Genomic DNA, 72,089 nt, shown 5'->3' with positions numbered 1-72,089 from the left:
ATGATAAAGGAACAATTACGATGAAAGAGCTAACTAACTGGGATCCAGAAACTGTCATCATGAGAATTGTGCTCCTTTGACACTATTAGTAGTTAGACTGGAGCGGCCTTGACCCGTTCACCCATAGCTGCCTTCATCATCAATAGCGACATACATGTTCTCATAGATTCGGTAACGTCCACAATATTATCCCCTATTAACAATCGTTATTTTCGAGGCTAATGTATATTTATATGTAGCGATAGTTTTATGTTAGAATTTAAAGGTTTTAAATTGCGTATGCCATACTCTGTTTATTATACTGTATTTTGACGAGGTTTTTAATACTCTTTAATATTACAAATATTGCAATCACAAAATGGCAGAAATATATTGCCGACGTGATCAACTAACTCGCTGTTGTATTAGGTTTTAGTTTATGTTTATAGAAAGTGGATCTATTTACAGTCTTGACTATCTTGGGTGCTATTGAAAAAAATATTGACATAATATTTACTGTGGTTGATGTCTTGACAAATGATGAATAATATTCGATTATCTGTGTCAAGATTGACGATCGATGTTAGGACATGTTGAAAGAGAACCTAGGGTGCAGACATTCCAAGGCGTTAGACGTTTTCTAGACATGTATCAAATAAGTCAGTGAGTATGGCAACCTGATTCTGTTTGTCATCTCGTACGACCTGCGTGTGTTACTTCAAAGCACAATGTCACACATTTTCGACAGAAGTTTGGCCTATATTGAAAATAGCTTCAGATAGGTGCAACAATCCCTTATTGTCCCTTACTAATTATCCATGAAATTGATAATTGAAAATTCAAGGTGAACAGATTCCAAAAAGAGAACACTTGCCGTAAACATGTATTGAATGGATATATCTCTTGGTCCAACAACTGCCCTGCCTCAAAGGTGCACAGTTATTCACAATCCATGTCTTCAATTCAATGATTCACCGACTGGTAAAAAGGAGTGTTACGACCTATGAATCTGTGGACCTAAGTATACTATGAACGTTGAAGTACATAACAACAGAATAACAGCAGAACAGCTTGTTCTATAAATGTAAAGGCAGACCTCATACACGTACTAGCAGGTATACATGAACACAACAAAAGGGGTAAATAGTCCCCTTGTGTATCTTGCAGAGAAAACAGAGACAAAATGAAATTAGTCTCAGCACCAACCTTACAAGGGTACTCCCATTGAAGAACAGTGTTTCCTTCATACATCAGTGTAAAATGCTAATCGTTGCAAAGAATATCTCGAAATGTTATTACAAACCTTATCAATATCACCAATAGATCATGTAATCAAATACAAGATAGGGTTAAGAGTAATTATTAGGCGTAAAAGGGAATAGATTTAACGTCTCAACGTTCACAGAATTTATTTGAAACCAGTAAAACATGTAAATAACAAGTAAATTATCAAAACTTCACAGGATTTGCTTACTTTTTTCCAGTTGTAGAAAAAGGACAATGTTCTGTTTGTAACAATATTTCGTTTTCCATCTCATCATGCACACGTCTCACGAAACCAACTTGGTAACAGAATGTATTCGTTGTTCCATGGGCCATTGATGTTGGCGATAGACACAGTTCCATCTCTTCAATGTAAAGATTACGACAAATCATGAAAAATTAAAGCAATTATGATCTAAATTGTTCTGAGGAAATTGGTTGCAGGATAGATCTGTAGGAAGCAGCCTCCAGATGGGAGAATTCAGCTCCCTCGTTCCTTCACGTAAAAGAGAATTTCTGCTTACTTTGGCAAAATCAAAGCAAGGAACCTCGAGTACGGCGTTACGGCCTTAAGATTTAGATATATCGGTGATTTTATATTGTCCAATTACCATCCGAGAGCCATTTCAATTCCACCGATGTACACATCTGATCTAGGAATAGAAAAGGCATGTGCTATAGCCTTATCTGCGTCATATTTAGATCTTCCCATACTGACATACTATCCACATATTCAGCTTCCCAGTAGCAAACAGTAAACTTTCCTTTCATGTCCAGGAACATTCCATCAGCTCGATCATTGGCGTCTACATTGCGCCACATTTTGTTTTGAACAAAGAGGTCAAAGGGTCATGTGATTCTAACTCAAAACTGTTAGACCAGGATGCAACATTAAAGGTATCATCACAAAGTCATTGGTATTCATAAATATAACCAACTGTCACTGTCAAGGGGAGATAGACACCTGTCATCTGGTATATGCGTGTCGAGTGGTTTTATGTTTTCTGCTAACTATTCAAAGCTCAAATTGCCGATATGTTTCGTGCTGTATATACACAGGAAGAACTATGCAATCATGCAAAGAAGCAAGTCAAAGAGTTGTCTCTCTGTTACGCTTTCAGCACAGATGTCAGGATCGGATTTTTACCATCCCATACTTTGTGACAACCCAGAACGCGCTTACGACACAGGGAGTCCAGTTCTGCGAGAATACACTGTACCAGGTCAGTGAAACCTCATTCTGAACAGATCAGTATGTCAATAAATCCACTAGTTACATTGAAGCTGCCTTCCAGTACTCCGTGACTCAAAGCCGACCATTCCAACTCCGGTCTTATGTTTGTTCTGTATTTGGCGAAATTCCATTCCTCTAGGGGTTTTCAATGGCACATAATTTAAATTGGAAGAACCGGTAAATGTATTTTATTGTCAGTGACTATGAGAAAAGACCTAGGTTCAGTGACCCTTACTGCCCTGCTGTTTGAGGCGGGCTGATTGGGGCCATTGGTAGAAGCATATGAGATTAGTTTACGTGAATGTGTACATGGTCATCAGGCACGGACGCCATTCAGTGTTCAGCTGTTATTGTAGGCTGTAGCTGCGTAAAGTAATGAAAACGCTGTGATTATTCAGCGGAACGGAGACTGGAATTGAAATAACAATATTGTTTCATACTTGCCATATAAGGGTACGAGTTAATGCAATCACTCAGGTCACCAGGCCTGCCCAACTGATCCGTATTGTTACGACAAGCCATAAACTTTCAAGAACTAATCAGACGGGGTGCTACCAATGTCGTAACATATTGACTAACAATATAAGATGTTAAAGAAGAGCTTGTCTATGGCTGTACTGGTTGGTAACCCAGTGCCCGTGTCATAGGATGAAGTAAGTGAGTTAGGATTAAAGCAGATTTAATCAATGTCTGGGTTATATCACGGGCTGTCTTACTATTAAGATAAATCCAAGCGTTTCTCTTCATTCCTGTCGTTATTGTTATGAAACCTAACATGACATGCCATAAGACTTCGTTGGCCTTACTTGATACAACTGAAATGTGACAATGTATATTACTTATATTGTTATCCTGGAAACTGTTGTGTGGATCGTATGTATTGTGAGCACTGAACTTCTTCGCTGATGGTGGAAGAATGAAACCATCAAGGTACACAATATGGTCGGCAGAGCGGCTATACCCCTCAAAGGCAGCAACTTTTGCCATTCACACGACTTGTCTAAAACTTTAAGTACTTTAGATTGTGCAGTCCCTCCTTTTACGTTAACCTGTGCATCACCTCGGCAGCGACGAATATAGGTAGCGACAGCCACTGGAAGGATGAATTGTACAACCATTCCATCACTCTGAAATGACAGGCATGGTCAAGTGAAGTCATCCATAGTACCAACATAACCCATCTATCAAGTATACTAGATAACTAGACAGATAACTAGTCCGTGCGGGGATGGCAAGGAACATGTATCGACAGGTTATTGATACCTCCATGAGCTCCGTCAGAAGCACCATTTGTCATTGTCAGAAACCAGAAGGTTCTCGACAGTCACCTAGTCCAGAAATCGAATTTTGCGTCCTAGTACTGAGATTTGCAGAGATAATTCGACTCTAAGGAACACCGAGTCTGTCTCTTGGTTTGTTGCTCCTAGCACCATTCACCACATAGCAGCTACACGATCGTCAGCTGTATTTGGGAGGGCAGTTCAACAGTCAGCTGCTTCATGACTCGGCAACAGTCTTAACTGTACACCCATTCACCTGATTTCATAGAAGGTTCGAACGGATCGAGCGTTTCATATTCCATATTCTTAGTTTGGTTGTTGATGTTGGAGAGGATATGTGTGAGTTGAGAGGAAGGGGTGTGCACGTGAATGTGGATCTGTGTTGTGAGTGAGGTCGTGGATGTCTAGTGGTGAGAGGAAGGGGTGAGGGTGGTTTAGGGATGTGTATGTGTTTTTGAGGTTGGGAACTTTGATTGAATCCTGGAATAGTGTAGGTGTTATCAATTAGTTTTTTAACTTTGTAATTAATAAGTACAAAACTGTACAAAACAGTGAGTTATACGGTACCTTAATTCATTACATTGTTTATCTGAATAACAAGGAATTTTCATTTAGAGTTTCAAAGTTGACATCCTCACTGTGCCAGACTGATTAGAACAGGTGCACTACCAAGCAAAAGGCCTTCCCTACAACGGTGGTATTCCTCGGAACTGCGTTTTGTCGTCCCTGTGTGAATATATGATGACTTCATAACACAACCAGCCTCGTTATCCATTTTTGGGTCACCAGCAAGAACAATGGACAGATAATTGGCATCACAATCTGGACACACTCCTAGTAGAGTGTAGCAGAAACCTCGGTGGAACCTGAAACTCATTCCTGCTGACTGGCTATTGTACGAATCAGTGGTCTGGGTATGGGGTTGTAACTTGTCTGGTCAGTAACAGTGTTTGGAGCGAGGCCATACTTGATCAACATTCAGTCTGTAAACACACATAGTCTATAATTCAGTCAGATAAGACAGACAGGTGCTCGTTCACAAACTCTTGTCATAAAATGTTAATAATGCATGAACACATGAATCAAAATGTGTTAGCTGAAGCATAGACCTCGTTACGGTGTTTATGCTGCACACAACGGTAATACTGCCAGATCAGACAAATACACCGTTTGTGCTGATGCATTGTAAAGACATTACAAGTGATTATTTCTCTGGGCAACTGCGTAATCGTCAACAGACACGTGTTATAGTAGTGACTGTCTTCTTACAGTTGCTAGTGTAAAGGAAAAGGTTTTATCACAGCCGGATTTCATTCAATGCCGCCATGTACATCTGAACAGTTTTTAGGAAGCGTCTATGCTTCAGGCATGCTGTATGTACACTGTACGAGGCAGATGCTCAATGAAGCACACGGACACCGTTCTGTGAACACCGGGTGTCAGCACATATTCATATCATTTCAACGTCTAGTTTGTTTTTCAATTCACATTTACACACCTCAGGTATGACTGTTTTCTATTCAGCTGATGCTGTCCACGGCCACATCTGTATGACATAGATAGGTGCAAAAGAACTATTGATAGAAAATATATATTTTTTATAAAACCCTTAGAATCACTTTTCAAACCATCCATATTGATATTGTTTTTTCAAAGCTTATGTTTATGGTATTAATATGCATGATATGACAGATATATCCGGACTAAACACAAAGACAGAACGTAAGAAACTGTAGGCTGAAAGAGGTATACTCCAGTTTCCCAATTAACTAAAAGTAGATGCTTTGTGCACTCCATCCAATATTCGATAAATGAATCCCAATAGAACTCGGTGCTTGTGGCATTCCATAATACTATTCACCTTTAAGCAGTTCATCATCAACACTTGGACAAGAGGTGATGACGAATTCTGAACACTCGGTCCTCTTTTGAATTCATTGCCTGGGATTCTTCTCCAGACAGTCATGCGACAGTTGGAAGGAAACACCCTTTCAGTCGTTGTCGAAACAATTTTATGTGATTGATTGGCTGTTTATGATCCTTGGAGCAGAGGTTGGATCGAGTGTCTACTCATCTCGGCAGAGGCTACCAACGTGTTCTGCTCGAGCCGATCTACCTTGGATTTCACATTCCGTCCTCCAGAAGGCTGCTTTCCAACAATGGAATAGCCCGTTCCAGACAGGAAGGAGTGGAGCAATGGATATTACAAAGACGGGCTATTCTATATTGCTCTTACTTGACGACTCAGTTGTCCCTTTGTGACATATCACTCATTTGATGACTATTTCAGACTGGCATAGCAGGCAAGATATATCAGACGTGGAGTTAAAAGTCATTATACTCATACTGCAATGTTAACTCACACCACTGATTGTCAATAGTTAAGAAGACCACTGCCCAGGGTTATTCTGACCAAAGCGTCTGCACCATATCCTTGAGTCGACAAAACAACACTGACCCATAATGAGCCTTTTTGTCCAATTACATTAAACTGTTTCATTGTAAATTTATTAGGTTATTCAGCTCATAGACAAATAAAACACATTACACCTACATGTAGGTATTTGCAGCATAGTGAACTATTTTTTGTACTCGCTGATAACATGATGTAAGTGTCGATTTATCTTATTTGACATAGCTTGAGGGCATACTTCAATGAAAACATATCACATCTAATCCAATTTTCTGGACTGTCAAAATTGCATTCTCGGACAGCAATTTATCCTATTGACATGAACGATCAATCACAATTAAATGGAATCTAAGAAATGAATAGTTCGGGGGGCTTTTTTAAGCCTGCACGAGGAACTCATTGGTAAAGCTCTTCTTCTGGAACCAGGAACATATGTCATTGAGGTCACAGCCATCTCTCATGCCAGTCATTAAACACGGAAATACTGAACATGGCTATTGATTGGAGTATAGTTCGGGAATCATTCACTGACTCCACACAAAGTAATCCAACTACATTCAATAATTGGATCAACGCTTGGTGAGAGTAGATTTTCCAGGAACGAATTTTCAATGGCCCTCAATTTATATCGGGAGGAACTTCGAGTCCTTTTTTTTCCTGACGACCAAGCTAGTGGTGTTTCCATTGATCTCGAGTACCGAATTGTTGAACAGTTCATGAAACAATGCCGCGAGCACCCGTTAAGAACTGTCTAAAGTACGCGGAGAGTGTCTTGGGACAGAAATTTATGAACGCAACACCCATTGTATTCAGCTCAGGCCCAAACATGATTTGTTCTTTTTATGAACACGTACGTACATTGCCACGTGAAGTAGTCGATCCCCATGGCAATCATCAAACTTCCAATAGGATGTATACAGAGTTTTGTGAGGGACTTTTAATACTATGGGGTGGTTTTATGATAACATAATAAATAATGTTTAAATTTGTATGGCGCGGGAATCCAAGGTTTCCTGTAGGGCGCTTGGTCAACTGCTCTGTTGAAAAGATCTTTTGACTTTATATAGCAAAAGCTGGTGCCATAATTCATTGCACTGATGTATTCATATATTTATTATCCGTTTCACGTGTAGTCGAGTCTGTTTCGGTTGATGCGTCGATGTTTTGTATCACCAGAGACCATATAATTGATTTAGTATATGGTCTCTGGTATCACGCAGCACAGAGTGTGCCGGAACAAACTGTGATGTGCACATGCGTCACACAATATGCCACCACCGCCACTACTACTAGTTGCTACTACTATTACTACTACTACTACTACTACTGCTGCTGCTGCTGCTGCTACTGCTACTGCTACTGCTACTGCTACTGCTACTGCTACTGCTGCTACTGCTACTGCTACTACTACTCCACTACTACTGCTACTACAGCTACTACTGCTACTATTACTACTACTCCTACTACCACTACTGCCCCTATTACAACTACTTATTAGAGCTTTAAGAGAACTAAAATAGCTCCATCAGGTTAATGAGTTATAGCCCTGAGTTCGTGGTAACATGTAATAAATCTGTTCCTTGGACACCTAACCCTGTGAACAATTGACCAAAAACCAAAAACAGGTTTTCTCCGACCAATCGTCCAAATCAGTAATTCTCCTTTATAAAATGTCTTATCACGCATTTTTGCACATTATGGAACAGATGGCAGTCACTAACATCCTGATCTGGCGAAAAACTTCGATGACGCAGAAGCTCTGTTGTGGACTGATGTGAACTGAAGCCTCGTTTTCATGTTTACCGCGACGCTGAGAGTGAATGGACTCGCGCAATAATTCCATTAGGTTAGCACAATATTCAAGAGTCCACAGTGGTTCGTTGTAGTAATTAACCAGTGTGTTATAGTATTATTCCTTGCTGACCCTAATGAAGGGTGAACAGTTTCTTTGTGATCTACTTTCAACCTTCGGTTTGTTGAGATTCGAACTGTTTACACTCCATGGATTCGTGTTTGGTCATGGTTTTGCACTGATGGATCCACAATGAGCCTCATCGACTTACCTTTTGTTGATGACCACATTTAATAGGATATTAGTTTCCTGACTGTGAGAACGTCATGTTATTCCGACCTTCATGGTGCATTGCTCAGGTGTATCATACCCTCTGATGACCCGGACTACAAGATACATGTCATTGGGCATGTATACAGTTTAAGCAGGCAAACTCGAGCATATTTAAACGTCTCCTAGATGAAGGACCTATGTGTAAACGCAAGTATCTTTTCCCCGTGAAAAATGCCTAAATGTTTATGTGTTCATGTTAAGATAATGATTTTAGTAAGTTTCTAATTTACGTCCTAATATGGCCTTAACATAGCGAGTGACAAAATCGCTCCACAAGACGGTATGACAAGAGGGACCGCATCTTTCTTCAGTTTCTCTTTACATCTTTACGTTTCTTCTTCCTTCGCGCATGTTCTTTTAACGCCGATTTGATAGAGCGCCATAATGCTTTTGTTTGACTTTGGTTGCAGCTTTCAAGGTTTTCAGTTATAGGAGGTGTTTGCTAAAGGTCAAATATGAACCGCCCAAAGATGGTGCTCGTTATAAACACATGCAAAGGCAAATCAATTGTACTCGAAAAACACAATTTTGAATCTGCAAACGTCATCCACGCGTCAAATATAGAGCATTTTGAAAGTTTTACTCAGCTCTTCACAATATGCCAGATCTGAGCATAACAAGACCACGTTCAGCACCTAGATATGCAACGCTCAAAACCTGCTGATATCACCATTTTGCATTTGTCACAACACTCGAGTAAACGACGTCTATTTTTGTCGGTTGTCATGAACAGCAACTTGGTGTTAGTGACGGTGGCAAGCTGCTGGGATTTATTTAAAATACACACGTGTAGACAAACACGGGTCAGGTGTCCTGGGTCAAAGAACAACTTTATGTACCCGCTGGGTCCGACAGCTCTGGAAAGACAGTGCCAGATGGCAATCGTTGTTATATGTACAATTATTTGCATTTTCTTCAGTTTAGTATAATAAAGTTTACGAAATCCCAATAAAAGGCAAACTAAAAAGTGATAAAAGGTAAATGATGTACAATAACGGTAAAACCTGCTCGTTTAAAGTGATGCAACACGTGCTCTAGATATTCTTTATAACCTCTCTAATTCAAAGAATATGAGGGTCGGTGGAGTAGCCAAGTGATTGAACCGTTCGCTCATCATGCAGAACACATGGGTTCGATGCTCCACTTGGATACAGTGTTTGGAGTCTATTTCTGGAGTCCCCTGCAGTTATATGCTGGGATATTACTAAACGCCTCGTAATACTAACTCACACTCGGTCAAAGAACATCATTGAATTCTTTGTTACCTGATCAAGCGAATAATGGATTATCAGGCCTGAAGTGATGGCACAGTTATTCTCATTGTGAATAATGCATGTCCTCACGGTGACGACCTCACAAACACCAGATTCAGCACGACCAACCTGTTGCTGCTGCTGTTGCCGTCTCTGCCCTCACACGCTTGTATGAGTGGCTCGGCCACTGAACACTTTGTAGCGATTCGTTGCGCTCGAGTTTCCGACAGATTCTGCAATACATAGAAGCTGGTGAAGCGAAATGTCTGCCATTATCTTAACTCCACCGGTAACTTAATTTCTCTTACCTCGGTCACTGTCTCAACCTGAAGCATCTCTCTTCGCCTTAATGATCTACTGGAATGATGGATGGACAAGGCATGTTACTTCTTCTCCCTGCCAGAGTTGCCTCCCTTCCGGACAGCGGAAACCCATGATCATGGACTCCAGCCTCCAGTTTCGTCTAATTATGTCTCTCGGTTTGCCGATAATATGGGCGGTGAGAACTAAAGTTCTATGTCTCGTGCATCTAATGATGATTAAGAGGTATTTAAATGGCATTTCAGAGGCACACCGCAGCATTAATTCCCACCTACATGTACAAATACAGTACACACATTGAGGACAACATGGGTCGTACTGACAGTCTCATTCTTCACTGCGACCCTTTGCAACTTAACCAGTCCATAAAGAAAAATCCAGCAAAGGAAAGGTTGCAGGTTCGTAGCCACGCATCACCACAATATAGTGTAAGTATTCAGTAGTATGATATTATACAGTAATGTTCAGTAATAGCAGGACAAAGTTATATCAGTTTTCTGTAAAACAGTTCAAAGTCAAGGTCTTTTCCTCAGAAAATCCACGAGCTTCAGGGAATTCTGGAGAATTTCTGGAGAATGACCGCGAAACTCAGTTTATTCAGTAAAAGGAGACCCTGGCAGGCCAAGAGAGTGACGTCAACACTGGAGGGATTTTGAGAATATATTTGTATGACATTATATCTGTCATTTGAGATTAGTGTTGAGGAGACGACAGCATGTAGACTGTGACGTTACGGTATCTTCAAGCCGCAGATCCTGCACAGTACAGAACATCCTGAAGACTTACACAGACCTTCCTGTCCTGTACAAAACATTTTGAAGACTTACACAGACTATCCTGTACCATACAGAACATCCTGAAGACTTACACAGACTATCCTGTACCGTACAGAACATCCTGAAGACTTACACAGACTACCCTGTACTGTAAAGAACATCCTGAAGACTTACACAGACTATCCTGTACTGTAAAGAACATCCTGAAGACTTACACAGACTACGTCACGGGCATGTGTAGATAGTGGCTGTTTGAAATAATATCAAGATGTTAGGTCTGGGTCTATTTTTGAAGATTGATCACTGTTCCTGCTATGTACATATTGTGATATTACTGCTAGTTTATAATTAAAATTGCTATTGTAATCGTACTAACTTTGAAGTACTGTTTTTCTTTTAGGTAATTATGTAAATTAACTTAGTAAAGTTCTAGTGCAATTGTGTAACAGTTTCAAGTTGCTCTCCATCTTGTTCTTTGGTTTGTTCTTTGCAGTATGGATTTCTGAATTAACTCAATGATTTTCCGTGCAACAACTAATATTTGCACAAATTCAACTACTTTCCACCTACAATGTCTTTCTCGGGACATTTGTTGTGACGTCGCAGGGACGTTGCGTCATTCTGCAATGACTTAACGCGTTTTAAAAACACGTCCTCTCAACCAAGAAACCCAAGTGGGAACTCCAACCTGTGTGCACCTTGTCCACAACTACCTTCGTTAAGACTTCCATACAAGCGGTTCCTTTACTAGGGTGACTTCACATTGTGCTGTTTGCAGATATATATATATATCCATTCATGCCCATGATACATTGGGGAGTCTATGGTACCGCCCTGTACCGCCTCCGGTGTCAGCAATGTAAAAGCAAGTTGACTACTGGAAAGTTAACTTTTTGTGTTGTGCTGTGGAAGGCTGGTACGAAATGTCGTTTTCGCTGCGATTCCGACCTTATTCATCCCATCCAGCACACTTGGGGTATGTTTACGGTGTATTGACAACATTGTACTATAGCTGCGAGCTCAACGAGTGTGTAGTATTCTTCATCAGAAAGAATGTATTCTTCTTAAAGACATCCACTCTCAATGCAAAATAACCAACACAATGTTGAGATAAAAGTCCACGGGAGAAAGTATATTACTGATCGAGCTGTGATACAAAATGTATTGTCTCACCGTTTACTTAACACCCTGTATCCTACAGCACTGGCCTACCTTGGCACGTGCGTCGTGTGTGGCCACATTACCCCTGTTGTTCTCACATGCACACGCTGTCTGTATCTCAGCTTCCATTCACCAGGTCAAGGAGTAAGTCTATTCTGATAAATGTCACGTTACTCATACCACAGCAGTTGACATGCATAACATTTCCCCTTTATGTATATAACATCTTAATGTCATTCAACGATTTTATGGCGTATTTCCTGACTGTCCTTATTTTAAGACAAAGGGAATGCGCATTAGAAACTATAGCGCTTATAACACAGTATGTCGACATAACGAGGTTCGTGATATCAACTTGGATATTATTGGAATGTTTATCGATATAACAGACAAAAACTTGTTGCTATTTGTTATTTTTGGACATATCTTAAAACATATTGAAACTTTTGCTGGGAAAGTAAGCGGGATATTTTCAAAAGCCTATCATGTTTGAGTTCAGTGTCTAGGACCGGTCATCATGACCAGGTCTCGATGACATATCGCATGTTTTCATTTCATTTTGTCATCAATTTGGCCAAAATAATTCCAGTGATATACACCATTCACTGAAAGCCTTCATCACGCCAGATTAAACTTAAAACTGATAATGGCTGAGAGAATGAATGTTAAGTCTGGCACTTAGTGAGATAAATCGTACAAACTATTGCCTTTTACAAACATAAAACTGATCAATGATCATTGTTGCTTTTTGTTATTGTTCAACCCAATAATGCTGTTCTGCAATTTAAATACGTCCCCATCGTCATAAATAAAGGATTTGTTGAACCCGTTTGGGAAGACACACAATAGAAGATTGGTTTCTATTACAGACGATGAGTGAAGTCCATTGCAGGGGAGACGCTCCCTGTACACCCACGTGGGTAGAGGGTATGGAAGTAAAAACAACAATTAACGTAAATTTATACATACTACTAATTTTAACCGCAGTACATGTATATATGCCATGTTTAAATTATGGCTACATTGCTAAATTGCTAACGTCTGCGGGGATGGTGTAAAGCAGGCTTTAGTTCATTCAGGCTAATGCACTTTAAGTCCCCACGGACCGTAGTTTGGAGATCTACCTTCTTTTGTTGCCTGTAACGTCATCTACAGTTAAAATCTAATATTTTAGAACTAATTACTAGTTTTACAAATATATGTGATATTCGAGTTACTTTTACTGTCTTTCGCCGCCATTATTTTTATATTTTTACCGGTAGTCATTATGAAATCATAACTTGCTTTTAGTCACGATATGGTTGGAATATTCTACTTCACTACACTACTCACGCACTACAATGTGTGAAGCACAATTCTTGTGTCCTCGACCTGATTTTAATAAAAGCGTCGTTGAACTAAACTCACGCACCCACACCCTGTACACATTATAATACCAGCATTAATTAAATGAAGGTAGGTTTGTCCTCTGTGACTTGCTGCCTACCACGCTGGTCATTCGCAGCAAGAGAGGACAGATTCCTGCGATTCGTCAATGAGAGATTCGTTAGAATGACAATTTGTGGCGGTATAGCGCACGAGTGATAACTAAAAGTCAAATTTCACATCTGTTGTACTTTAAGATCGTAAAGTCACGATATGGCAAAAATATTGCCAATAGGACTATAAACTTAAACTCACTCACTCACACTCGTTGTCGTTCATACCATCAACCGTCATACCTCACTAGCGATTTAATGCTTTTTCACTTGATGCATTGATTGGTATCATACAACTATTACCAAAAATGTATATGTGCAATAGCTCTTGTGAGCATGTATAAAGCAGTAACCACTGCAGCAAATACGCCAACTGTAATCACCATTTCAGTCATTTCAATATAGATCATTAATTAATATGATTTACAGTTAAAACATTACAGGCAGATGCACGCACTTGCACGCACAAACACACACACACACACACACACACACACACACACACACACACCATGAACTATACTTTGTCACATCAAACACCTTGACTCTGCCGTGGGCTATATTTCGTCATCTTCAGACACTTTCACTCTGTCGTGGACTACATTTCGTCACCTTAACACAAATGTCAGCATACAAACTGTTGTAATTGTGTTTGAGGTTTGCCTTGACGATGATGGTATCATTCTCAGATGAATGACACGTAATTCATAAGTAGATTACGCACAAAAATACCAAGAGGTCTCCCAGGATGTATGTGACATATGTTCGGCCGCCTTGGGCATCAAATCACATTAGGTCGTGTCAACTACTGTCAGCTGGTACAACATACACTTTGCTTAGTATGTTGTTCGTACGGGTGGTCCATGTTAGACGTAAACATAACATTTCATCGATTATTGATAACTATACTAAGACACACTAGCGTGTTACGAATATAGCATGACATGGTTAGGACCTTCCTCGCTAACACCTGATGTCATCACAGTTTTTTTTGTAAGCCATTCATATGATACCTATCTTATTGTTCTTTATTGCAGTTAAAACTAAATCGTAAGAATATAGCCATATGGGTTTATAGGTTAAATATATTGTTCAAGATTCGCCATTGTATCTATAAATAACATTGCCTGGATTAAGTCACATAACTGTGAAGATATAACAATGAAAACACTACTGAAGTGAAGGTGTGCTTGTCTGCATGCAAATACAGAAATAGATCAAGATACTCTGATGTTGCGGAAGTGTATATATCAATCTTGCACAAACTAAACACAAACAATCACTATCGAATCATTACAATGATGGACTTGGGAAACCCTACGTACGACACCGAGTTTTGCGTAGCGTGTTTTGGGGCGTTATCATAGTAAATCCAATTATCTTCATACAGTGTTCGACTTTTGAAGGAGGTGATCATTGAAAATGTCAACATCTCGTTCCTTCGTCAAATTACAAATTACCAGTGAAAATATACAACGGTGTCACTCCACGTGCTGAAATTTTGGGCGTTGGCAGATAGGCCTCAACGTATCCTTTGCCCAAATTTTCGCACAGTTCGGTAAACGTCTGACAATTCTTTCATCAGAGTCTTTCATTGTCCCAATCTGTGTGAGTCCAACATCAGTTTGAAAGTTTTCAATGGTAAAGGAATTGTAATTCTTGTCTAAAGGTTTCATTAAATATTTGAGGACTTCGTCTCTTAATCATCTCATTTCTGATATTCTCAACGCTTCTCAATTTTACCCTACTAATAATCTGTCTTTCTTTATATGCAAATTTAATGCATCTAGCAGTTTTAACTGCCTGCCTATAATCACAACACCGAAATCGGGGTATATTTTTTTACTGATTTGGGGAATCTTTATTTGCCAAGTAGCGCTCTACATTTAATAAAGATATGAACTGCTCATAGAAACAAAACGTGTATGACAACCATCCAAAGATGATTGCCAGGAATAAATTATCATGTAATCTCTGTTCAAATGATTTGATACGTATTTTGTGATTACCAATTTCCTGCCTTATCCAAACAAATTATAAACCAAACTGAAATATTCAATTTCCGTTGGCTATGAATTTCTTCCTACACCGTCTAAAGATAACAACATAAAATAACATTGTTTTTGTGATCTATAATAAGCCATGTTTAGAAGCGTACTCCAGTGTTTCACAGAACTGGTTGTATGAATAAACTTTAAAGGCACTCTTCCACATTTACCCAAGACCATACCGTTACAGATGGAACTTCCAAGTCTCAACTATTTACAAAATTTGATATGGACAAATTCAAACATATTATAGTAGGATTTGCTTCATATTGCTGCAATATAACTAAAAGCGACGTAAAAAATACATACTTACTCATTCACTCACACACTCGGCACATTTGACACGCTGATTATGCGGCACGCATTCCACGAATATACAAACAAAACAAGTACACGGTATCAGATATTCAAATAAACGTGCTACGAAATTATGCTTTCTTCCAAACAACCAGATGTTTCGTGCATAACGAAAACCACGTGAGTCGTAATTTGGTCGTAGTTTGTTTGCATAGTACTTTTGTCTCCCTCTATTTGACGGATGCGTAATTCATCATACATATGAAAGACTGCACCGGTTAATGTTCTACATAAACACTGAAATTCCTCTCGACTCGTAAAATGGGGTGACATAAATTGTATCATCCTCTTCGCGCTTAACGGTAAAGATTTCAGTCCTCTGCATTGCGCACATCCTTCGGAATATCCAATTTTTATTGTGGAAATAAAATCACTATTGTATAAAACGAAAATACGTCTCCGCTGATAGTGCAATATATTGATTGGATAAATGCAGTGTGAGTGTTTATATTAGATCGTTTTAATAACCTATGTGTATATCAAACTGAAGGAATGGATATTGTAAAAACAAAACCTCCGCCGCTCTACCAATTACTCACAAATGTCATCGTTATGCTTCGGGTTAGTCGGCGGATGAACATGAAAAGAAATGTGGAAAACACTTCCTACTGGAAATTGTCGTCTGAGGGTGGAAAAACTGGTATTCTTCAAAATGTCAGTTCACTTTTTCTATCGTACCCATCTGCAATTTTCCTTCACCCATGCATAAATGCATAAAAATCACTATCCAATGAGAGCTGTGCAACAGGGATCTCTTTCACTAAGTGGACGGCGATTACATGTGTACATGTATATGTATGAGAATTCATTGGCCTTAATTATAAAGTTACGAAACCATACCGACATGTTCCAACTGGTGTTCTAAAATGCTGACATTATATTCCAATAAAAATGCTGCTGAGTTACATTTCGGGTATATTTTGTTGTGACAGATGATTGCTGTTATAGTTGGTGTATAGAAGTCCATATGAACACCTGTACTGTTTCTGAGGTAAGCCAGTAATGGAAATGTACATAGGCCATGTTTTCATACAGGAACTTGGAATTTCATCACTCTTTTATAGAGACTTTTATTGCCCTTCTAGTTTACTTGCTTTAGACAAAACTGTAACTAATCACTAGCTTTGGAAATTATTGTCTCTCATCGCCAAAAGCCTGACATTCTGCTTAAATCGTCGAAAATATTACTCACTCACTCACAGACTCACTTTTATTATCAGGGTTGAATGGCCTTATCAGCAAGTCACTGGTAACACATTACTTCACTTTATTTGGAAAATACCATACAGATTCAAAGTCTATCTCATATTGTCAAGTCTAGTTTCCAGTTCTACGTATGCTATTTACATCTCTTCTCCACGGCTGTACACAACCAACCTTATGAAGTCGCGCATGTACACAAGGGTCAGTAATGACGTTATTAAGGCGGCCCTTGCTGTGTGATCCGGAGAAGAATTTACACTCTATTGATGGTTCCATCTCGAAGGGGCGCTATCTGGTGAAGCATTCTCAGAACACTGATTACATCACAGTATCGACCTCACTAATATAATTAGGTGGAAGGCGATTGGGACATAAAAAAGCCATTTGCCCACCAACAGGATCCAAGGGGTGACTGACACTGTCAGAGTGTTGATTCATTAGTAACCTCAGTTGGCAGGACTTTGACTTTACGTACAATAACACGTGCGTATATTTTGTTACAAATTCTGTTTGATTCTCAACTGTGACAGTGCAACCTTTACCGCACATAACGTATATATACTTATAGAATTACAAATCGTCTTGTATGTGCATTGTATAATTGTGCATAAAATGCTATAAAATACTATAATGGCAAGGACTCCACTTTGGTCTTGTTTACAAGACAATTTCTTATTGTTGGCCATTAGAAACATAATGCATCACAAATTACCTTCTTTTTCTATACAACCTTGTAGAGGGGTGTAATAGGTATGGAAAACAGCTCTTGGTTGCACCAGAGCAATCTGGTCAATGTGCTCAGCGTGATAATGAAGATCGTTGTCGGCGTGGCCTACTTTGAACAGCGGACGCCAGAGAACGTGGTTTACAAAAGGCCACACGGAACCACATGGCCCTGAGGCTATGAAACATATAGGTGATGAGGGCGGACTTTGTTTTCATCACAAAATCGAATGCATCTATGTGAAGTGTGAAAGCGAAGGTTCCCTATCAGTAATACATACTTTTCAAAGTTTACCTGTTTAGTCTTTCAGGTAAAGGCTATTCATTATGTCTTCACATCGTCCTTTCACATCAGTCGTCGTTATATGTACAAATAGAGGCGAGGTGTTTAAAGTGTTCGCTCGTCACGCAGAATCCCCACGTGGGTAAATGTGTGAAACCCATTTCTGATGTTTACAACCGTGATATTGATAGAATACTGCTAAAGCTCACGCACTTGTCCACGCGTACAGATAAAGCAGCACAACCAGTCTGATAACTAAACAAAATCAAGCAAGTCAAATGAACTATTATGACCATTTGATAACCATCTGCTTATGGTTCTTTATGGAACTGGCATGATACCGGTGACGTAAAGGCGGCAGCATACCCAAACTCGAAGGTAGTGTTAATGTTACCTTCAAAACAATGGCGTCATTATTTTCTAATTATTGTTCAAAGATCACTAAAGACTGATCATTCTCTGGTTTTTATGTATGCCAAAGCTATGAAGGAATCTAAAACAGAGCATATTTCTTCACGAATACAGTCTGATTCCAAATAATAAAGGTCATGTGTGTATCTTAGCGTCAACTGCCTGCATTTCTCATTCGAATCTTTCAGTTGCAAGAGAACATTGTTATAGAATAAATAATGAATCAATTTTACATTCAATGATATCAACTAAACCCTGTCTTGAATATCGAACAAGAGTACACGATCATCACATAGTAGATTTGAAGAAATATACTACTGATCACTATACCGAACAACCATTGTCAGCATCTGTCTAATAGTTCAGCACGAACGTTTAGGTGGGGTTTTATAGATTTTGGAAAAGAAGATGTTTTGTTTCTTTTATTTCAACATTACTTCACGAGGAACGGTTAATCCTTAATCCCTATCTGAAGTGGATACATCGGTTCAGTCAATCTGTAGAAACTGTTTATGATTGTCATGGCATGTTCACATATTTGACAACCATGCGTTGTTTGGACGTCACACAATTCACTAGTACATTCTACATTCCATTTTGGTTCTATATGGTCATGAAAAACAAATAGTATCAGTTGCAACTGAGTTCAGACATTTTGGTTTCACTTAGAAACATACCAACAGATACGACGCTGACCTAAAGTTTGGGGTCATGGAGTGTTGTAGTCACCCGTCATTTCAACTGTTTCATTAGTCGACAGTACATGGCGTGTCACAGGTCCATCACTCACCGATGTATCACATCTCTCTGTCTAACCACAACACTGCCCAAGATATTAAAACTTTAATTTAATTTCTGCCTGTCTCGCCAACTGACTGAATACGTGCACCCAACGACACGAGAAGTGTCTCAACCACAGAAAGGTCAGGTCGATGCTAAAACGGTGCCAGGTGATTGAATCGACAAGACCAGGGATCAAAGACCCAGTTCAGGCTAAAATAGACTGGAATGAGCTTACACGACAAGGGCAATGATATACTTTAATTTTATTCGGCAACATCGGGACGACATACATACGTGAAGAGGAAGTAGGGGCAAAATTGAGTCATTACTTAGTGACTAATATACATGTATCAGGGTAGTTTACGTGAAAGTTGTATGCATTGAAGCGATGGTTTCATACTTCAGCAGAAGGAGAACTTGAGTATGGATGAACATGGGTTTTTTGCATTACATTGGGAAGTTAGGCGCTTAGTCTTTCAAGCACATTAGACAACATCACACAGTTTCATCTTTTCCTTCAAATCCCCTTCTCATACGTAGACACAAACATCCGTATCCTATAAGACTTGTATATCCTGTACTCGAAGTTCTTTCCGTGCATATTTACATCCACGCAGTCAGGGAATACGTTTTAATCAAGTGTAGTGTTTACAGCCTGAAGATGTGTTGTGACATACAGCTGCCCGGTATTACATGTGTGCCGTCGTTACTTGTCCTACTCCAAGGACGCAAGTGGCGGACATGTCAGATGTGTCATCTCAAGTAATGCAGTGCGCAGGGTCTCCCTCAAAACGTGGTGCAGCTGCAAGATACGCCGTCCAGTGGTTCCAAAGCATACACTGCATCGATTTGGAAATGGCTTGGGGCTGTGAGTGAGTGACAGTCACACACACAACAAAATGCGATGATCCCAAGGAAGGGGTTTTTACCAGCTCTTCCCATATTAGTACTTGTTTCACTACACTTTAGTGCTTCGTCTACTGTTGTCATATTGCATGACATACGGCATACGACGGTCCATACGAGCACACGGTGTCCTCATAGTGCCAAGTAGGTGTCATATTTATGAAAGCAGCCAGAATGTTCAAGGTGTATCAGAGAAAGATGAGAAGGTGCTTAACATTATATACGTATCCTTTTAGTAGCTCCCTAAATTTAATAACGATTCAAATCGTTTATTAAAAACCCATTTATGGCAACTATTGAAGGATAATTGCTGAGATAGGAATAAATTATCATGTAAAGTACATATTTTATCCAAACAAATCATAAACCAAATTGAATACGAGTATTATTAATTTTACTTGCACATGAATTTCCTCCTACGCTGTCTAAAGATAACAACATAAAATAACATTGTTTTGGTAAGCTAGATCAGGCATACTCAGGAAACTACGCCAGTATTTCACACATTTGGTTGTCGAAATAAACCTTTAAGGCACTTTTCAACGTTCACCGTATTTATACAGATGGATTTTCCAAGCTTCAAGAAATATGGATAAATTCAAAATCATTAAAGTAGGATTTGCTCCATATTCCTGAAATTTTTCAAAAAGTAGCTCAAAATCATATGTACTCACGCACCAATTCACTCACTTACTCACCCACACACTCACCCACACTCACATTTGACACTAGAATTCCACGAATATACAAACAAAATAAGTGCACTGTATCAGATATTCAATGAAACGTGCTACGGAATTATGGTTTCTTCTAGTCAAAGAGACGTTTCGTGTAAACAATGCATAAAGACGAACACGTGAACATAATCGTACATATGAAAGGCTGCACTGGTTAATATTCCACATAAACACTGAAATAGCTCTCGACTCGTAAAATGGGGAGTAAAAATCTTCTTAGCACTTAACGATAAAACTTTTAAACCACTGTATTACTCAAATCCTTGAGGAAATTCAATTTTCTTGTGAAAATGAAAACGTCATTACCAAAACATGATGAATTAAGACATTTTAAATACTGTGTCTTGAAGGGCAAAGTGGTGTCCTTCGGTGCAAGGGTAGTATAAGTTGTTACAAGACCTCGAAAACAATTACAGCTGCAGGAAATATTTCAGACGGAAGGCCACTTTCCATCATTCATGCCCATTATTCTTCAGTTAAAAGTGCGGATGTAGTATAAGACAGATTCGATGTTTCAAATAAGTATCTTCCTTACTGATATTGAATATGACAGCTCTATACGGAGGTCAGATCATAAATGTATAGACTACAACAGGCTTGTAGCTGGTGTCTGATGCGTACAGTATAATAATCATGACGAGCCAGTGCGTTCGGTGTAACGGTGAATTGGATAATATGGGGGTTATATTATTACAGGGTGTCTGTTTAATGGGAGTAGCTGAATACAATGAAGATCTCAGACATGTACGTTTTGCTATTTAGTCAAACTGTCAGCTAAGAAGTACCGTGTTAAGAATAACTTACACTTTCTAACAGTCAACCATAATTAAAGTTCGATCTAATGAGTACAATGTAAGCAAATTTTGGGTTTTTTTCTCCGATACTTTGAATCATCATACATGTTGTATTTTTCTACTCTGGGAAAGGTCTTTCAGATGTAAAATGACACACGAAAACATAACTTCTAATCGTGTGTCAAGCACCGGATCACCAGCTGCCCAGGTATGTCCACAGCACAGAGGGTTCCAAGGCAGATAGACACATCTGTAGACATGTTCCGAATCTGAAAGATTTCAAAACGTAATGTAAACATAACCAATGTCCACCGCCGTCACTACACATCTCTTCATATTCCCAACCACATTCTTAACCTTAACGACCCCATCACGCTTATCGCAATACGTGTTTGACGAAAATATATCTCTGTTGGTTCTGCTTATTTATTGATGGGATAAATGCAGCAGGAGTATTTACATTTAGATCTTTTCGATGACGTACGTCCATGTCAAATTGAAGGAATGGATATTATGAAAACAAAACCTCCGCCGCTCTACCAATCACTCACAAATGTCATCTTTATGCTACGGGTTAGTCGGCGGAAGAACATGAAAAAGAAATGTGGAGAACACTTCCTACTGGAGATCGCCGTCTGAGGGTAGAAAAAGGGGTATTCTTCAAAATGTCAGTTCACTTTTTCTATCGTACCCATCTGCAATTATCCTCCACCCATGCATGACAATCGCTGTCCAATGGGAGCAGAGCAACAGGGATCTCTTTCACTAAGTGGACGGCCATTACATGTGTACATGTAAATGTATGAGAATTCATAAGCCCTATTTATAGAGTTCCCATACTATACCAACACGTTCCAACTGGTGTTCTAAAATGTTGACATTTTATTCCAGTGAAAATGCTGCTGAGTTACATTTCGGGTATATTTTGTTGTGACAGATGATTGCTGTTATAGTTGGTGTATAGAAGTCCATATGAACACCTGTACTGTTTCTGAGGTAAGCCAGTAATGGAAATGTACATATGCCATATTTTCATACAGGTGTTATAGTCTCTACTTCAGGACAGCCATGTCCAAATATTTCTACAAACCAAAAACTATGTGACCAGGCTATATGATATTTAATTATTATTATTCAATCTGCAATTTTGATCTTTATCACTACCGCAGAGTATAGTCAGTTTAGTCAGCTACCTTATTCCTCTTTGTTACTTCCATTAATTACTGTATATGACATTTATGGCCTTTATTGGTCACTCCTCTTGGCTGTGTCTGTCATCACATCAACTGATGTGTGTGTGTGTGTGTGTGTGTGTGTGTGTGTGTGTGTGTATATATATATATAGAGAGAGAGAGAGAGAAGGGACGACCGCGAGCAGGATTATGCTGCGAGCAGGAAAGGCCCTGGGGTTGAGCTGGAAGTCCGCTCACCTCATTCATGTATACTTGTTTGTCATGTCTTGAGAAACCAGCTAAAGACGTTTGAACAACTAAACTATGCCTTCGTCTTCATCAACGTATTCATTTGTCTTCGTCAATGTTCATCGAAATCATGAGGTAATTCGCCACAAGCAGATGACCACAGGAACTAGGAATTTCATCACTCTTTTATAGAGACTTTTATTGCCCTTCTAGTTTACTTGCTTTAGACAGAACTGTAACTAGTAACGAGCTTTGGAAATTATTGTCTCTCATCGCCAAAAGCCTGAAATGCTTAAATCGTGGAAAATATTACTCACTCACTCACACACTCACTTTTATTATCAGGGTTGAATGGCCTTACTTTATTTTATGTGGAACATACCATACAGATTCAAAGTCTACCTCAAATTGTCAGGTCTAGTTTCCAGTTCCACCTATGCTATTTACATATCTCCTCCACGGCTGTACAAAACCAACCCTATGAAGTCGCTCATGTACACAAGGGTCAGTGATAACGTTATTAAGGCGGCCCTTGCTGTGTGATCCGGAGAAGAATTTACACTCGATTGATGGTTCCATCTCGAAGGGGCGCTATCTGGTGAAGCATTCTCAGAACACTGATTACATCACAGTATCGACCTCACTAATATAATTAGGTGGAAGGCGATTGGGACATAAAAAGCCATTTGCCCACCAACAGGATCCAAGGAGTGACTGACACTGTCAGGGCGTTGATTCATTAGAACCTCAGTTGGCAGGGCTTTGACTTTACGTACGATAACACGTGCGTATATTTTGTTAGAAACTCTGTTTTATTCTACACTGTGACACTGCAATCGTTACCACAGCTAGCGCATATATCCTTATATCATAACAGATCTTGTATGTACACTGTACAGTTGTGTATAAAATACTCTGTGTCTTGGATGTCAATGCCAAGGACTCCGTCGTTGTAGTATCGCCCCTGTTCTTGTTCACAAGCCAACTCGTTATTGACCATTAGTGGATTTGAAGACATATACTGATCACAATATCGAACAACCATTATCAGCATTTGTCTAATGGTTCAGCACAAACGTTTATGAGAGTATTTTCAATGTGTGGGAAAAATGGCATTATCCCTTATATTTCAACATTAGTTCCCGAGGACAAGATAATCCGCAATCCTCATCTGAAGTAGAGACACCTGTTCAAACAATCAAACAGTGTATGAGTTTCGTAAATAATTATAGATGACATGTTCAAATATTTGACAACAATGCGTTTTGTGAAGTCAGACTAGGAACATGGACTTCGTTGCCAGGCAACACCAACAAGAACAAGATCAGACGAAAAATAGTATCTATCAAAACTAGATAACGGTGTCTTGAGTGTCTGGGGTATAGGTGTTGTGTGTGTATGTGTTAGGGTCGAACGATTTCCTCTTAATAAAACCAGTGGTACAACAGAGGACAACAGACAATACACTACAGCTGACAGCGTTTCTATTAATTAGCTGTCGTGTACCAAATTCATCAATATATTCTACATTCCATTTTAGTTCTGTGTATTAATGACAAAGACATAGTATTACTTTGCAACTGAGTACAAACATTTTGGTTTCACTAAAAAAACATAACAATAGATTCGACGCTGACCTAAAGTCATGAAGTGTTGTACTCCCCAGCCATTTCAACTGTTTCATTAGTCGACAGTACATGGCGTGTCACAGGTCCATCACTCCCCGATGTACCACATCTCTCTGTCTCACCACAATACTGCCTAAGATATTGAAAACTTTAATTTCATTCCTACCTGTCTCGCCAACTGACTGAATACGTGCACCCAACGACACGACAAGTGTCTCAACCACAGAAAGGTCAGGTCGGGGTCATCACAGTGCAAGGTGATCGAATTGACAAGACCAGTGATCAAAGACCAAATTAAGGTTAAAATAGATTGGAATGGGCTTGCAGGACGAAGGCAATAATATACTTTAACATACATACGTGGTCCCTGAGGACGAAGTAGGGGGAAAATTGTGTCATTGCTTTGTGACAAACATACATGTATCAGGATAGTATATAGTTAATGCGAAAGTTGTGTATATACTGAAGCTATGATTTCACACTTCAACAGAAGGAGAACTTGAGTATGGATGAAAATGGGTTTCATGCATTACATTGAGAATTTAGAAGCGTAGTCTTTCAAGCACATTAGGCAACATCACACTGTATCATCTTTTCCTCCAAATTCCCTTCTCATACGTTATCACACTCCTTCATCCTTTCCTCCAAATCCCCTTCTCATACGTAGCCACAAACAGCCGTATCCTGTATGTATGCATGTATGTATGTATGTGTGTGTGTGTGTGTGTGTGTGTGTGTGTGTGTGTGTGTGTGTATGTATGTATGTATGTATGTATGTATGTATGTATACCCAAATCACTCATTCTTTTCCAACTTGAGAATGTTTTAATTTCGTCGCGTAATGCATGCTGACCGTTTGAGGTTCATGTTGGGCTTCTGGTTGTAGAAATAGCACTTCAACGGATTGTATGTAGTGGGAGGTTATCCTTGACGGAAGGTGGTTCATAGATCCACGAGACGCTTCAGAAGTACCCTCATAACATTGTTATTTAATGTACAGCCATTGAGATTTATTCACGAATTAAAGAACTGTTTTGCATAAATTAACATACGATCTCATACAGCAAACACGACACCTCCTAAGAAAGACTTGAAGACGAGGTGACCTGGTAGCACATATATTTTTAAACTTAACGTCTCTCGATTTTGCTATTTTTTAGGCTAATTAGTCGCTTAAAAGCAGGTTCTTCGCCAAAGCCTATTAAGAATTCTGCTTGTAGAGTATTACATTTCCCTGCGTGTCTGACAGTAATACCGGAATGATCTTTTGAAGGATAACCTGATACATTCCCCTTAGGAAATCCCCAAAAGTTCAATGCTGCTCCAAGTCTCATTTGCGAGCTACTTTTATCAGGAACTATTGACTCTATGAAATTTTCACGTGTGAAAGTAACACGGAGGGAGATATGCAGATTTATATATAGACTGAATTGAATCAATGAAGTTAGCAGCTTTTAGAAGACGCACGAGACCTTCTGAGTGTGATTACCTGTATTCAGTGTGAAAAACAGTACAACTGTTATCAGACGGAAGTATTTTTCTAAAAACTGTTGTAAGTCACATCGACCTTCCCTGATCATGTAATCAAAGTTTAAATATTCATCTTAAGGGCAATGTACCAAGTTCAAGATAAGGTTATTTACTGAAGGTTGTAAATGAGAACGGCAGGGACTTCACACCAGTTCATTCAGATGAGATCTAGAGAAGTGCTCGGTCTGCACTGAACAATGACGACGTGTTATCTTTATGGTGGGATGAAGTGGAGCGCCCTGACGCAAGCTCTGAATCGATGTGATACGCAGCAGATAGTGACAAGATGATCATCAGTCCGGTTGGAATCTCCGATAAGAAGTGTTCCTGTCCGCGGTCACTTCACCAGGTACTGTGAGGGAGTTATACAAAAGTACGTACAGAGAGAGCGCATGAATCAGCATCATTTCTTACACATCATTGGGGATACTGAAACCGGCTTCTGGGTCATGCATTGACAACATCCGTACAGGCTTTTGTTGACTGACTCAACTGTGGAACTGTGTCATGCATTCACCTTCCGCCGAGTGACTGAATTTGAAGCTGCGTTATGTCTGCGCAAATATGGATTCCACATATAATGCCTGTTATATCAGTCTTTGATTCAGACGTGAGACAATCAATCAAGTTAAAACAAGTACCCATATCTAAAACGTTTTAACTGCATGTGACAATGTAATATAACACAGGATAAAGATTGCCAACAACTGAAGGTTGACCATCCTACTTGGGACCATACGAACGTACAGTACTTTTGCTTTCTGAATGGACCTTAGCTGCACCATCCCTCCAGCAATCAATCAAGCCATGACTTAAACTAACACATCTAATTCCAATTGTACAGATAAAACCATTCATTCTGTGTCACAAGTACATTTGATACGTAGTGCACATCTATTCCCCCCCAAAAGGATGATTGTTTCTGAAGCTTGTACACGTGAAGATCCGGTTTAGAATTGGTCACTAGCAACTCGAGTTTGTCTTAAGGAGAGACTCACGAGATCGGGTGGTCAGACTAACTTACCAGGTCATCCCAATTGCGTAGGACGATGCTCATACTGTTGATCACTGAATTGTCTGGTCCAGACTATTTACAGGCCGCCGCCATATAAGTGGAATATTGCTGAGCGCGACGTCAAACAACACTCAGTCATTCAATCTAAAGCGTAGGCACTGCAACACATATCCACAGCATCACGGTGCGTAGAGCCCCAAGAAGCTGCACCTCAATGAGTGATGAATGCGGGTGTATGACAGCTTCATTACAGGCCTGCTACCCTGTTATTCATGCACAGACCCATTGAACATCGTGGCTCCGGGACACCCAGCCACCAGTTCAATAACCATTGTACCTTACTGCACATATGGGCACCCTACTATAGGTTGTGCTTTTGTGCCTCTTCTCTGCAAAGATCTCCAGTCTGGCGGTTAGTATTATTACATAGATTTGTATAACACTCTTCCAAATCAAAGCGCGCAAACAATCCGAATGTTGCATTGTTATCGTCACTGGCATCCCGAAGTGTTGCCCTTGCTACAAAACCAATGTCATTCAAGATGACAAACAAACCTTAAACACCCTTAAAACGGATGTATGTAAAAACATATCCACGCATGAAAAGAATTTCGAATATATGCCGATGGCGAGTGGGTGTTAAAGGGCAAAGCAGCTGTGTGGTAATTTTCCATCAGTGAAAACACCCGGCTTTCACAAACTATCATAGAAAATCTTCTCTTCACAAGCAATACCACTACCTCAGGCTGCCCGTGTAAAATGAAAAGTAGAAGCAACAGAAAAATATCTACGTAACTCTTGGAATGTGTTTGCATCAACAGAAGATTTGACATGCCCAAATATTACATGTATTTTGTTCTATATAGCACCTTATGAAGAATCTTTCTAGTTAAACACAAAACTAACCCTTCTGATTCCCGCTCCCACTGATTTGGTCGACCGTTAAACTACACCAGCACGTTTGCTGGAACCGAAACCTCAAAGCAAGATTAAAAGCTTTCACTGAGCAGAGGAAGTCATTTATCGTGAAGATCCTATCTCTCAAGTGTCCCTCGCATTCATCCAGATTGGCCTAATGCAAAATTGAGATAATCTAAAGGATTTCTTTCATCTGAAATATTAATTCATGACCTCTCCGCCAACTCCCCTGAAGCCAGTGATCTCTGTGAACCATCCTCTGAGGATGTCCTCCCCTTATGGAAGAGGTAAATATAGATCTTGTCCTATCAGCCAAATATTTCCAAGAGAGTGACTTATCAACTGACCTTGATTACATTCTATCAGTTGCATTCAGCAGAATTACGCACTGGGATGTAAAGGTTCAACTGTAGTGGCTGCTAATTACTGGGGGAAATGGCGATAAGGAATCACAAGGTAGTTCTTCTTAGTTTCCAAGCCTCCCTTCATCAAACTGTATGGAGATGAATCCTTTCAACTGGAATTATCGACCTCTCGGTACCTTTTCCACACAAACCTGTCAGACCTTTCAGAGAACTTTCTATGTGTGTTTTTTGTGTTCTTAATATGACACCAAAACCGTAAGTAGTTCATGCGTTACAAACATGGGACGAAACGTGACTGGGAATTTTTTTGAAATTATAAACGCGTCCGAATAAATGTCTGCAAAGTCGGAGGATGTGGTAACCAATGCCATGAGCCTAATGTTGAGCTCCCATTGGTCCCTAGAAGCCAAACACCTAAGTGGCTGTTATTGAACATATCAGCATTACTGACGGGGGATATCAAAGTATGTCCGAGCGACGACGCCAAGCCCTGGGGAATAACATTCCTTTCCAAGGACATATAGAGGATTCCCAATTATGCGTAATTTAACTAACCAGCGAAAAGTTTTCATCTTTGCAAACTTCGCATATTTAGTTGTTATTGTGTTTTCTTTGGGCAATGCCAGTTCTTTTACGCTGTGTACTTACAAGCCTGAAAACATACTTACCTGCAAACGCATGCTCATGACAATGTGCGGAATAGTTTCCAAAGTTTGCTAGCCACTCTGCCTAGCTATGCCTGAAAGTTGCTGTTCCAAGAAATGGGTCACTAGCCAGTAATTTGAATGTAGACACTAGGTAAAACGATCACTAAACTAGGTGAGAATAAGATATTGTAGGTATGGCATGGGTTTTAGGCCCAACAAACACATCTAACATATGTGCTTGCACTCTCTCAGCAAAATACACATTATAGTGCTTTTGTTGGGTTGAGTCCCGTCCAGGATTCGAACCCACACTCTCAGATTCGATCAGCCATTCGATCACTTCCTAAATGATATTGTGTATTCAAAACAGACTCGTCTCAGAACAGCATGCAAAGCAAACACAGGCTTTTGTTGTATCTCGTCATGATATTCTGAGCTGTCACCAGTTGAATATAGATGGAAGCTGTGTACGGAGTAGATGATTCAATTTGCACACAGACAAAAGCGGTACACATCCATCCAAGCGGTTCTGAATAACTGGAAACAAAGATTAGTGTCTGTGTGTGTCCAGAGTGGTGGGGTGGGGGGAGGTGGGGGGTTCTAGGGATGAGGTTGGCGCCGTAGAATATTTGAGTAGATGTTCATCTTGTAAACAAATTACATAACTTTGGGAGATATGAATCTCTCCACCACCGATAACAAGCGCGGATTATCTTTATTTGTCCGACTGAATGTTAACCTGACATCCTTCACAAAGTTTGTACTTTCCGTGGAATGTGAAAAACATAGCATTGCGCGTCATCGAAGATATGAATAGTTTCAGTGTATACATACTCGCCATTGAAGGGATAAGACAGTAGTATATTTCAAAGAACATTCTTTCACTGATGATGCGGAACAATGATTATCTTGTCGTTTCTGAATTGGAAATGCATCCACGTCCTTTATATCACTATCTCGTTATGTACGATGGAAAAAAGGCACACTTCTTGAATATATATATATATAAATATATCGACAAATTGCTATCTAAATATTTAAAGCTTCAAGCGCCCAAAGGATGTTTTTCGCCACAGCAGTTTCTCTTAAGGAATAAAAAGGTGAGTCTAGTTTTACTCCGCTTTTAGCAATATCACGACGGGGGAAACCAGAAACGGGTTTCACACATTTTTGTATTAAAAAAAAGAATAATGTTGTGCAACAATACGAAAACAACATGGCAATCTAAAGTGTGTCGCCTCGCCTAGTCCAAGCCTGCAACACCAAGGCAGTTCTACGTCTAATTACAGAACTGCCAGGTAGCCGGAGTAGTCCTAAGTGAAAAATGATGTCAAATTGTATAGGCTCTTCTCGGCAGGACGTGAGTGGGTCTGTAAAGCCACGACATATCCTTCGTCGGCTCTGTAAGTGCAATTGGCAACAGTGGAACTGTACAAGTACTTGTCCGAGTATTACTGTCCTGTGACGGTGGTGATGAAGCAGCTTTCTCGGCCCACCAGCTTTTACTGTCACTCTACATTAGGCTTTATTGACCCGCTGACAAATAGGTTTCTAAATAAAACTGGTCTCGCAAAGGCATTGTCACGGGTCCTGAAGAGAGAACCCAGATGAAAACGCCCCTTTCATTGCCAATTTTTGGTTTTCCACTAACTGTAATCGCTTTGAAACATTTCGTCATCAGACGTTAATTACTCGTACTGTCCATGGAAGGGCTTGTCAGTGTTACAGGAGCCCTAGCTCGGTCCTTGTGATTGGCTGAAAGGAAAAGAAATGTAATAAGCACTTTATTGAACACAATTGTGAAATAACCAGGAGCAAAGAGACCCATAGCGTTAGATGAGATAAGTTTGATTTGAGTACCTAGAGTTCAATTTCGATTTCATGATAACCGAGGCATTGAAAATGATTAAGGTTTTCTAATTCAGAATACGAGAAAATGATCAGCGGGTTGTCAGATATAGATCAATAAGTCTGTATTGCGTATGAGTTGTGTTTAATCAGCTCGGAATATGTTTGTGAGAATTCTAGTGCTTTGAGTCAAACAAATGTTTAAACCCGGAGCAAACAATGCCATTTGATGGAGTCTGTGCGAGCTGGTTTCTAAAACTGAACGTTCATCATCTAGTAGGAGACTCATCTCATTAGTCTCAAATGCGATATTGCTATCTCAGACTTTTCGGCAGCTTGGATGCTCGTACATAGAAAACCTGCCCGATTCCAAAACAGAGTTCAGTAACTCGTTGTGCGCCAGTTACTCCGCCAAATAACTGAACTTGAACCTGGACATGATGAAGTGATGTATATCATGTGTGATACACAAGGCGCTAGTGATGTATATCATGTGTGATACACAAGGCGCTAGTGATGTATATCATGTGTATGATACATAAGGCGCTAGTGATGTATATCATGTGTATGATACACAAGGCGCTAGTGATGTATATCATGTGTATGGTACACAAGGCGCAAGTGATGTAAATGTTGGGCTGGGAAGGTGCTTTACACAAGAGGACCAGGAAACTGATATGAGGAGGAGAGTGCTGGCAGTCATACAGTCACATCTTCAATCGTGTAAGACACAGGGGTAACCTAGTGGATAAAGCGAAGACCCGGGTTCGATTCCCCACAATCCTTGAAGCCCATTTCTGGTGTCCCCCATCGTAATTTTGCAGGAAAAATGCTAAAAGCGATTTAAACCTAACACCCATTCCCTCATGTAACCATACCATTTTCTTTCAAACACTAGTCATCAACATGGGAGATGCCATGCATTTCATATTTAAACTAAATTAACGTCATTCTCCGTTGGTTATAGTTAACAGTCAAGATGGCTATTAAACGAAATCAGTGGGGAAAATGACTCCATGTGTCGAGGGAGTTGATATTCATGGCATCTTTGACATAAGGCTAAAGACAGTACAGTCCCGGAGGCTAATGGTTTCATCCATATGTCACCCTAACGTGCCTGCCAATAACGTTAATGCATACCATCAGGAAGCAACATCACTTAAGTATTCAGTAGAGAAACAATTTCACTGAAGTAGGTAAGCGACACCCTCTTTGTTGCTTCTGTAAATAACCGCGTCAACTTTGTTCGCAGACTCTTTCAGTGTTTTCACAACCCCTAGTGTGCAGTACACAACCCTGTGCGCTGAAAAGAACCCACGAATCCGTTGGTAGATGACCAGATAGTGGCCACACGAATACGTGCAAACATCTACAGCAACGTGCAGTAAACATGGACAAAGTACTGTGACTATCTGTCCCAGTCCACCCAGCTGTGAATGGGTAGCTCGTAAGGATGGGAAAGCCACATTAACTCGGTGCGCCTGGTAGGCTGCAAGAGTTGCATGATCCCCAGGGAGTTGAGATTGAAAATGGATGGACATCTAATGATCGAAGGAAAAACAAAGCGCCTTTGCGCAGTTGAACTAACTGGATATCGGCGCTAGTTGCATTGTATTTTATTGTAAAAGAGTCTCTATTAAAAGCATTAACACTATCAATTTTGGCACCTTTACAGCAAATATGTTCCTTCGACATGTACACTGATAAATATTACTCTGCAACGAGTAGGAAGCGGTGAGGTAGCCTCGTGGTTAAATCGTCCGTCCGTCAAGTTGAAGACCCGGGTTCGATTCCATAAATAGGTAGAATGTTTAAAGCCCATTTCTGGTGTTCAGCTCTGGATTAAGACTAACAACGACCTAAAACCAAACTCACTCACTCACTCACTCACTCATGCAACGTGTAGCATGTCCAATTATTGAAAATCAATTGCATTCCATTAACAGCATCATGCACTATGTATTCATGCTGCATGTATTCACTGGTACCCTTTAATCTCTTTTCTCCGCAGGGAACACCAGCCTGACTATTGACACGTATGCATGTATGGATATCCTGTAGTGCCGTCACTGTTCTACAGCGTCATATCTCATGCTTCTGGTATTAGACACAACACGCTGTCTGCTGTTGCCCAATACAACATACACATACGTCTATAATGAAAGCAACACTCGTCCTTTGACATATAATCTTCAATTTGCTGTAAGTATTTCAGGAAACAATGGATCGGAAAAAATCGGAAAGACGAAACATCCAATATTCTGAGCATGGTTAAATAAGATATTAGCCAGATTGATAATGTCACTTATGGTCACTAATACTGTAGCTTAATGTCATTGGCAGATCTAATCAACAGACTACTATATTTGGCACATCCGAGTCGACATTTACCGTATTTGGAAGAGCAGCTTACACGTCGCTGTCTGGTGTCCCGGTACCTGGCAACAAGGTCAGACAGATGGTATTCTGATATAGGTAGGTCTGGTGCCAAATCACGTGTTAGGGGTAGATGGTAATGGGGGTACAGTGGTACGTGTACTCATGCTGCAAACATGGTTGTTCTGACAAAATATGATATGCTAACACGGTGCCAGTATTGCCATACCATTTAGTTTGCTTCTGAAGATGGTTGTCACTGGACGTGGAGACTGAGGTATTGTCACACTACTGTCTTCAAAGGTTCAAAAAATATATCTAAATTAATGCCATCTGTTTACAAACAAAAACAATGGGACAAACACTGGACCAATAATTATAATGGTCAGATGCCTCATTACCCACTGATTCAATGAACCAGAAATAGATGGGTCGACGTCGAAACCACATTCACATTCAAATGTGTGCAAAGACCCAAGACTTCCGGGTTAGAATTGGTCTACAGAAACTCAAGCATGTCGTAAGAGGCGACCAACAGGGCTGAGCTTAGACTTTCGAGGCTCTCTTAGCGCTAAGATAGTCGTAAGCGCTATACATTAACATTCGCTGACTTGGTTGACACATCCCAGTTTCCTTATTCCACGTTCGTGTTTAGATCACTGGATTGTCTGGTCCAGATAGTTAGACACCGTCGTCTTATAGCTGGAATAATGCTGACTGCAGCATCAAACAAACAACAAACACGACAGATGTGATTTGTTGCACAGAATATCCCACAAACTGTCAAAAGAGTAATTACCTTTCCAGGAGTCAGCTTTCTTTTTATGTCGAGTTATGTTATAACGTTCTTAAAATAAGCAAGCATTTCGTAGTGGTCTTCAAGAGTCAGATACGGCTGTTTGATTGGGGTTTGATTGGGGTTACATCATTCAAGGCCTCAGTGAAACTCGAATATTACGTGGTGCACATGTGAAGGACATTTCTGAACTGACGCCTACATGACGTACATGATATCTGGTGAAAATAATATGCATAATACACAAAGATTCGTACTCTGTCCAAGACGAATGGAGTTCCTAAACAGTCACATATAACCCAACATTTCCATATGGTGGTAAATAGCAATATCGACAGTCCCATTTGTACACACGATTAACACCTCATTAAATAGCACATATATTTTCGAGACACGGGAAACAATTCACATATTCGAGAACACCCGTTTTCCTTGGGAGGCTCTTTATGTCAGCGTTAGTTAATAGTCCGGGGACTTCCACCATACATTCATGTTTCACATTAGGTTTTGTCCCTGGCGCTGTCACGTTCATCGGCCAACGTGCTGACCACATGTGATGACACAAGTCACCCATCCTTGTCCGAGTCTCCATTAAAGTGACATCGATCTCTGATCACAAAGTGATTTAAGGACAGACAAACTATTTTGGAGACTGTGCCCATCCCACAACCCAGTGGGATTTATAAACATTGATTCTTGCATTGTTGAAGGACTTGTTTCAGGATGGCGGAATGTGTTTCTAGTACAGGAAAACTATTTCTGACTAGAATATTAGAGTGGCATTAAGTGTACGAATATCAGTTGGTAAATATGACCTCAACACGAAATGTGCTCTATCACCGGGGAATCAATACTACATCAAAGCCGAGCCTGCTTCTCATAAGCACTAGACGGGATGCTGGAATGTACCAGAACCCTCCACTGATGCATGAAATACCATAACGAATCAGGTAAATATAACTATGGGTAGACTTTTCAATACACATTTTAGTGTATTAAGTGAAACAGAAGTACAGTCGAAAATAGAAAAAAATGGCATTTAATGTTCATATCCCTTATGATACAAACACATAAAGCGTTTGAAACTATGATCAACAACTTTTACCGAAGGCCGAATAAAATTTCGAGATTTAAATAAATGTTCAAGAATTGGCAAGGTAAAATTAAGAGGATGGGCATTTTTCGTTGTATTCGATTTACTTTTTGATTTAACGTGACATTCATCGGTACTTTTACACTGCAAACGGACTATACAATAAGAAAATTCTTTAAACTGAGAACGTAAACCGCATGTCATAACATTTTACAAACAGTGATGATCGGGTGGTCGTGCCACCTATATGTTTTGATTTATTAAAAACGATGGATGATTAAATATTTTCTATGGTTATCATACTCTTTCATGTATCTCAACATCTACTCTATGACAGAAAAGTACGTGAGAACTTAGTTAAGAGATGGTACATATTCCACGCACGAGAAAGGTAGGTAGCACATGCATTTCATGCCAGGTGAGTCGACCGTCCTTCCTTATATCTGGCTAAGCCACCTAATTGCCATCTATAGTCTGATCTGTTGTTTTCATCAGCTATTTTTTCTCTAACCTTTCCAGATTTTACGAGTAAACAAACTTTTCTGGATATCTTATTACGCATCCCAAGGAATGGCCTGTAAGGAAATTTCGGCATATGTTATTTGCTATGTTAACTGCCTAAAACAGTTTTTCCGACAGTACTTTAGCTATTGCCTTTCATCTTTAATCTCACGTTACCCAGATACCTTCATTGTGTGGCGGCGATACCCTGCCAGGCCTAGTTCCAAGTTTGATTACTCAGAAGTAAGTGCTATCGTCAGTGTCTGGACGTTCATATTACTGCTCGTGTATCATTCATCCTCTGAAGTTGAACTCGCACTCTATCCTGCTGCGCCAAAATGATACATTGGTAAATGAATTTTCTGAACTTCGTTATTTTAAGAATAAAAATTTTATCACACTTTTTCCATGTGTCTCACCGAGTTCTCTTGGGACCTTTCTGATTCACCCTCACCCTGTTTAGTTTCAACTTTGGAATCAAATATACATCAGGCATCACTGTATTCTGAAGAGTTCTGTTGCATAACATAAATTACATAAGGCCTTTTGCTTTCTTCGTCCAATTACAGTTGCACTTAATTACTGTACACGCTACACTGAACAAACGACGAGTACATGTAACACTTCGGTAGATATCCTACAGATCAACGCAGAAGTTACAGTGTAGAAACAGATGCTGTCTGTAACGTTTATCTTCTATGAACTATAAAGGCTCAGTGTACAGAGGTACCACTTGTACACACTAACCTACAGGTTACACTTTGATCAGAGATGCGTGTATACGGGGTCGTACAAGCTGCAAACTGTACACATTCTCCAGAATGTGTACAGGGTTTCACTCAAATGTGTAAACGAGGTAAACCCTTTCAATAAATGTAAATCACACAGAGCCTAGAATCTCTTTATTGATCACTAACAAACATTGTTAATACCACCGGTTGACCAAAAAATGTGAACTTTTCGTGCCCTGTAACAAACACATTCAAAGTCAAGGAAATTGGTCACCGGTTACACAAGTCAGCGGTGGCACCCCTCTCCACCATCATACCTAATCACAATTAACGCAAAAAAACTACAATAATTGAAAACTGGCTTCAGAACAATTTCCCCACAAGTAGCGGAATCATTCCTCAGTAAACGCCTATAGCTATACACAATCCATAACTCATCAACTGATCGAGTTTTTGTCGATATGAAATAAATGAATAAGAAGTTGAGTGCAGTTTAATTTCTCCCCATTGTAAATCCCAGAGGACTGTAATTTCAGTCGGTTAGAAACGAACATACCAAGTGTATCGTCAGCCATTATTAATTTAGATTGTACCAACACGCAGGCACGCTTTACTTTCAAATCAAGAGATTGGCCATATGGGAACAACCCTCCAAAGGAGGAACCAGCGTATCATCATATTACCTCGGCATGGGTAAATACGCCTTGGTCAACAGTTCCTCATATTGATGACTACTCACTGTGTGCTCTCAGAGGTAATATTTGCGGGTTGTCACAAACACACACGTTGCCCTTTGGGCGTACTCTTGTGACGTTCTAAACATAGAACAGCAATTTGACTATGTATATAGAAACTTGATTACTGTGAATTGGTTTTACTGCTTATGTCGCTTGGTCTGTGTTTAGTGTCTGGTCAGGGGTAGAAATGGCAGTCTTATGCTGAATGACATCTTGACTTCTAAGCCTGTTACATGTGTGACTTGATTACCTCAACTATCAAATACTATCTAAGCCTGTTAAATGTGTGACCTGATGACCTCAAGGTGGTATCTGTACAAATGGAGATGTATTTAGCCTAGTGTAACTGATTCTAAGTCCTACTTAATGAAAAGCAACCCCTGCCCTTTACCTAAGAGGGTTCAGAGAAATCAGCTTTACGTATGGTTTAAGCTTTGTATATGTATAATACATTAGACAGAACAACCTGATACACAAGGTCCAGGAGGATTTCGCTCAAGGTACGATTAGTCACGATGCAAGGTATTCAGATATATCTGCTCGCCACAGATTCACAAAAAGATTCGTTACATGATATTAATTTATTATTTCATTCATTTGAAACATAACACGTTATTGCCGAGAGAATGAATTGTTCCTTGCGTACCATAAGTCGTCATTGGCCAGACAGTAACCGGTCCCTGACAAAACACAACACGTCATTTACCAGACAGTAACCGGTCCCTGACAAAACATAACACGTCATTGACCAGACAGTAACCGGTCCCTGACAAAACAGAACACGTCATTGACCAGACAGTAACCGGTCCCTGACAAAACACAACACGTCATTGACCAGACAGTAGCCGGTCCCTGACAAAACACAACACGTCATTGACCAGACAGTAACCGGTCCCTGACAAAACATAACACATCATTGGCCAGACAGTAACCGGTCCCTGACAAAACACAACACGTCATTGACCAGACAGTAACCGGTCCCTGACAAAACATAACACGTCATTTACCAGACAGTAACCGGTCCCTGACAAAACACAACACGTCATTGACCAGACAGTAACCGGTCCCTGACAAAACAGAACACGTCATTGACCAGACAGTAACCGGTCCCTGACAAAACATAACACGTCATTGACCAGACAGTAACCGGTCCCTGACAAAACAGAACACGTCATTGACCAGACAGTAACCGGTCCCTGACAAAACAGAACACGTCATTTACCAGACAGTAACCGGTCCCTGACAAAACAGAACACGTCATTGGCCAGACAGTAACCGGTCCCTGACAAAACACAACACGTCATTGACCAGACAGTAACCGGTCCCTGACAAAACAGAACACGTCATTGACCAGACAGTAACCGGTCCCTGACAAAACATAACACGTCATTGACCAGACAGTAACCGGTCCCTGACAAAACAGAACACGTCATTGGCCAGACAGTAACCGGTCCCTGACAAAACACAACACGTCATTGACCAGACAGTAACCGGTCCCTGACAAAACAGAACACGTCATTGGCCAGACAGTAACCGGTCCCTGACAAAACACAACACGTCATTGACCAGACAGTAACCGGTCCCTGACAAAACATAACACGTCATTGGCCAAAGAATGGCTAGTACCTGACGAAACATAAGTCGTTATTGACCAGTCTAGTCTAATAACTAGTCCCTGACGGACCAGAATGCACTGCGCACCGAGATAGTCGTGACACCTAACAGAATGGATCACTGAAACGTCCCGAGTTACCTGTACGTCACACAGTTTGCACAAACAAAACAATTGTATATAAAGTAAGTTATTTAAGATTTCGCCAGAACCAAATGATGTTTGTGAAGGCAATAACAACTGAATCAGCTTGGAGAGGAAAAGGGACTGCAGTGTGTTATCCGATTGTCCATTGCCTGATGATTGGGTTACCTACGCTGATTTACTTCAAATAACGCACCTTGGTTACGGCACCTGTGTCGTTTTCTATTAGAATTGTTCTTCTGTAACCTATGCTTGTCGTAAGAGGCGACTACCTGGATCGGGTGGCCCCTTCCCTGCCTTGATTGTCATCGTATCCCAGTTGCGTGGATCGATGCTCATGCTGTTGATCGCTGGATTGTCCGGTTCAGACTCAGTTATTTACAGACTGTCGACATATTGCAGAGAATGACGTCAAACGACAAATTAACCTTGGTTTCGGCAATGAACTTGTCTGAAATACTTCAGACTCTTTGCTGACTGGTCATGTCGTTCCCTCTTGTTTGAATAATACAGACTGAATCACTTGTTGTCTTCTTACTACACAACGGATACAGCGACAAGAAACTGGCACCATGGATTCAAATTATAGAAACCATCTCCATTTCCAGCCCAACGGTTTTTATATGATTAATATGGTCAGCGTGTTAAAGGTTCCAAATTGCCTCGTTCACGTTGAGAAATATAGTTTAGTCAACTTTATGAGCAGATGTTGAAGGTGATTACCACATGCAGCCCTCAAGATGGTAATGACTAATTACAAATTATACTTGTCACGTCGCTGGCCATAGTTCGCGTGTTGGGTAAACAGAGATTTAAGCAAGCATGGCGGGGCATGTCATTTGCAGCCTCTTAATTGCCGTCTTCCTTCCTGAGGAGAGACGTGTTCCCTGCACCAGGGCAGTTGATGTGCGGAGTATTCACAGAAATATACATAATCGAGGTGGATATTGAAGTAACTTAATGAGTGTGTTACCTGTAACAGTCAACAGGCTGTTAGATCTGGAATTGTATGCAAACTGCCTCTTGAGAACGAAACGTTGTTGGTTTGGAAACTAGTGATACTTTGAAACCTCTGGCAAAGTTAAAAAATACGTGATTCATTTCATTCAACTTTGACTGTAAACTTATATTTTATAGTAAATATACTCTTGTAGTAAACAACCTTTATGGAGCCAGTCCATTCCGTGAGTGAGTGATTGAATAAGCTGTAGACAATATTTCAGCAACATCATTAAGTGTTAACATAAGGTGGGAAGTAAACAGACATGCAGGTTGCAAGTCGTCTCCGACAACAATAATTCTGTTGGTGATAATTTGAATAATACGTGTGTGTGGTGTGTTGAAACAACACACGCTTGCTCGTGTTGTCACTTTATTACACCGATCAATGGATGAACAGTGCTCTTTCATTATATTCTCATCATCCTTAGCAGTAGACAAGCCAAGCTGTCTGTGACATGCTAAAAGGCTTATAGTCACAATGCTACGTCTACGTGGAGTATGTTTAAAATTCATTATCACCTCTATTTTGATATCTGACTTTGTACAAAGGATCTAGTGAGAAAAAAACATTATAATTTAGTTCTGTGCAGATCCGTGGGTTAATCATATATCCCTCATGCGAGAAAACTAACTGCCCATGTAATATCTTTCGAAAACAACAAGTGTAATGTTCATTCTGGGACAGTTCAGAAATAAGTTAACATTAACTGCTGCTCAAAAGGACTGTAAACATGCAGTATTGCCCTTCAGAGCGGTGTTTGGCATACACACAACCCTGGGAGCTCATCGGTTCACGGAGACAAATTCAAACGCTAAAACTTATGTCCATGAATTCCACCTTCCATTTGTGCATTTGCTTCTATTTACTGAGTGGTCCTTTGAGACTAATTGTAAAAATAATGTCAGTGTGATACTGGGTTAGAGTATCCTCTACAAAGATTACAACTGTAGCTGAAGAAAGGTATGCAGCAACAACTGCAAAAAATATTAATTAATTTGGATGAAAAGTGAATATTTTGTACGTTTAGCAACAATTTGATTTCCGGAGGAACAAGTGAAGGTGAATATCACACAGTGTTTTGCTCTGTATTTGATAGTTAAAGGCGTCATGTTTCGACGAATCCATACCTTAGATTAAATCGCTTGGATGAAGTCAGTTGGCCTGAAAAGTGACACAGAAGCCTTTCTCTTTGTTGCTTAGGAATACCCCAACGCCAAACCGTTAATGTGTGTTTTTTGCTTCAAAATGTTAATACTGAATGTAAATTGTGCCATGATATCAACAACACTGTCCATCCTGCCAGGCGATGCCCAGCCTTGGCCCCATAAAAACTGAATTTCAAAATTAAGGTGAGCTCCATCCATCTTTCACCACGCTTGCGGTTTTGACTCCGATGTCATTAAATCGTTAACATAAAGTTGTATGGTTCATTTTCTGACTCATCAACTTCTAGAATGCAGATCAAACCATTACTTTTCACGTATACAAACCAACGAACATGATCTTGATCTCGACAATGTGACTGGGCGAAAAAGGAAATTGAGGTACTTACACTGTCACAAACAGAACCATGTTCGAATACATCCCATCACTGACAGGGATGTTCTACCTAGCAAACTGGTGCACCATTGTCCTTTTCCAAGATGTGGAGATAAACATTTATATATACATCATGAATAATGTCACAGAGAGGAAGTACTCCTTTGTTTTCCTGTCGTTCCAGACAAACCAACAGGATATCAACATTGTCACTGTCACGTGCACTCGGTAAATATTTCAAATACAGCTTACATCAACTACAGATGACCCACGGTGGGGTTCTTTTCAGAATTTCTGATAAGTAGATTTTTTTATGGCAACAACGAAGTCTTAGCTGCTGACGTGCATGAAAATAATTCAATTCAGTGTTCCACGTTGTCCACACGCTTTGTATCTAGCAGACATGGGAGCTGATTGCAATACAAGCAAAACATATGTAAGTCTACGGGACTTGTTAAGTGGAAATACCGGAAATTAGTTTCTATATTAATGTGTAGGCAGAGTAATTATAAGACACTATAACCCAACGAACACACTTGCTGATACAGGAATATTGCCCGGTTGTATGATAGCCCAGTGACGGGGATGGTAAAATGATACAAACATAGAACCGTCTCACCCTGGAATCGTAGCTCGATGATACGGGCAAATGTTTGCCTCACCATGATATTCACAGATGGTACAAGTATCCATCACACGCCAGATATCATATAGATCATGACGCTATAGGAAACTTGAGTCACAGCATATATAATGTGAGCAATGTCCATCCAATTTCTGACATTCGGTAAATGGGTACAATTGTAAGGAGCTAAGATCATTCTAGTCTATAACAAAATGGCGTTCAAGTTAGTGTCAGTTTCACCCAAATAATTAGTTTTAACTTTTGGAGATTGTTTTCATATTGCATAAAAGTGTGAGAGCCTTGACACTTCAACAACATGTAGAATGCAACATATTGATCTAATCGTTATTTGCGGTAGTGAACAAAATCATATTGAGCCGACATCATAAAGTACGATTCTCACCCGATTCAGTGTTGGAAAAAGTATGAACACCATACCTTTTTGATAAACAAGGAAACGATAGTAACGAAAGGCGACTGCATGCGATTAGCAATGGCTATGACCTTTTCAGTAACTCAAGGGCAGCTAATCTTAGTTTTAAGCAAGCTGGGAGTGCTTTCCCTTGGCTTATTATGCCGTTGCCGTAAAATCTACATAGCCCAAATACATTTTATGTCATGTTGCAAGATCGCAGAACCCCACATATATTTCTTTTCTGTCATATTCGTGTCAATGATTTTTGTCTTAGTTCATCATTGCTGACGCAATTGAAATTTGTGTGAAAAGGATTTTCACAATAACACAAAATAATTATCAACGAAATAGGGATACATTTAGGTGTTATATCAAAGAAATTGTCTACAAATATAATTTTCATCATGATTATGTCACTAAATCTAGACCCAAATATGTCATATTTTCCGTATTTCAATATTTTCATTTAAAAAATGTGGGTATTTCTGTCGTTGCAATATCACATTCTTAATAAATCAAGACAGTTGGAACATAGAAACCTATTAGTTATCTTCCACGTAATTGTTTCCATTAAAGATTTGTGGGTTTTGTTTTGTTTTCCATGCAAGGTGCGATTGAGGGAGGTGTGTTAAGTGCTTTAACTAGTTCCACGTTGTATTTCCGCAGAATGCTATGCGCACTTGCAGACAACTGTAGACAGGAGTCGTGTTTAAGAAATTTCTACCTCCAACGTTGAAAAGTTCGATGTTAGTTAAGATCGCGATCTTAAATCCATGCTGTCTTAAGATCTTTTTTGTGCAAGTGGATTAGGGCAATTGCACGTTGCTTGTAGGGGCCTAAGATTGATTGTAACTAAGATTGCTCTGTGCAAGCTGACCCTGGAGTCCTTCCGGATAAAACAAGGTCACGTGAGGCGTCTTATTCAGGTGTATGTACAGGCGTGATTGACAGCTATGGGTTCCAGCAGGGATGTGTGTAGAAAATAGGTTAAAACACGTGCGACTAATCACGGAGTGGTCTTGAACGTCCATCGACCAGCACAGATGTCCTGCATACTCATTGTATTGAAGGTGCCTCATCAGTGTCTTGGATACAGAAGCTAACAGTAATTATTACTCAGGGATGTTGTGAGCTACTTGAGATGCAGTATTGCATAGGACATATCATGTGATTAATCTTCAAACTCGCGACAATATGATACAATTGTTACATTTCACACGACGTAAATAATATACTGAATACAACAAATGTGCATTATGCTAGCCACGGACTGAGACGTTGCAGGTTTGTTCTCACTCTGATAGTTATGGTACATAAACATGCTCGATATATAGTGTTCACGCCAGTAACTGCTAGAGATTCAGACTAAAATCACGTGTTTTGTTTCCCTTGGTTTAAAGTTCAATTCACAACATACACAACCATATATTAACCATATCAGGCTGTTTCATTGCGTTTTGAAACAGACCACATAGGATTTTGAGTAAAATCGATTGAGTCCGAGAGCGTAAAAGATGACATTCCACACAATCGGAGAAGACTCAAACAAATGCAACATTGAACATTGCCTCGTCTTTCATGACAGCTGTAATGATGCAGTTGGATACATTAGTATATACAGAATTCATAAATCAGTAGGGTTTATGAGACGCAGAAGACACAAGACAAAATACAGAGAACAAATAAGATAATTAAGCGAATCAGTAATTCTCATTAGTTTGCTTTGACGATACAACCATGTGCTGATTGTCTGATATGTTTTCATTACGAATGTCAATGATGGAGCATTTTTAAGGATAGTGTCAGCGTTTCTAATGTAACGTTCTTCTCCTGTCTAGTTCTATATAACTTGCTTGAGAGGCATATTTTAGAAGTTGGAAGTAAATAGGATAACTGTATATGGACGACAACTTCTTTAATACTGGAACACGACGTTTCGATACAGGTTCTTGCATCGTTTTCAAAGTGTAAATGATACAGGGAGAGAACAGGCGACATATATACATAAACTAATTAACAAGTGATGATAAAGACAACGGGTAAAAGGATAACATGGAAGCCAGTAGTGCACAGAGTCTAGTATGAATGCAAGTTAACAAAGTGATGATAACTAAGGAAGCCAGTGAGGTACACAGAGTGGGTTGTTTGTACAGTAGGATAGAGTGGTTTGATGAGCTCATCGTAAGCTGTGGGGATGGGGTAACCTTGGTCTCTGTTAATCAGGGGTCGGTATCTTTTGATGTTGATTGCTTCAGTTATTTTCCTTTTGGTAAAGTCTGATTGGTTCTTTGAGAGGATGGCGTAGTCAGTCCAGTTGATTTGGTGATCGGGATGGGCCGCTATGTGATCTGACACTGCTGATTTCTGGTCCGATTTGATGGTAGATTTCTGATGTTCCTTGATTCTGGTGTCGACAGGTGTGGATGTTTCTCCTATGTATGAGTGCCCACAATTGCAGTCCTAGTTCTATATAAGTACTTGTGTAATGAGCTAAAATATGTAAAGTTTATGTGAGCACCCATCATGTTATGCTGTCAGTTCTTGCGTGTATGGGTACCTTTGGAAACCTGTTCTTCCCACGTGGCCTACTCTTCTAATCATCAAAACACAGCTTTGCCCACGGTTGAGATAGGCAAACACACGTCAGTAAGAGCATACGAGTGACTTCACAGCGTAAATATAAATATAGGTAATTTGAAAACATGTTGAGATTATTTAGTTTGAGGTACTGAATGAATCCATTCACACAATTTGCATAAAGGTCAGGCAATTCGTTCTATCTTAGAATAATCTGGAAATGGTGTGAAGCAAGGAGAATATTATTAATGAGATATTTCACATAAGGTTTCGACGTTTCTGTGTGAGTCTGTACTGATAAAGCTGAATATATGAATTTTTGAATATGCATTTTCAACGCCAGAGAATAATTATTTCCCAAACAGATTTCACTGACAGCAAAGTACACATGTCGTGCTCCACCAGTAACATCTGCCACCTACATGAACAACACAACAGCACAGCTACACAACAGCACAACAGAAAGTGTGTGTTGTCTGGCGTTACATAGCTATACGCCTTTCATATACGACTGGGTGGAAGGTGAACAATGGGCCCTTGTCCAGGTGATCTAGTCATGAACAGGACAATTCCAAATAGTTCGTTGAAACTCCAAACAATATATTCAGTTTTGATTATCGCTGTATCTAGTAGACAGATTCTGAAGCACGAACTAAAGAGAATTCAAAACCGTGTTAACATTTTACACTGGAAGTCTGGCGGGACAAACATTTGTGGAACTATTCTCAGCTTTGATAAAAGGTGTATGAGACCAAAATGTCCTCCCTTTGCCGGAACTACTGGTGTGCGCCTATCATGAAGGTGAGTATTGGTCTTAAGCAACCCATGCTAACGTCAAGATCACTGACTTGATTGCCACATGTCAGTATATCCTGATTGAATGGATCGATATTCATGATGTTGCTCACAGGATTGTCTGGTCCAGACTCTAGTATTTAGAGCCAAACGACAAACAAAGCAAAAGCAAAACCCCAAAACTCCACGAGTTCATCAACCCAAGAAAATAACCAATATTTATTGAAAGCAGTGGTTATTGATACTGCGCGCACTAATGAAATACAGACAAGTTTTCGCTGCAATGAATGAGCGACCATGTGACTGTTGCCATGACGACAGGTATGATGGGTGGGTGGGTGGGTGGGTGGGTTTCAGTCGTGCACTGGAGGAAAGGATATGTGATTACCACTGACAACGATTTTCAAGCAGTTTACTTTTACTTTGATAAACTTCGACATTATTTTAGAAAAAAGAGTAGAGTTCGACTCAACGAAATTCACAAAACATACTTGATGTGAATGTTAACAAGCTTAGTATAGCTTACTCTTGTGTTTGTTCCTGAAATAACAAATCTCCGATATCGAGCCTAGTGACAAACTGGACCAGATTAACAAGTGTTTGGGTGACACGCCATCAACCAGTTCAGCGAATCTGACCACCCGATCCTGTTAGTAGTTGTAACTCCCAAAGAACTGTAATTTCAGTCGCTGATGATAGAGCATACCCATTTTAATTTAGATTGTACCAAAACGCAGGCACGCTTTACTTTCAAATCAAGAGATTGGCCATATGGGAACAACCCTCCAGAGGAGGAAGCAGTGTATCATCATATTACCTCGGCATGGGTAAATACGCCTTGGTCAACAGTTCCTCATATTGATGACTACTCACTGTGTGCTCTCAGAGGTAATATTTGCGGGTTGTCACAAACACACACGTTGCCCTTTGGGCGTACTCTTGTGACGTTCTAAACATAGAACAGCAATTTGACTATGTATATAGAAACTTGATTACTGTGAATTGGTTTTACTGCTTATGTCCCTTGGTCTGTGTTTAGTGTCTGGTCAGGGGTAGAAATGGCTGTCGTATGCTGAATGACATCTTGACTTCTAAGCCTGTTACATGTGTGACTTGATTACCTCAACTATCAAATACTATCTAAGCCTGTTAAATGTGTGACCTGATGACCTCAAGGTGGTATCTGTACAAATAGAGATGTATTTAGCCTAGTGTAACTGATTCTAAATCATACTTAATGAAAAGCAACCCCTGCCCTTTACCTAAGAGGGTCCAGAGAAATCAGCTTCATGTACGGTTTAAGCTTTATTCATGAATAATACATTAGATACAATAGATCCAGGAGGATTTCGCTCAAGGTACGATTTAGTCACGTTGCAAGATATGAAGATATATCCAGGGACTTGATGTCTTATTTTCATAACAAATGAGACGGCCTATACTTGCTAGCCATAGATTCACAGACAGATCATGCTACATGATAATAATTAATCCATCCATCCATTTGAAACACAACACGTCATTGGCCAGTGAATATTTAGTGCCTGATGAAACACAGTACGTCACTGGCCTGAGAATAGTTAATTCCTGACGAAACATAGTACCTCATTTGCCAGAGAAAATTAGTCCCTGACGGAACATTGTACATCACTGAATAGTTAGTCCCTGACGAAACATAGCACGTCACTGGCCTGAGAAAAAACTAAACTACTCCCTGACGAGTTCAGAGATAGTGCTAGTCTATCGTACAGACCATGAAGCAAATATCTCAAAGAAAGCCCATGCAAGTCTAGAAAATGTGGCAAGTCTAGATTCTCTTAGCTTCTGAAAATGAAGAGAGTCTCAGGACTGCATTTCATTATATTATTGTTTTTACTATGAACTTTTCTCAGTAGAATATGTTTATTTCAGAGACTAGTTGTTATATGACCCGTGAAGGTCCCGGGGTAGAATAGGCCTTCAGCAACCTATGCTTGCCATAACAGGCGACTCAGCTTGTCGTAAGAGGCGACTAACGGGATCGGGTGGTCAGGCTCCCTCACTTGGTTGACGCATGTCATCGGTCCCCAATTGCGCAGATCGATGCTCATGTTGTTGATCACTGGATTGTCTGGTCCAGACTCGATTATTTACAGACCGCCGCCATATGGCTGTAATATTGCTGAGTGCGGCGTAAAACTAAACTCACTCACTCACTCACTAGTTATTCTAAGATGGTGCTGACACCTGAATGAATGATGACTGAAACATGTGCTGTCACCTCGATACCTGCATGCCACGTGGTGTGCAGAAACAAAACAATTCTTTGTAAAGTCATTCATGGAGTTTTGTGAAGACAATGAAAACTGAATCAGGTTGGAGAAGAAAAAGTATTGCAGTGTGTTATCCGATTGTCCATTGCCTGATGATTGGGTTACCTACGCTGATTTACTTCAAATGTCGCACCTTGGTTACGGCACCTGTATTGTTTTCTATCAGAATTGCTCTTCAGTAACCTATGCTTGTCGTAAGAGGCGACTACCTGGATCGGGTGGCCCTTCCTTGCCTTGATTGTCATCGTATCCCAATTGCGTGGACCGAAGCTCATGCTGTTGATCGCTGGATTATCCGGTCCAGACTCAGAGAATGACGTCAAACGACAAATTAACCTTGGTTTCGGCAATGAACTTGTCTGAAATACTTCAGACTCTTTGCTGACTGGTCATTTCGTTCCCTCTTGTTTGAATAATACAGAGCGAATCACTTGTTGTCTTCTTACTACACAACGGATACAGCGTCAAGAAACTGGCACCATGGATTCCCATTATAGAATCTATCTCCATTTCCAGCCCAACGGTTTTTATATGATTAATATGGTCAGCGTGTTAAAGGTTCCAAATTGCCTCGTTCACGTTGTGAAATATAGTTTAGTCAACTTTATGAGCAGATGTTGAAGGTGATTACGGCATGCAGCCCTCAAGATGGTAACGACTAATTGCCCTTTATACGTGCCACGTCGCTGGTCATAATTCGCGTGATTGGTCTTCTATTTTCTCGCTGTCTGTAAGAACACATCACCCTGACTCCCATGGGCTGTGGGTAAACAGAGATTTAAGCAAGCATGGTGGGGTGTGTCATTTGCATCCTCTTAATTGCCGTCTTCCTTCCTGAGGAGAGACGTGTTCCCTGCATCAGGGCAGTTGATGTGCGGAATATTCATAGAAATATACATAATTGAAGTGGATATTGAAGTAAATTAATGAGAGTGTTACCTGTAACAGCCAACAGTCTAAGGTCTGTAAATTTGCCTCTTTAGAACTTTTCCATGCAGAATGTTTACCTGATTCATTTCATTCAACACACACTTTGACTGTGAACTCATATTTCTGGTAAATATAATCTTGCAGTAAATAAATCTTTACGGAGACAGTCCATTCCAGTGAGTAAGTGAGTAAGTTGTGTATGTGTGGTGTGTTGAAACAACACGCGCTTGCTCGAGGTGTCACTTTATTACACCGATCATGGTAGAGGTTCATAGTCACAATACTATATCTATTAGGAGCATTTTCTCTAATTTAAATTCATTATCACATCTATTTTGACGTATGGGTGTGTACAAAAAGATATTGTGAACAAAACATTAGTTCTGTGCAGTATCACGTAGTTGATCATATATCCCTCATGCGAGAAAACTAACTATGCATATATATTAAATTGATCATGATTAATTTCTTTCCAAAACAACAAGTGTAATGGTCATTCTGTGACAGTTCAAATCTAAAGTATTAAATAGTGTACGGCTGCCCTGCAAAACCTGCAGTATTGCCCTTCAGAGCGGTTTTTGGCATAGGCACAACACTACGGGACTCATCGGTTCACGGAGAAAACTTCAAACGCCAAAAATCATTTCCATGAATTCCACCTTCCGTTTGTGTGTGTTTTCCTCTATTGCCCGAGTGTTCCTCTGAGACTAATTGTAAAGATAATGTCAGTGTGATATTGGGTTTGAGTATCCTGTACAAAGATTACAACTGTAGCTGAAAAAAGTTATGCAGCAACAATAGCAAAAATTACTAATTAAGTTGGATGATGTTTTTATATATATTTTGTACGTTTTAGCAACATTTGATTTCCCTAGGCTACACGTGAATATTGCACAATGTTTTGCTCTGTATTTGATAGTTAATTGCTTCTTCTTTCCCCCAGGATCACTTGGAACAGTAGATGGGTTTGAAATGTATCCTGTGCCTAAACAAGTGTCGCTTAAACGGAACATTGTATGTGTGTAAATGACACAGAAGAACGTGTAGTTTACTGCACCAGAGAATCACACGTTGATTTCACTGCAGTTTCCTCACCGACCATGGATTGCCAAGAAGTCCTCAGGTTTTTTCCCGTGGTGAATCAGACCATTGAGTATTATCTGTCACTGTTTCTGTTACAGCATAAGCTACTTCCTGTTCGTGCGGGTCCCCCTGAGTTTAAATTAAAGCGGCCACCGCCACGACAAACGTCCGTGTTCGTTTCTCAAATGGGAACACATTCCATGTGTCCATCGCCGAAATTATCCTACAAGTTTGCAGAACGTGGGATTGGAAACTATCAAACATTTATCTGGTCATCCCAAAAACGTCATGTTATAGATAATAAAGGAGCTATAAATAGGTTGTTATGTCATCTTCCAACTTCCAAATGCCCATCAAGCATTAGATCGCATTACGCATGACATCTCAGACGCCTATTTCTTACGGCTAGCCTGGAACCACTGCCACATCAGAATGTGTTTGGGCAATTTAAACTTATGTAAACAATGTATTGCATTATATTTTGGCATGCATTGTGATCATGGGCACACATTCATTTGTCTGGTGATTGTCTTCTAGTCAGTGTCAGTAATGTTGGAATAATCTCAATGTTGATTTTGTTGATGATTCTCAGGTCGGTACAGATATGGATGTCAGCTGAACAGCGTCACTTATCAGACCGTTTCTGAAAGGAAGGCTCTCTGAAACGACCACTACATCAGTTTAATGAATCAGAGACTTCAGAGTCCTTCGCTTGGATGAAGTCAGTTGTCCTACAAATTAATACCGAAAGTTTTCTCTTGGCTGCTCATGAGTACCTCCCATACAAAAAATGTGTTAATATTAAATGTACATTGTGCAATGATATTGATAATACTGTCCATCCTGTTACCGTCTTTCACCATGCTAGGGGTTTCACTCAGATGTCGTACGACCCAGAATATATCAAGCCATCATCCAGTATACCGATTAAACAATTATAACAGATGCATCCAAGCTAACAGATACGATCATGTAACCATAAAACCCATGACAATGTGATTGGATGAAACAGGAAATTGAGGTACTGAGACTGTCAGTAGAACCATGTAGGAATAAATCCCATCACTGACATAGATCTTCTACTCAGGTGCGTCAATGGCTTTTCCAACAGATGGAGATAAACATTTAAATCTACACATACATCATGAACAATGTAACAGGGAAGAAGTATTTTTTGCTTTCCTACTGATTACAAGCGAAAAAAGGATATGTTCACTGTCACGTACACTTGGTAATAACTTTCAAATACAGATTACATTAACATCAAATTTCCCACGCTGGATTTTTTCAGAATTTCTGATGAGTATATATTTGTGGCAACCACAAAGGAGTTTCTTTGAAAAGGCTGCTGGCTTGCACGAAAAAGATTCAATCTAGTGTCCCATGTTGTTCTGAAGCTTTATGCACAACAGACATGTGGGAGTTGATTGCAATGCAAGCATAACAATTGTAAATCTATGGGACTTGTTAAGTGGAAATACCGGAAATTAGTTTCTGTATCATTGCGTTGGCTGTGTAAGATACTGTTACTCAACGAACACACTTGATGATACACGCAGATGGCGCGGTGGTATGATAGCAGGAAGGACGGTGGCGAAAAACACGATAGCACAGTGACACAGTGATCGACACAGTGATACACCCAGATGGTACAATGATACAGAAATGACATGGTGACACCACGGCAAAGATGGTACTATGGGGCGATGATACACACGGATGTTAGTCTTACCATATTATACACAGATGTTACTATGACACAGAGAGACTAACATATGTACCATGGTAAAGATGTTAGTCTTACCATGATTCACACAGATGGTACTGTCTCACCATGACACACATATGGCATGTCTTACCATGCTACACACAGAAGATATGATACATGCTCATCATGATACACATATGGAACAGTGTCACAGAGATTCGCACTGATGGTACAGTCTCAACCATGATGCAGTGACACCCTGATACACAATGACGGCACTGTGGCATGAATATTATCCAAAGGCGTGTGCAGAGTGAAAGCAGTTTTACGCTGAAGTTATTCCAGCTCCGTCAAGGAATAGCAAGAATGTCGTATTCACTCATGTGTGTTGACGATCGTCTTTACACTTAACAACCCGGCTTCAAACAATAAAACTGCAGCGTTACATGCCCCTTTTCTAAACACTGCAAGATCCCCCCCCCCAATACCACACACACACACACACACACACACACACACACACACACACACACACACGTTGTAATCATCACCTGTCGTGATCCTCTTGGTCAAGGCGCTTTACCCCATTAACATACATAACACGCAATTCTTTACTGTTTAAAGGAGCATTCTCTTTGCTCATTTACATGTCTTATAAACCTATAGTCCAAATGAAACTACGGAAAGTAATTGTGTGTGTGTGTGTGTGTGTGTGTGTGTGTGTGTGTGTGCCTGTGTGTGTGTGCACAAGGCAAACAACCATAACCCGACTTCGTACAATACAATGCGTCACGAAATGAGAGATCGCAATATGAGTTACTTGTACCCTTATTATATTGTCATCTCTGTGACGTGTTCCTCTTGTCTTCAACGTACTGTGAAAATAGCTTTTTAGACACTTAATGGTTGGACTGTTGGAGTCCTTCCGGATAAAACAAGGTCACGTGAGGTGTGTGATTCAGGTGTATGTACAAGCGTGATTGACAGCTATGGGTTCCAGCAGGCATGTGTGTAGAAAATAGGTTAAAACACGTGCGACTAATCACGGAGTGGTCTTGAACGTCCATCGACCAGCACAGATGTCCTGCATACTCACTGTATTGAAGATGCCTCATCAGTGTATCGGATACAGAAGCTAACAGTAATTATCACACAGGGATGTTGTCAGCTACTTGAGATGCAGTATCGCATAGTAAATATGTGATTAATCTTCAAACTCGCGACAATATGATCGAGAATAGTTGTTACATTTCACACGACGTAAATAATATACTGAATACAACAAATGTGCATTATGCTAGCCACGGACTGAGACGTTGCAGGTTTGTTCTCACTCTGATAGTTATGGTACATAAACATGCTCGATATATAGTGTTCACGCCAGTAACTGCTAGAGATTCAGACTAAAATCACGTGTTTTGTTTCCCTTGGTTTAAAGTTCAATTCACAACATACACAACCATATCAGGCTGTTTCATTGCGTTTTGAAACAGACCACATAGGTTTTTGAGTAAAATTGATTGAGTCCGAGAGCGTAATAGATAACATTCCACACAATCGGAGAAGACTCAAACAAATGCAACATTGAACATTGCCTCGTCTTTTATGACAGCTGTAATGATGCCGTTGGATAAATTAGTATACACAAAATTCATAAAGTAGGAGGGTTTATGAGACACAGAAGACACAAGACATGATACAGAGAACAAATAAGATAATTAAGCGAATCAGTAATTCTCATTAGTTTGCTTTCACGATACAAGCATCTGCGGATTGTCTGATCTGTTTTCATCACGAATGTCAATGATGGAACATTCTTAAGGATAGTGTCAGCGTTTCTAATGTAACATTCTTCTCCTGTCTAACTCTACATAAGTACTTGTGTAATGAGCTAAAATATGTAAAGTTTATGTGAGCACCCAGCACCCTTGCGTGTATGAGTACTGGGGAAACCTGTTCTTCCCACTTCTAAACATCCAAACACAGCTTGCCCAGTCAGGACTGAACATGTTTTATCTTATGTAATGAGCTAAGATATGTAACGTTCATGTGAGCACCACACTCTTCTAGACATCCAAACACAGCTTGCCCAGTCAGGACTGAACATGTTTTATCTTATGTAATGAGCTAAGATATGTAACGTTCATGTGAGCACCACACTCTTCTAGACATCCAAACACAGCTTGCCCAGTCAGGACTGAACATGTTTTATCTTATGTAATGAGCTAAGATATGTAACGTTCATGTGAGCACCACACTCTTCTAGACATCCCAACACAGCTTGCCCAGTCAGGACTGAACATGCTTTATCTTATGTAATGAGCTAAGATATGTAACGTTCATGTGAGCACCACACACTTCTAGACATCCCAACACAGCTTGCCCAGTCAGGACTGAACATGTTTTATCTTATGTAATGAGCTAAGATATGTAACGTTCATGTGAGCACCGCACTCTTCTAAACATCCAAACACAGCTTTGCCCACGGTTGAGATAGGAACCAAAACACACGCCAGCAAGAATAAGCGAGTGACTTGACAACGGAAAAATAAATATAAGTAATTTGAAAACATGTTGAGATTATTTAGTTTGAGGTACTGAATGAAGGTACTCACACAATTTGCATAAAGGTCAGGCAATTCGTTCTATCTTGTGAATGGGAATGTTGTGAAACAAGGAGAATATTATTAATGAGATATTTCATATAAAGTTTCTACGTTTCTATGTGAGTCTGTGCTGATAAAGCTGAATATATGAATTTATATTTCATTGAGCGATAGACAACGAAGTACATATGTCATGTTCCACCAATACTCAAGGTCCGGGATGATTTTGCTCAAGGTACGATTTAGTCACGTTGCAAGATATTACGATATACCCGGGGACTTGATGTCTTATTTTCATAACAAATGAGACGGCCTATACTTGCTAGCCATAGATTCACAGACCGATCCTGTTACATGATAATAATCAATCCATCCATCCATGTGAAACACAACACGTCATTGGCCAGAGAATAGTTAGTCCCTGATGAAACACAACACATCACTGGCCAGAGAATAGTTAGTCCCCGATGAAACATTGTACGTCATTGGCCAGAGAATAGTTAGTCCCTGATGAAACATTGTACGTCATTGGCCAGAGAATAGTTAGTCCCTGATGAAACATTGTACGTCATTGGCCAGAGAATAGTTAGTCCCTGATGAAACATTGTACGTCATTGGCCAGAGAATAGTTAGTCCCTGATGAAACATTGTACGTCATTGGCCAGAGAATAGTTAGTCCCCGATGAAACACAACACATCACTGGCCAGAGAATAGTTAGTCCCCGATGAAACATTGTACGTCATTGGCCAGAGAATAGTTAGTCCCTGATGAAACACAACACATCACTGGCCAGAGAATAGTTAGTCCCTGATGAAACATTGTACGTCATTGGCCAGAGAATAGTTAGTCCCCGATGAAACATTGTACGTCATTGGCCAGAGAATAGTTAGTCCCTGATGAAACATTGTACGTCATTGGCCAGAGAATAGTTAGTCCCCGATGAAACATTGTACGTCACTGGCCAGAGAATAGTTAGTCCACGATGAAACATTGTACGTCATTGGCCAGAGAATAGTTAGTCCCCGATGAAACATTGTACGTCACTGACCAGAGAATAGTTAGTCCCTGATGAAACATTGTACGTCATTGGCCAGAGAATAGTTAGTCCCCGATGAAACATTGTACGTCACTGGCCAGAGAATAGTTAGTCCACGATGAAACATTGTACGTCATTGGCCAGAGAATAGTTAGTCCCCGATGAAACATTGTACGTCACTGACCAGAGAATAGTTAGTCCCTGATGAAACATTGTACGTCATTGGCCAGAGAATAGTTAGTCCCTGATGAAACACAACACATCACTGGCCAGAGAATAGTTAGTCCCTGATGAAACATTGTACATCATTGGCCAGAGAATAGTTAGTCCCCGATGAAACATTGTACATCATTGGCCAGAGAATAGTTAGTCCCCGATGAAACATTGTACGTCATTGGCCAGAGAATAGTTAGTCCCTGATGAAACACAAAACATCACTGGCCAGAGAATAGTTAGTCCCTGATGAAACATTGTACATCATTGGCCAGAGAATAGTTAGTCCCTGATGAAACATTGTACGTCATTGGCCAGAGAATAGTTAGTCCCTGATGAAACACAACACATCACTGGCCAGAGAATAGTTAGTCCCTGATGAAACATTGTACGTCACTGACCAGAGAATAGTTAGTCCCTGATGAAACATTGTACGTCATTGGCCAGAGAATAGTTAGTCCCCGATGAAACATTGTACGTCACTGACCAGAGAATAGTTAGTCCCCGATGAAACATTGTACGTCACTGACCAGAGAATAGTTAGTCCCTGATGAAACATTGTACGTCATTGGCCAGAGAATAGTTAGTCCCCGATGAAACATTGTACGTCACTGGCCAGAGAATAGTTAGTCCCTGATGAAACATTGTACGTCATTGGCCAGAGAATAGTTAGTCCCCGATGAAACACAACACATCACTGGCCAGAGAATAGTTAGTCCCTGATGAAACACAACACATCACTGGCCAGAGAATAGTTAGTCCCCGATGAAACATTGTACGTCATTGGCCAGAGAATAGTTAGTCCCCGATGAAACATTGTACGTCACTGGCCAGAGAATAGTTAGTCCCCGATGAAACATTGTACGTCATTGGCCAGAGAATAGTTAGTCCCCGATGAAACATTGTACGTCATTGGCCAGAGAATAGTTAGTCCCCGATGAAACATTGTACGTCATTGGCCAGAGAATAGTTAGTCCCCGATGAAACATTGTACGTCATTGGCCAGAGAATAGTTAGTCCCTGATGAAACACAACACATCACTGGCCAGAGAATAGTTAGTCCCCGATGAAACATTGTACATCATTGGCCAGAGAATAGTTAGTCCCCGATGAAACATTGTACGTCATTGGCCAGAGAATAGTTAGTCCCTGATGAAACACAACACATCACTGGCCAGAGAATAGTTAGTCCCCGATGAAACATTGTACGTCATTGGCCAGAGAATAGTTAGTCCCCGATGAAACATTGTACGTCATTGGCCAGAGAATAGTTAGTCCCCGATGAAACATTGTACGTCATTGGCCAGAGAATAGTTAGTCCCTGATGAAACACAACACATCACTGGCCAGAGAATAGTTAGTCCACGATGAAACATTGTACGTCATTGGCCAGAGAATAGTTAGTCCCCGATGAAACATTGTACGTCATTGGCCAGAGAATAGTTAGTCCCCGATGAAACATTGTACGTCACTGGCCAGAGAATAGTTAGCCCCTGATGAAACATTGTACGTCATTGGCCAGAGAATAGTTAGTCCCCGATGAAACATTGTACGTCATTGGCCAGAGAATAGTTAGTCCCCGATGAAACATTGTACGTCATTGGCCAGAGAATAGTTAGTCCCCGATGAAACACAACACATCACTGGCCAGAGAATAGTTAGTCCCCGATGAAACATTGTACGTCATTGGCCAGAGAATAGTTAGTCCCTGATGAAACATTGTACGTCATTGGCCAGAGAATAGTTAGTCCCTGATGAAACATTGTACGTCATTGGCCAGAGAATAGTTAGTCCCTGATGAAACATTGTACGTCACTGGCCAGAGAATAGTTAGTCCCTGATGAAACATTGTACGTCATTGGCCAGAGAATAGTTAGTCCCCGATGAAACACAACACATCACTGGCCAGAGAATAGTTAGTCCCTGATGAAACATTGTACGTCATTGGCCAGAGAATAGTTAGTCCCTGATGAAACATTGTACGTCATTGGCCAGAGAATAGTTAGTACCTGATGAAACACAACACATCATTGGCCAGAGAATAGTTAGTCCCTGATGAAACACAACACATCACTGGCCAGAGAATAGTTAGTCCCCGATGAAACATTGTACGTCATTGGCCAGAGAATAGTTAGTCCCCGATGAAACACAACACGTCATTGGCCAGAGAATAGTTAGTCCCTGATGAAACACAACACATCACTGGCCAGAGAATAGTTAGTCCCCGATGAAACATTGTACGTCATTGGCCAGAGAATAGTTAGTCCCCGATGAAACATTGTACGTCATTGGCCAGAGAATAGTTAGTCCCTGATGAAACATTGTACGTCATTGGCCAGAGAATAGTTAGTCCCCGATGAAACACAACACATCACTGGCCAGAGAATAGTTAGTCCCCGATGAAACATTGTACGTCATTGGCCAGAGAATAGTTAGTCCCTGATGAAACATTGTACGTCATTGGCCAGAGAATAGTTAGTACCTGATGAAACACAACACATCATTGGCCAGAGAATAGTTAGTCCCCGATGAAACATTGTACGTCATTGGCCAGAGAATAGTTAGTCCCTGATGAAACACAACACATCACTGGCCAGAGAATAGTTAGTCCCCGATGAGACATTGTACGTCATTGGCCAGAGAATAGTTAGTCCCCGATGAAACACAACACATCACTGGCCAGAGAATAGTTAGTCCCCGATGAAACATTGTACGTCATTGGCCAGAGAATAGTTAGTCCCCGATGAAACATTGTACGTCATTGGCCAGAGAATAGTTAGTCCCCGATGAAACATTGTACGTCACTGGCCAGAGAATAGTTAGTCCCTGATGAAACACAACACATCACTGGCCAGAGAATAGTTAGTCCCCGATGAAACATTGTACGTCATTGGCCAGAGAATAGTTAGTCCCCGATGAAACATTGTACGTCATTGGCCAGAGAATAGTTAGTCCCCGATGAAACATTGTACGTCACTGGCCAGAGAATAGTTAGTCCCTGATGAAACACAACACATCACTGGCCAGAGAATAGTTAGTCCCTGATGAAACATTGTACGTCATTGGCCAGAGAATAGTTAGTCCCTGATGAAACATTGTACGTCATTGGCCAGAGAATAGTTAGTCCCTGATGAAACACAACACATCACTGGCCAGAGAATAGTTATTCCCTGATGAAACATTGTACGTCATTGGCCAGAGAATAGTTAGTCCCTGATGAAACATTGTACGTCACTGACCAGAGAATAGTTACTCCCTGATGAAACACAACACATCACTGGCCAGAGAATAGTTAGTCCCCGATGAAACATTGTACGTCATTGGCCAGAGAATAGTTAGTCCCCGATGAAACATTGTACGTCATTGGCCAGAGAATAGTTAGTCCCCGATGAAACACAACACGTCATTGGCCAGAGAATAGTTAGTCCCTGATGAAACATTGTACGTCATTGGCCAGAGAATAGTTAGTCCCCGATGAAACATTGTACGTCATTGGCCAGAGAATAGTTAGTCCCTGATGAAACACAACACATCAGTGGCCAGAGAATAGTTAGTCCCCGATGAAACATTGTACGTCATTGGCCAGAGAATAGTTAGTCCCTGATGAAACACAACACATCACTGGCCAGAGAATAGTTAGTCCCTGATGAAACATTGTACGTCATTGGCCAGAGAATAGTTAGTCCCTTATGAAACACAACACATCACTGGCCAGAGAATAGTTAGTCCCCGATGAAACATTGTACGTCATTGGCCAGAGAATAGTTGGTCCCCGATGAAACATTGTACGTCACTGACCAGAGAATAGTTAGTCCCTGATGAAACATTGTACGTCATTGGCCAGAGAATAGTTAGTCCCCGATGAAACATTGTACGTCATTGGCCAGAGAATAGTTAGTCCCCGATGAAACACAACACATCACTGACCAGAGAATAGTTAGTCCCCGATGAAACATTGTACGTCATTGGCCAGAGAATAGTTAGTCCCCGATGAAACATTGTACGTCATTGGCCAGAGAATAGTTAGTCCCTGATGAAACACAACACATCACTGGCCAGAGAATAGTTAGTCCCCGATGAAACATTGTACGTCATTGGCCAGAGAATAGTTAGTCCCTGATGAAACACAACACATCACTGGCCAGAGAATAGTTAGTCCCCGATGAGACATTGTACGTCATTGGCCAGAGAATAGTTAGTCCCCGATGAAACACAACACATCACTGGCCAGAGAATAGTTAGTCCCCGATGAAACATTGTACGTCATTGGCCAGAGAATAGTTAGTCCCCGATGAAACATTGTACGTCATTGGCCAGAGAATAGTTAGTCCCCGATGAAACATTGTACGTCACTGGCCAGAGAATAGTTAGTCCCTGATGAAACACAACACATCACTGGCCAGAGAATAGTTAGTCCCCGATGAAACATTGTACGTCATTGGCCAGAGAATAGTTAGTCCCCGATGAAACATTGTACGTCATTGGCCAGAGAATAGTTAGTCCCCGATGAAACATTGTACGTCACTGGCCAGAGAATAGTTAGTCCCTGATGAAACACAACACATCACTGGCCAGAGAATAGTTAGTCCCTGATGAAACATTGTACGTCATTGGCCAGAGAATAGTTAGTCCCTGATGAAACATTGTACGTCATTGGCCAGAGAATAGTTAGTCCCTGATGAAACACAACACATCACTGGCCAGAGAATAGTTATTCCCTGATGAAACATTGTACGTCATTGGCCAGAGAATAGTTAGTCCCTGATGAAACATTGTACGTCACTGACCAGAGAATAGTTACTCCCTGATGAAACACAACACATCACTGGCCAGAGAATAGTTAGTCCCCGATGAAACATTGTACGTCATTGGCCAGAGAATAGTTAGTCCCCGATGAAACATTGTACGTCACTGACCAGAGAATAGTTAGTCCCTGATGAAACATTGTACGTCATTGGCCAGAGAATAGTTAGTCCCCGATGAAACATTGTACGTCATTGGCCAGAGAATAGTTAGTCCCCGATGAAACACAACACATCACTGACCAGAGAATAGTTAGTCCCCGATGAAACATTGTACGTCATTGGCCAGAGAATAGTTAGTCCCCGATGAAACATTGTACGTCATTGGCCAGAGAATAGTTAGTCCCTGATGAAACACAACACATCACTGGCCAGAGAATAGTTAGTCCCTGATGAAACACAACACATCATTGGCCAGAGAATAGTTAGTCCCCGATGAAACATTGTACGTCATTGGCCAGAGAATAGTTAGTCCCCGATGAAACATTGTACGTCATTGGCCAGAGAATAGTTAGTCCCTGATGAAACACAACACATCACTGGCCAGAGAATAGTTAGTCCCTGATGAAACATTGTACGTCATTGGCCAGAGAATAGTTAGTCCCTGATGAAACACAACACATCACTGGCCAGAGAATAGTTAGTCCCCGATGAAACATTGTACGTCATTGGCCAGAGAATAGTTAGTCCCTGATGAAACACAACACGTCATTGGCCAGAGAATAGTTAGTCCCCGATAAAACATTGTACGTCATTGGCCAGAGAATAGTTAGTCCCCGATGAAACATTGTACGTCATTGGCCAGAGAATAGTTAGTCCCCGATGAAACATTGTACGTCATTGGCCAGAGAATAGTTAGTCCCTGATGAAACACAACACATCACTGGCCAGAGAATAGTTAGTTCCTGATGAAACACAACACATCACTGGCCAGAGAATAGTTAGGCCCTGATGAAACATTGTACGTCATTGGCCAGAGAATAGTTAGTACCTGATGAAACATTGTACGTCATTGGCCAGAGAATAGTTAGTCCCTGATGAAACATTGTACGTCATTGGCCAGAGAATAGTTAGTCCCTGATGAAACATTGTACGTCATTGGCCAGAGAATAGTTAGTCCCCGATGAAACATTGTACGTCATTGGCCAGAGAATAGTTAGTCCCCGATGAAACATTGTACGTCATTGGCCAGAGAATAGTTAGTCCCTGATGAAACACAACACATCACTGGCCAGAGAATAGTTAGTCCCCGATGAAACATTGTACGTCATTGGCCAGAGAATAGTTAGTCCCTGATGAAACATTGTACGTCATTGGCCAGAGAATAGTTAGTCCCCGATGAAACATTGTACGTCATTGGCCAGAGAATAGTTAGTCCCTGATGAAACACAACACATCACTGGCCAGAGAATAGTTAGTCCCCGGTGAAACATTGTACGTCATTGGCCAGAGAATAGTTAGTCCCCGATGAAACATTGTACGTCATTGGCCAGAGAATAGTTAGTCCCCGATGAAACATTGTACGTCATTGGCCAGAGAATAGTTAGTCCCCGATGAAACATTGTACGTCATTGGCCAGAGAATAGTTAGTCCCTGATGAAACACAGTAAATCACTGGCCAGAGAAAAGTTAGTCCCCGATGAAACATTGTACGTCATTGGCCAGAGAATAGTTAGTCCCCGATGAAACATTGTACGTCATTGGCCAGAGAAAAGTTAGTCCCCGATGAAACATTGTACGTCATTGGCCAGAGAATAGTTAGTCCCTGATGAAACATTGTACGTCATTGGCCAGAGAATAGTTAGTCCCTGATGAAACACAACACATCACTGGCCAGAGAATAGTTAGTCCCCGATGAAACATTGTACGTCATTGGCCAGAGAATAGTTAGTCCCTGATGAAACATTGTACGTCATTGGCCAGAGAATAGTTAGTCCCTGATGAAACACAACACATCACTGGCCAGAGAATAGTTAGTCCCCGATGAAACATTGTACGTCATTGGCCAGAGAACAGTTAGTCCCCGATGAAACATTGTACGTCACTGGCCAGAGAATAGTTAGTCCCCGATGAAACATTGTACGTCATTGGCCAGAGAATAGTTAGTCCCCGATGAAACATTGTACGTCATTGGCCAGAGAATAGTTAGTCCCCGATGAAACATTGTACGTCATTGGCCAGAGAATAGTTAGTCCCCGATGAAACATTGTACGTCATTGGCCAGAGAATAGTTAGTCCCTGATGAAAGATTGTACGTCATTGGCCAGAGAATAGTTAGTCCCTGATGAAACACAACACATCACTGGCCAGAGAATAGTTAGTCCCCAATGAAACATTGTACGTCATTGGCCAGAGAATAGTTAGTCCCCGATGAAACATTGTACGTCATTGGCCAGAGAATAGTTAGTCCCTGATGAAACACAACACATCACTGGCCAGAGAATAGTTAGTCCCCGATGAAACATTGTACGTCATTGGCCAGAGAATAGTTAGTCCCCGATGAAACATTGTACGTCATTGGCCAGAGAATAGTTAGTCCCCGATGAAACACAACACGTCATTGGCCAGAGAATAGTTAGTCCCTGATGAAACATTGTACGTCATTGGCCAGAGAATAGTTAGTCCCCGATGAAACATTGTACGTCATTGGCCAGAGAATAGTTAGTCCCTGATGAAACACAACACATCAGTGGCCAGAGAATAGTTAGTCCCCGATGAAACATTGTACGTCATTGGCCAGAGAATAGTTAGTCCCCGATGAAACATTGTACGTCATTGGCCAGAGAATAGTTAGTCCCCGATGAAACACAACACATCACTGACCAGAGAATAGTTAGTCCCCGATGAAACATTGTACGTCATTGGCCAGAGAATAGTTAGTCCCCGATGAAACATTGTACGTCATTGGCCAGAGAATAGTTAGTCCCTGATGAAACACAACACATCACTGGCCAGAGAATAGTTAGTCCCCGATGAAACATTGTACGTCATTGGCCAGAGAATAGTTAGTCCCTGATGAAACACAACACATCACTGGCCAGAGAATAGTTAGTCCCCGATGAGACATTGTACGTCATTGGCCAGAGAATAGTTAGTCCCCGATGAAACACAACACATCACTGGCCAGAGAATAGTTAGTCCCTGATGAAACATTGTACGTCATTGGCCAGAGAATAGTTAGTCCCTTATGAAACACAACACATCACTGGCCAGAGAATAGTTAGTCCCCGATGAAACATTGTACGTCATTGGCCAGAGAATAGTTGGTCCCCGATGAAACATTGTACGTCACTGACCAGAGAATAGTTAGTCCCTGATGAAACATTGTACGTCATTGGCCAGAGAATAGTTAGTCCCCGATGAAACATTGTACGTCATTGGCCAGAGAATAGTTAGTCCCCGATGAAACACAACACATCACTGACCAGAGAATAGTTAGTCCCCGATGAAACATTGTACGTCATTGGCCAGAGAATAGTTAGTCCCCGATGAAACATTGTACGTCATTGGCCAGAGAATAGTTAGTCCCTGATGAAACACAACACATCACTGGCCAGAGAATAGTTAGTCCCCGATGAAACATTGTACGTCATTGGCCAGAGAATAGTTAGTCCCTGATGAAACACAACACATCACTGGCCAGAGAATAGTTAGTCCCCGATGAGACATTGTACGTCATTGGCCAGAGAATAGTTAGTCCCCGATGAAACACAACACATCACTGGCCAGAGAATAGTTAGTCCCTGATGAAACATTGTACGTCATTGGCCAGAGAATAGTTAGTCCCCGATGAAACATTGTACGTCATTGGCCAGAGAATAGTTAGTCCCCGATGAAACATTGTACGTCACTGGCCAGAGAATAGTTAGTCCCTGATGAAACACAACACATCACTGGCGAGAGAATAGTTAGTCCCCGATGAAACATTGTACGTCATTGGCCAGAGAATAGTTAGTCCCCGATGAAACATTGTACGTCATTGGCCAGAGAATAGTTAGTCCCCGATGAAACATTGTACGTCACTGGCCAGAGAATAGTTAGTCCCTGATGAAACACAACACATCACTGGCCAGAGAATAGTTAGTCCCTAATGAAACATTGTACGTCATTGGCCAGAGAATAGTTAGTCCCCGATGAAACATTGTACGTCATTGGCCAGAGAATAGTTAGTCCCTGATGAAACACAACACATCACTGGCCAGAGAATAGTTATTCCCTGATGAAACATTGTACGTCATTGGCCAGAGAATAGTTAGTCCCTGATGAAACATTGTACGTCACTGACCAGAGAATAGTTACTCCCTGATGAAACACAACACATCACTGGCCAGAGAATAGTTAGTCCCCGATGAAACATTGTACGTCATTGGCCAGAGAATAGTTAGTCCCCGATGAAACATTGTACGTCACTGACCAGAGAATAGTTAGTCCCTGATGAAACATTGTACGTCATTGGCCAGAGAATAGTTAGTCCCCGATGAAACATTGTACGTCATTGGCCAGAGAATAGTTAGTCCCCGATGAAACACAACACATCACTGACCAGAGAATAGTTAGTCCCCGATGAAACATTGTACGTCATTGGCCAGAGAATAGTTAGTCCCCGATGAAACATTGTACGTCATTGGCCAGAGAATAGTTAGTCCCTGATGAAACACAACACATCACTGGCCAGAGAATAGTTAGTCCCTGATGAAACACAACACATCATTGGCCAGAGAATAGTTAGTCCCCGATGAAACATTGTACGTCATTGGCCAGAGAATAGTTAGTCCCCGATGAAACATTGTACGTCATTGGCCAGAGAATAGTTAGTCCCTGATGAAACACAACACATCACTGGCCAGAGAATAGTTAGTCCCTGATGAAACATTGTACGTCATTGGCCAGAGAATAGTTAGTCCCTGATGAAACACAACACATCACTGGCCAGAGAATAGTTAGTCCCCGATGAAACATTGTACGTCATTGGCCAGAGAATAGTTAGTCCCTGATGAAACACAACACGTCATTGGCCAGAGAATAGTTAGTCCCCGATGAAACATTGTACGTCATTGGCCAGAGAATAGTTAGTCCCCGATGAAACATTGTACGTCATTGGCCAGAGAATAGTTAGTCCCCGATGAAACATTGTACGTCATTGGCCAGAGAATAGTTAGTCCCTGATGAAACACAACACATCACTGGCCAGAGAATAGTTAGTCCCTGATGAAACACAACACATCACTGGCCAGAGAATAGTTAGGCCCTGATGAAACATTGTACGTCATTGGCCAGAGAATAGTTAGTCCCTGATGAAACATTGTACGTCATTGGCCAGAGAATAGTTAGTCCCTGATGAAACACAACACATCACTGGCCAGAGAATAGTTAGTCCCTGATGAAACATTGTACGTCATTGGCCAGAGAATAGTTAGTACCTGATGAAACATTGTACGTCATTGGCCAGAGAATAGTTAGTCCCTGATGAAACATTGTACGTCATTGGCCAGAGAATAGTTAGTCCCTGATGAAACATTGTACGTCATTGGCCAGAGAATAGTTAGTCCCCGATGAAACATTGTACGTCATTGGCCAGAGAATAGTTAGTCCCCGATGAAACATTGTACGTCATTGGCCAGAGAATAGTTAGTCCCTGATGAAACACAACACATCACTGGCCAGAGAATAGTTAGTCCCCGATGAAACATTGTACATCATTGGCCAGAGAATAGTTAGTCCCTGATGAAACATTGTACGTCATTGGCCAGAGAATAGTTAGTCCCCGATGAAACATTGTACGTCATTGGCCAGAGAATAGTTAGTCCCTGATGAAACATTGTACGTCATTGACCAGAGAATAGTTAGTCCCCGATGAAACATTGTACGTCATTGGCCAGAGAATAGTTAGTCCCTGATGAAACATTGTACGTCATTGGCCAGAGAATAGTTAGTCCCTGATGAAACATTGTACGTCATTGCCCAGAGAATAGTTAGTCCCTGATGAAACACAACACATCACTGGCCAGAGAATAGTTAGTCCCTGATGAAACATTGTACGTCATTGGCCAGAGAATAGTTAGTCCCCGATGAAACATTGTACGTCATTGGCCAGAGAATAGTTAGTCCCTGATGAAACATTGTACGTCATTGGCCAGAGAATAGTTAGTCCCTGATGAAACATTGTACGTCATTGGCCAGAGAATAGTTAGTCCCTGATGAAACACAACACATCACTGGCCAGAGAATAGTTAGTCCCCGATGAAACATTGTACGTCATTGGCCAGAGAATAGTTAGTCCCTGATGAAACATTGGACGTCATTGGCCAGAGAATAGTTAGTCCCTGATGAAACACAACACATCACTGGCCAGAGAATAGTTAGTCCCCGATGAAACATTGTACGTCATTGGCCAGAGAATAGTTAGTCCCCGATGAAACATTGTACGTCATTGGCCAGAGAATAGTTAGTCCCTGATGAAACATTGTACGTCATTGGCCAGAGAATAGTTAGCCCCTGATGAAACATTGTACGTCATTGGCCAGAGAATAGCTAGCCCCTGATGAAACATTGTACGTCATTGGCCAGAGAATAGTTAGTCCCTGATGAAACACAACACATCACTGGCCAGAGAATAGTTAGTCCCTGATGAAACATTGTACATCATTGGCCAGAGAATAGTTAGTCCCTGATGAAACATTGTACGTCATTGGCCAGAGAATAGTTAGTCCCTGATGAAACACAACACATCACTGGCCAGAGAATAGTTAGTCCCCGATGAAACATTGTACGTCATTGGCCAGAGAATAGTTAGTCCCTGATGAAACACAACACATCACTGGCCAGAGAATAGTTAGTCCCCGATGAAACATTGTACATCATTGGCCAGAGAATAGTTAGTCCCTGATGAAACACAACACAGCACTGGCCAGAGAATAGTTAGTCCCTGATGAAACATTGTACATCACTGACCAGAGAATAGTTAGTCCCTGATGAAACACAACACATCACTGGCCAGAGAATAGTTAGTCCCCGATGAAACATTGTACGTCATTGGCCAGAAAATAGTTAGTCCCTGATGAAACACAACACATCACTGGCCAGAGAATAGTTAGTCCCCGATGAAACATTGTACATCATTGGCCAGAGAATAGTTAGTCCCTGATGAAACATTGTACGTCACTGGCCAGAGAATAGTTAGTCCCTGATGAAACATTGTACATCACTGACCAGAGAATAGTTAGTCCCTGATGAAACACAACACATCACTGGCCAGAGAATAGCTAGTCCCCGATGAAACATTGTACGTCATTGGCCAGAGAATAGTTAGTCCCTGATGAAACACAACACATCACTGGCCAGAGAATAGTTAGTCCCCGATGAAACATTGTACGTCACTGGCCAGAGAATAGTTAGTCCCTGATGAAACACAACACATCACTGGCCAGAGAATAGTTAGTCCCCGATGAAACATTGTACGTCATTGGCCAGAGAATAGTTAGTCCCTGATGAAACATTGTACGTCATTGGCCAGAGAATAGTTAGTCCCTGATGAAACATTGTACGTCACTGGCCAGAGAATAGTTAGTCCCTGATGAAACATTGTACGTCATTGGCCAGAGAATAGTTAGTCCCCGATGAAACATTGTACGTCATTGGCCAGAGAATAGTTAGTCCCCGATGAAACATTGTACGTCACTGGCCAGAGAATAGTTAGTCCCTGATGAAACATTGTACGTCATTGGCCAGAGAATAGTTAGTCCCCGATGAAACATTGTACGTCATTGGCCAGAGAATAGTTAGTCCCCGATGAAACATTGTACGTCACTGGCCAGAGAATAGTTAGTCCCTGATGAAACATTGTACGTCATTGGCCAGAGAATAGTTAGTCCCCGATGAAACATTGTACGTCATTGGCCAGAGAATAGTTAGTCCCTGATGAAACACAACACATCACTGGCCAGAGAATAGTTAGTCCCCGATGAAACATTGTACGTCATTGGCCAGAGAATAGTTAGTCCCCGATGAAACATTGTACGTCACTGACCAGAGAATAGTTAGTCCCTGATGAAACATTGTACGTCATTGGTCTGAGAATACTTAGTCCCCGATGAAACATTGTACGTCACTGGCCAGAGAATAGTTAGTCCCCGATGAAACATTGTACGTCATTGGCCAGAGAATAGTTAGCCCCTGATGAAACATTGTACGTCATTGGCCAGAGAATAGTTAGTCCCTGATGAAACATTGTACGTCATTGGCCAGAGAATAGTTAGTCCCTGATGAAACATTGTACGTCACTGGCCAGAGAATAGTTAGTCCCCGATGAAACATTGTACGTCATTGGCCAGAGAATAGTTGGTCCCCGATGAAACATTGTACGTCACTGGCCAGAGAATAGTTAGTCCCCGATGAAACATTGCACGTCATTGGCCAGAGAATAGTTAGTCCCCGATGAAACATTGTACGTCATTGGCCAGAGAATAGTTAGTCCCCGATGAAACATTGTACGTCATTGGCCAGAGAATAGTTAGTCCCCGATGAAACACAACACATCACTGGCCAGAGAATAGTTAGTCCCTGATCAAACATTGTACATCATTGGCCAGAGAATAGTTAGTTCCCGATGAAACATTGTACGTCACTGGTCTGAGAATACTTAGTCCCCGATGAAACATTGTACGTCACTGGCCAGAGAATAGTTAGTCCCCGATGAAACATTGTACGTCATTGGCCAGAGAATAGTTAGTCCCTGTTGAAACATTGTACGTCACTGGCCAGAGAATAGTTAGTCCCCGATGAAACATTGTACGTCATTGGCCAGAGAATAGTTAGTCCCTGATGAAACATTGTACGTCATTGGCCAGAGAATAGTTAGTCCCTGATGAAACATTGTACGTCACTGGCCAGAGAATAGTTAGTCCCTGATGAAACACAACACATCACTGGCCAGAGAATAGTTAGTCCCCGATGACACATTGTACGTCACTGGCCAGAGAATAGTTAGTCCCTGATGAAACATTGTACATCATTGGCCAGAGAATAGTTAGTCCCTGATGAAACATTGTACATCATTGGCCAGAGAATAGTTAGTCCCTGATGAAACACAACACAGCACTGGCCAGAGAATAGTTAGTCCCCGATGAAACATTGTACATCATTGGCCAGAGAATAGTTAGTCCCTGATGAAACATTGTACGTCATTGGCCAGAGAATAGTTAGTCCCTGATGAAACATTGTACATCACTGACCAGAGAATAGTTAGTCCCTGATGAAACACAACACATCACTGGCCAGAGAATAGTTAGTCCCTGATGAAACATTGTACGTCACTGGCCAGAGAATAGTTAGTCCCCGATGAAACATTGTACATCATTGGCCAGAGAATAGTTAGTCCCCGATGAAACATTGTACGTCACTGACCACAGAATAGTTAGTCCCTGATGAAACATTGTACGTCACTGACCAGAGAATAGTTAGTCCCCGATGAAACATTGTACGTCATTGGCCAGAGAATAGTTAGTCCCTGATGAAACACAACACATCACTGGCCAGAGAATAGTTAGTCCCTGATGAAACATTGTACGTCATTGGCCAGAGAATAGTTAGTCCCCGATGAAACATTGTACGTCACTGACCAGAGAATAGTTAGTCCCCGATGAAACACAACACATCACTGACCAGAGAATAGTTAGTCCCCGATGAAACATTGTACGTCACTGGCCAGAGAATAGTTAGTCCCCGATGAAACATTGTACGTCACTGACCAGAGAATAGTTAGTCCCTGATGAAACACAACACATCACTGGCCAGAGAATAGTTAGTCCCTGATGAAACATTGTACGTCATTGGCCAGAGAATAGTTAGTCCCTGATGAAACATTGTACGTCACTGACCAGAGAATAGTTAGTCCCTGATGAAACATTGTACATCATTGGCCAGAGAATAGTTAGTCCCTGATGAAACATTGTACGTCACTGACCAGAGAATAGTTAGTCCCTGATGAAACACAACACATCACTGGCCAGAGAATAGTTAGTCCCCGATGAAACATTGTACGTCATTGGCCAGAGAATAGTTAGTCCCCGATGAAACATTGTACGTCATTGGCCAGAGAATAGTTAGTCCCTGATGAAACACAACACATCACTGGCCAGAGAATAGTTAGTCCCTGATGAAACATTGTACGTCATTGGCCAGAGAATAGTTAGTACCTGATGAAACATTGTACGTCACTGACCTGAGAATAGTTAGTCCCTGATGAAACATTGTACGTCACTGACCAGAGAATAGTTAGTCCCTGATGAAACAAAACACATCACTGGCCAGAGAATAGTTAGTCCCTGATGAAACATTGTACGTCATTGGCCAGAGAATAGTTAGTCCCCGTTGAAACACAACACATCACTGGCCAGAGAATAGTTAGTCCCTGATGAAACATTGTACGTCATTGGCCAGAGAATAGTTAGTACCTGATGAAACATTGTACGTCACTGACCTGAGAATAGTTAGCCCCTGATGAAACATTGTACGTCATTGGCCAGAGAATAGTTAGTCCCCGATGAAACACAACACATCACTGGCCAGAGAATAGTTAGTCCCTGATGAAACATTGTACGTCATTGGCCAGAGAATAGTTAGTCCCCGATGAAACATTGTACGTCATTGGCCAGAGAATAGTTAGTCCCCGATGAAACACAACACATCATTGGCCAGAGAATAGTTAGCCCCTGATGAAACATTGTACGTCATTGGCCAGAGAACAGTTAGTCCCTGATGAAACACAACACATCACTGGCCAGAGAATAGTTAGTCCCTGATGAAACATTGTACGTCATTGGCCAGAGAATAGTTAGTCCCCGATGAAACACAACACATCACTGGCCAGAGAATAGTTAGTCCCTGATGAAACATTGTACGTCAATGGCCAGAGAATAGTTAGTACCTGATGAAACATTGTACGTCACTGACCTGAGAATAGTTAGCCCCTGATGAAACATTGTACGTCATTGGCCAGAGAATAGTTAGTCCCCGATGAAACATTGTACGTCATTGGCCAGAGAATAGTTAGTCCCTGATGAAACACAACACATCACTGGCCAGAGAATAGTTAGTCCCTGATGAAACATTGTACATCATTGGCCAGAGAATAGTTAGTCCCCGATGAAACATTGTACATCACTGACCAGAGAATAGTTAGTCCCCGATGAAACATTGTACGTCATTGGCCAGAGAATAGTTAGTCCACGATGAAACATTGTACATCACTGGCCAGAGAATAGTTAGTCCCCGATGAAACATTGTACGTCATTGGCCAGAGAATAGTTAGTCCACGATGAAACATTGTACATCACTGGCCAGAGAATAGTTAGTCCCCGATGAAACATTGTACGTCATTGGCCAGAGAATAGTTAGTCCCCGATGAAACATTGTACGTCATTGGCCAGAGAATAGTTAGTCCCTGATGAAACACAACACATCACTGGCCAGAGAATAGTTAGTCCCCGATGAAACATTGTACGTCATTGGCCAGAGAATAGTTAGTCCCCGATGAAACATTGTACGTCATTGGCCA

This window comes from Haliotis asinina, chromosome 12, assembly GCF_037392515.1.
Source record: "Haliotis asinina isolate JCU_RB_2024 chromosome 12, JCU_Hal_asi_v2, whole genome shotgun sequence".
Lineage (NCBI taxonomy): Eukaryota > Metazoa > Mollusca > Gastropoda > Lepetellida > Haliotidae > Haliotis > Haliotis asinina.
This window is presented reverse-complemented; position numbering follows the sequence as displayed.